The 72,089-nt window shown below is 38.6% G+C and overlaps 2 protein-coding genes across 5 annotated transcripts; both read right to left on the bottom strand.

Annotated features, from left to right (window-relative positions):
- Positions 1–42,517: 42,517 nt before the first annotated feature.
- LOC145636854 (uncharacterized) lies at positions 42,518–44,936 on the bottom strand. Its single transcript, XM_081688395.1, has 5 exons — positions 44,500–44,936; positions 44,137–44,398; positions 43,790–43,992; positions 43,122–43,535; positions 42,518–43,028 (listed from the first exon to the last, which is right to left on the bottom strand). The coding sequence occupies exons 1-5, from the start codon at positions 44,934–44,936 to the stop codon at positions 42,518–42,520; spliced, it is 1,827 nt and encodes a 608-aa protein (XP_081544521.1).
- Positions 44,937–49,980: 5,044 nt separating this feature from the next.
- Positions 49,981–53,562, bottom strand: LOC145635999 (uncharacterized). Of its 4 annotated transcripts, none has more exons than XM_081687432.1 (6): positions 53,440–53,562; positions 51,432–52,875; positions 51,059–51,367; positions 50,837–50,955; positions 50,453–50,735; positions 49,981–50,352 (listed from the first exon to the last, which is right to left on the bottom strand). In XM_081687432.1, the coding sequence occupies exons 2-5, from the start codon at positions 51,514–51,516 to the stop codon at positions 50,691–50,693; spliced, it is 558 nt and encodes a 185-aa protein (XP_081543558.1). In that variant the 5' UTR covers positions 51,517–52,875; positions 53,440–53,562; the 3' UTR covers positions 49,981–50,352; positions 50,453–50,690. The 4 variants fall into 4 exon arrangements, with proteins under 4 accessions (XP_081543558.1, XP_081543560.1, XP_081543557.1 ...); XM_081687434.1 differs by having other exon boundaries at positions 51,059–51,336; XM_081687431.1 differs by lacking the exon at positions 53,440–53,562 and adding an exon at positions 53,366–53,407 and having other exon boundaries at positions 51,059–51,336; positions 51,432–51,538.
- Between the last annotated feature and the right edge of the window lie 18,527 nt (positions 53,563–72,089).

Below are 72,089 nucleotides of genomic sequence, written 5' to 3'. Positions count from 1 at the left end.
ACATGTACAGGTACATCTAAGATGGCGTCCCTGCAAATGTGAAGGAACACCAACATATCCAAAACTGTACAGTACGAGGAGTCAAACCCTCGTTCACAACCTAATTAGAAGGAGCCGGAATCAAGGGAGTAGGCCGGACCAGCCTATCTAGGCTCACCCTGCTGCTTCGCTCCCAAATGCTGAAGCTACTGAGGATACTGTGGCCGCTGCGATGATGAGTCAACCTCGTACGTCCCACCACCCACTAAAAGAGTTGATGTCATGCCGAAGAGCCAGAACCCTCTAGTCTGACAGTATGGTCTGACTCTGCTCGACCGCCCTGACTCCAAGCCGAGGTCCGACGACGCCTCGAGTCATACCCCGATCTCTCCCTCTTAGCCTCGGGTCTCGTACGAGTGCGCATCGGAGGAATAGGCTAAAATAGAAAAAACAAATCAAGTCAAGTACGGAAAGAAAAATATAAACATAAAAGGAGTAAAGAGAAATACCTCTATGTCGTCATCATCGCGATGACACATAGCTCGGTGGCTCAATCTCACGAGCTGGTAGCATAAGGAGTCCATGCCCCTCGCCATCCTCGTCATCACCTCACGAGAAAACTACCAAGTAACAAAGTTAGAAATAATCATGGCATATACACAAATGAGATAACAGATAAAGCGACTTACCGAAGTCTAGTGCCGAGGTATCGAGTCCTCTACGAAACGCTATGGCTTAGGAGCCAAAGGGATCATCTCCTCAACAGGACCAAAAGTGCACTGGTAGACGATAGATGCCGACGGAGGCATGAACTCTCTAGTCAAAGCCTGTCAAGTTAAACACGAATGATTTGGATTAGCTCGAGGGCTATCAAATGAGCAAATTAAAAATATAAAAAGATACCTATCTCGGCTCTAGCAGGCAACTGGTGGGGCCAAACGCGGCAAAAGCCTCTTCTCATAGCTATGGTTTGGATGAATATGACTCCTCCAATCCGAACCTGCTGACGTCCTGGTCGCCCGAGCCCTCAGCCTCGTCTGATCGAACATATAACTAGGAGGGCGAGAAGGAACAACAAGGGACTCTAAAGAGTGCTGAATCGCAACTCTCTTACCCCAGATACACCAAAGCGTTGTATGTCCTCTTAAAATACTAACGTTGGGTAGTGTACTGCACGGCCAATGCAGGAAAAACGAAATCATCCCACGGCCAAAAGCAAACCTCATGCTCCTATAAAACGAACATCCATAAGCTTAAATCCTACTAAGGGTAATGCAAACACAAAATGTTAAGGAAACATACCGAGAGAATCAACTCTCGAACACGAGCAGTAGCAGTCTGGGCGTTAAAACGACCTCCCCAACTAACAGCAATGGGGAGCCCTCGAGGCGAAGGGCTCGCTGGTGAAAAAGAAGGGAAATACTCGTAGAACCAGGCCTATAAGATAGGGTGAAGTGTCAGCAAATGCTAGCATAAAACCTAATACAAGCATTGGTTTAAAAGAAATAAAATATACCTCTATGATCCCCAAAAACTAGAAAGTGTGACTTCACCGTAAAAACTACTATGGTGACAAGAGAGTCGTAATCCAAGTAGGAAGTCAGCATAGGCCAAGCTGGCCCAATCATATGATCCGACCATACCATGGCCACAAAGAGCAGGTAGATAGTCAAGTAGCACACGGCTACCCTTGTTAGGGAAGAAGGTCCCCGACAAAAGGATCAAGGAAAGATGTGCACTTGATGTTCTAGGGTAGTCGCATCATCCTAGAAGGCCTCCATCAGCATGGTTCGGCGAATGCACCGAGCTCTGATTTGCGTCAGCCGAGGCTTGATGAGGGAATAAATGCGTCGTCAATTGTCTATCCCTAGATCAAATACAACTTATAACACTCGACTCAACCTATTACGAGTATAGGGCAAGTAGAGGGGTCGAACCACAGGGAGAAATGCATAAACACCGCATTCATTAGTTAGAGTCTAAGCTATCTCGGAACAAGAAGTGTGAATAACTAAGAGATCAAACTAAGAACGAAATGGATAAAAATCAATATAACTAAGCACCAAGGGAAATGGGTAGATGTAGACGCCACTTGATCATGCAATAACAAAGTAGCAAATCAATGGTAAACTAAACATGCATGAATATCGAAGTAAGGCCCAATCTAACCGCCTTCCGGGGTTAATCGGTTTCTCCTAACATAGCCTCTATGTTTCCACAGTAGAACCATATATTAGAAGGTTCAATCAAAGAACTATCGATAGTAATGAATCTCAACTAAGTCAACTTCCGTTCCTTGTTAGAAAAGATTCACCTTTAATCAACTAACAATGTGCACTTGCTAGAAGATCAAAGAATATCAAGCATGCAAAGACTTTAATCACCATTAACACAACCCCAACATTATAAGCATGAACAATTAGCAACTACACCATCCCCACACCCTTGTCTAGGTGACTACTCACAAATCATATTGAAGACAATATCAATCATCAAATCAATAAGCATCAACATGATCAATAAGCAAAGAAGGAAAATCAAAGCAAAAAAGTAAAATCAACAACAAAGGTAAAGAGAAAGAGTAAGAGATTACTCATTAATTGAAGATGAAAGTCTACAAAGGATTGAACAAACTCCTTCTTCAAAAACCAAGTTCATCAATGAAGAAAACAACACTTTCTCTCTCTACCAATGAAGACTAATATTGTTTCTCTCTCTCGATTAAGCTAAAAGTGTCGAAAATTAAAACTAAGTTAATCTAATTACATCAAAACGTTCTAAGATGGGACTTATATAGTCCGTACAGAGCCAGCTGAAAAAAGGAGAGGTTCGACTGAACAATGGGAAGGTTCGGCCGGACTACAGGGTAGGTTCGGCCGAACCATGTGTAGGTTCGGTCGAACCTCCCTGATCCTGGTCTGGTCGAACTTCTGTGCTTCGACCACTCCTACAAAATTGCCAAATTGCATCTTGTCCCTGCCTCGACGTTCGGCCGAACCACTAAGCAGGTTCGGCCACACCTTGGTTCGGCCATACCTTTAGGAGGTTCGGCCGAACATCTTCTGAATCATGCTTCCTTCAGCTTCCCTTGAGATTAGCTTCCTCCTCTTAAAAATCCCGATGGTTCCTACAAAGCATAAGCATGAAAATCACAATAAAAAACAAAGCGAGAAGACTATGAAAAGGGAAGATAAAGGAGAAAAGAAAAGAGGAAGCAAAACTAAGTAAAAATGCTTATAAAAATGGCCAAACAAGTGCAAATGAGGGGAGAATCCTTAGAGAACAAGGATAAAAGAGTGGCATAAATGCCACTCATCAAAATCCCCCACACTTGCCTCTTGCTTGTCCTCAAGAAAGGAAAACTGGAACAAAAAGACAAACACAATAAACATAATCATGACAAGGTTTTTAGCAAAACCAATCAAGCCTCAAGTTAATGAAATACTCAATTTGGACTCTTTTGCAAATAAATGCACCAAAGAATACTTATCTCTCTCAATCCAAAGAGGGAGAACACGTTCCAAGATGCCCAAGGTTCAAAAAGACAAACCTAAGCTAAGCGTAGAGAACTAATGATTTCATTCTCCGCCCTAGCCCCAACCAAAACGGTCCGCGTTCTCTCCACTAGCTTCAATTCATCCCCTAGCTAGCTCCTCAGGGTTCCTCGAGGGAACCGGAAAAAGAAAATTTTATGTGGAATCATAGGGTCATCCTGACATCTCAACTATGCATACTCTCTCCATAGGGTTGAAATCTATCTACCTCCACCGTTCTTTTACCACGCCCCTCTAGAATCCAAGGGTCTTAAGTAGGGTTGTAATGTCATTGCTAGAGGTTATGGTTGGGAAACATTTTGAAAATTTTGGTGGCAATTCCTAAGTGAAGCGTAAGAGTGGCCATCTATCAAGAACATCCTAAGAATTGAACCAATTCTTCAAACTTACAACCTTTCAAAACAAACCACACCACATTACTTCAATTTTTTTCATCATTTTTTTTTTGGATTGATTTTCAAGAGTTTCAACTTTCTTGCCAAACCTATTTGCGTACTCTTTTCATGAATAGTCTTTCAAAACCTTATTTGAACCAAATTACACAACCTTCTTGCTCAATTTCGACATTATTAAACTCGAACCTCACAAGCCAATGCTTCACTAACTACAAGGGTTGGTAGAACATAGGCCGATAGGTTTGTAATATGGCTAAGTCAAAAAAGGGGAAATAAGGCTCAAATTGGTTAGCAAGAGGGTGAATGTAAAAATGAAAACCAAATTTGTAACAAAACACAAAGAAAACAAAGAAAAATGAGAAGAAATTCCCTCTTCCTCCTCTAGAGTTATATGGTCACGATCTTGGGAGCTAGACGCCAACACAAAGATTAAGACATGTATAGTTAAGGATCCAAAGTGCCGCTCACAAGAATGATGAAGGCTAGAACAAATGACGCTCACACGGGATAAGAAATATAACAAATACTAACCAAGGGAATCCTATCCACCATAGAGAGCAACACCATCTTACCACTTTCCTGTGAACTAGGGGTTCAAACGTCCTCAAAAGTTCTAAACCGGGCTACCTTAGCTTACAATGTGTCTAACTCAACCCAAAGCATTCTCAAACCGTGCAAACCCTCAACAACTAGGAAGATAAGCATTCAAAGACACGTCGAGGCAAACCAATCCAAAAGAGTGAGCAAATGACACATCAAAAATCATTTCAAATTGTCATAATTATGCTTGTAACACAAAAAAGGGGAAAACAAAACAAAAGAAAGAGGATCAAAAAGGTTCACATACGAGGTATATAATTCAATTAAATCCCAATCGTCATACAAGTGATCGTTCGATAACAACATCAATGATCCCAGGTTCCATATAACCAAAAGCAAACATCCTCGAACCATTCAAATTCTTCCTAAGCTAACCTAGACTAAACACTCAAAGAAAAAGCAAATAAAAGAGATGAAAGGTCACACCAAATGCCGCTTGAAATGGAAGACAAGATAATTCATACAATCTCACCAAGGGAGCTTGTGTTGCTCCTTAACTTCCTTCGTTTCCGCTTTCAAGCTTCAAGAAAGGTGAGACAAAACAAAAGAAACTATGACAAAACAAGAAAAATAAAAAAAAATTAGAAACCAAAGAAAAAGACTAAAGTTATAGATAAAAAGAAAAATAAATAAAAAGTAAAGAAAAATAAATAACAAGTTATCTACAAAGTTTGGATTAAGGGAATTTGGATTTTTTTTCTTGGGAGCATCTTCGCCTACACAAACCTCAAGAATCATCAGAAATCGTCAAAAATCTGCAAAAATCATCATAAAAACATCATCAAAACGTCACCATCATCACCATCACATCATCATCATCACATCATCACATCACCATCACAACATCATCAACATCATCACAACAACATCAACTACAACAAGGCCACAATCCTCAACAGTCCTCCTTATGTACAAGCCACTGCCTTACCACACTACCCTCCCCTCCTATGTACACTTCAACCAACCCAAAAGGAACATCCTCCCCCACACTAGTCTTTTGCACGTCCCGAGAAAAAGGTAAAAGTTAGAAGTTCTGGGGGGGAAGGAAGGGAACCCTCATCATGGGTTCCTGTCTCCTTGCCCTCTAGGTTGAGGGGGGTTCTCAAAATCGAACCCGGGAGTGTCCATAAATGGGTGGAAGGGTTGGTTAAAGTGCTCATAGGGCCACCCCTGGTCACCCCATCCACCATCAAAAGGGTTTGGGGTGGATGTGCAAGCTGGATCACACCTACCCGGGCAATAAGGATCATAAGGTGGGGTGCCAATGCGTTGAGAAGGGTCAATGGGACCTTCCCAATAGGGGTAGACGTTGGGGGTAGGGTTGTTGGGGTCGTAGGGGTCCCAATGAGGAACCGGACCCTCTTGAGGGGGGTGGTAGGGGAAGTTAACATAGGGCACTTGGATGCCCGCTTGTACAACGTTATCATAATTCATCCTCCCGTAGTACCCCCATTGTTCAATGGAATCTTGGTTATCCCGACGGATATCCTCGAGGGTACTACGGAGGGCATTCATATCAAAAGGAGGAAAGGAGGAAGAGGAAGATGCCTCACCTCCTCCGCTAAGAGAAGGGGGGGGGGGGACAGTTTGCTCCTGGCGGTGGACCGGTGGAGGATGAGGAATTGCACCCCGGGCTCTTGTTCTTCTTAGTTCATCGAGGATGTGTTTCCGGGGAATCTTCCATTTGAGAGGAGAGGAGTGGTCCACCGTAGTGAGGGATGGGTCCAGAAGGACACACCATTCAACCTCTTTGTCCACTAAGAGGATGAATTTGCGCTTGTTTAATGAGCAGTTGATGAAGCTGTTGTGACGGAGAGCACTAAGAGAGAGAGAATAGGGAGGGAACTCGTCGGTGACTTCCTCTCGGGTTTGGTGCACAAAGGGGAGCATTTCTATTTGCTCCTTGTAAGCTCCATCTTTCAAGGAGAGGGCAATGATAGTAATCATGCCCCCCATAAAAATGTCGTCACCAAGACGGTTGTCCCTAGTATCCAAAAGCCTTTGGATGAAGGTGGAAGAGCATTGTAACTTGAGGCGCTGAAGGTTGTCGGCCAAGAATAGACAAGCAACCTCATCCTTAACCATTGAGCCGAGTTTTGCTTTGAATAACACGGCATATTGGAGGAGCCGAGCAAAATATCTCAAGGCTATGTGGATGATGTTGTTGACCTTGGATGTGTTAGTCCGAAAACTATCCCTAGTGGATATGCTCCTCCACCATTCTTTCTCGTTGTAGGGGATGCGATGAGTGGAAGTCATCTCGCATGGATGATCTAGCCCGGTCGCTTGCCAATTGAAAATCTCGTTAAGATCACTCTCGGTGAGGGAGTGATCCTCATTGACTTTGCAGAAATGAATAACAAGTTGAGGCTCCTCATCATTAAATTCCGGCTCTATGACTTCCTTGCGGAGAGAGGCAAGAAATTCCAAAGTCACTCGCTCATAGGTGTGAGCGTGAAGATAGATGAAGTCGCCCCAACCAAAATTCTGTGCTAACCGGACTACCTCATCCAAGATACCGAGCTTTTGCAAAGTGGTAGGACAAAAGAACCGTGTTGAACGGATAAGGCGATTGATCAGGGCTTTGTAGACGTCCCAAAAATGCTCATTCGGAGCAATTATACTATGATCATTGATGTCGGGAGGAGGCGGGAAACTCGTTGAAGAAGATTCACCAACTCTCTTCCTCTTTGACTTGCTCTTTCCGAAAACCATGATTCTACAAAATTACCAAGAACTATTATTAAGAAAATTTGATAAGAGATTTCATAAGAAGCTAGCCAAGGTAAAAGTGTATGCGTGAAAGTAGTTGCCTTGAGTTGTGAAATAGATATAAAGGATGACAACAATTCAATTCAAGGCATAAATGGGGACACATTTAAACCAAGGCATGGGCAAGAAATCCTATGACATTCATATAAAAGTCCTAACAAAGTCTAGGTGAATTTTGGCATGATGTCTCCTAATTATGTGATAATAATTCACCAAACCATCAAAATAAAACCAAAAACAACAAGAATCATTCTCCAACAACATCCAATTCATGAATTCTTCAATCACCAAATAGTAGCATGAACACCCTAGCATGAAATCAACATTTTTAAGCAAAGACATTGAGATCAAACAAAACCAAGGTATACATGCATAATCATGACAATAACATGTTCTACTATCAATTACAAATCAATTGCAACATGTAAATACAAACAACCACAAGAAACAAGCAAGGTATTACTAACAATCTCAAAAATACCACAATTCATATTTAAACATGTAAAACATGGTATAACTATGAGAAATTGAAGAAATTAACTTGCAAAAGTTAAGAAAATCATACCACAATTGATTGTAAGTGAGTAGAAACCCAAAAATACCAAAGCACTTAAACCCTAGAAATTGGGGGAAATGAAAAGATGGGATTTTTGTGAAGAATTTTTGGTGGAGATTGTAGAAATGGAGTAGAGGATGGAAAATAAGTGAGAAAAAGAGAAGATTGGAGTGATTTTGATGGAGGTTTGAGGTTGTAGGAGGTGGTTGCAATGGAGGTTAGAGTGAGAAGGAGGAGAATAGAGAGAGAAGGGGTCGAATGAAGTGAAATGAAGAAGAAGAGCAGCCCCCGTTTTTTTTTAAAAAAACCGACAAAGGTTCGGCCGAACCATGGGTAAGTTCGGCCGAACTTGCTCAAGGTTCGGTCGAACCTTCTCTCTAACTTGAATTTTACAAAAATGGCAAAAAGTTTTCAAGTTGTGATTCCAGAGCAGGTGCGACCGAACACAGCTATGTTTGGGAGAACCTAGGTTCGGTCGAACCTCTCCAAGGTTCGGTCGAACCTACTCTAGAATATGAATTTCTACAGTTCTGGCAGAAATTTTTCAACTTGAGGTTCTAGAGGAGGTGCGACCGAACTCAAGAAGGTTCGGACAAACCTTTCAAAAGGTTCGACCGAACCTTCAGGGAGTTCAGTCGAACCACCTGGCTTTTTCAAAAAATGCCCATTTTGCAAAACAATATGCACAAACACCCCTCTTCAAAACACACTAAACACCATACCATCATGCTAAGGCAAAGCATACCAAAAATTCCAACACAATCAAAATTCAAAAATCCAACAATCTAGCATTGTAGATAGGAAAATAACAAAGCATCAAGAAATGAGGAAAAATAAAAGGGTTAGAGACTCGTATTGCCTTCCGGAAGCGCTTTTTGTTTACGTCGTTAGCTCAACGTTCCTTGAATCGATCAAGGAGGGTCAAATTGATGATGCATATCAAGAAGAGCCACAGAAATTGGTTCATCACTTGGGAATCCTTCGTAGTAGGGCTTGAGCCGGTGACCGTTCACTTTGAATGGAGTATGCCCATCTTGGGAAATCTCATAAACGCCATATGGAAACACCTCCGTGATAATGTACGGCTCACTCCACCTTGACCTAAGTTTGCCCGGGAAAAGCTTCAAGCGGGAGTTGATTAAGAGGACTTTTTGGCCTTTGACGAATTCCTTCTTGATAATTTGAGCATCGTGCCAAGCCTTAGTCCACGCCTTATACATGCTTGCGCTATCGTAGGCATTCATCCACAACTCCTCTAACTCATGTAGCTCTAGATGCCTTTGCTCACCCGCACTATGGAGATCAAAGTTGATTTGCTTGATTGCCCAATGCGTTCGATGCTCCATATCTACGGGCAAATGAAAATTTTTCCCATAGACAAGCTTGTAGGGAGTGGTCCCTATTCGAGTTTTGAAGGCGGTCCTATACGCCCATAGAGAATCAATGAGTTTGGTGGACCAATCCTTCCTTGTCCTAGCAACCGTCTTCTCCAAAATCACCTTATGCTCTCTATTAGTGACTTCCGCTTGACCACTCGTTTGAGGGTGGTAAGCAAGCCCTCGCTTGTGAGACACCCCATACTTATCAAGTAGTCGAACGAAGGTGTGGTGCTTGAAATGCGATCCCCCGTCACTAATTATTGCTCTTGGAACACCAAATCTCGGGAAGATCACTTTCTTGAAAAGATTGACCACCACCTTAGAGTTATTTGTTGGAGAAGCTACGGCCTCCGCCCACTTGGATACGTAGTCAACGGAAAACAAAATATACTTGTTCCCGTGTGAAGAAATGAAAGGGCCCATGAAGTCTATAGCCCACACATAAAAAATTTCAAGCTCAAGGATGGGGTTTTGCGGCATTTCATCCCTTCTAGAAATATTCCCCATCCGTTGACATCTATCACAAGTCTTGAAAAATATCCAAGAATCCTTGAATAGAGAAGGCCAAAAGAGCATAGATTGAAGGACCTTTGAGGCGGTCTTTTGAGCACTCATATGCCCACCACAAGGAGATGAGTGGCACATATGGAGAACACTTTGAACCTTATCGTTGGGGACGCATCTCCTCAACAAACCATCGACCCCTCTCTTCAATAAAATGGGATCATCTCAAATGTATCTCTTGGCCTCGTGCTTGAGTTTTCGACGTTGTTGTGAAGTGAAATCCGGTGGTACGGCACTACAAGCCAAGTAATTCACAATATCCGCATACCATGGCACCGATTTCACTTTAAGGACATATAGCACATCATCCCTTAGAGCGTCCTCTATTGGCAAGCCATCATCTTCAAACCTTGCACCTCCCAAACTTGAAAGGTGATCCGCCACCACATTCTCCGCTCCCTTCTTGTCTCTCATCTCATAATCAAAGTCTTGGAGGACAAAAACCCATCTCAACAACCTCGATTTAGCTTCCTTCTTCCCTATCAAGTATTTGAGAGCCGAGTGGTCGGTATACACAATTGTCCTAGAACCAATGAGGTAGGTTCTAAACTTCTCAAATGAATGGATTACCGCTAGGAACTCCTTCTCGGTAGTTGTGTAGTTTCGTTTTGCATCATTGAGAGTTTTAGACAAATAATGTATGACATGAATTTTCCCATCTTTTGTTGTCCACGAACTGATCCAATGGCCTCGTCACTTGCATCGCACATGAGCTCAAATGGAAGAGACCAATCCGGACCTTGGACAACAGGACCGGTGCAAAGGGCTTCTTTCAACCTACAAAAAGACTTTTGACAAGCATCATCAAACACAAACTCCTTATCTTGTTGCAATAAGGATGTGAGAGGCTTAGCAATCATTGAAAAATCTTTTATTAAGCGCCAATAGAACCCGGCATGGCCAAGAAAGGATCTCACTTCCCTCACGTTGGTGGGGGGAGGAAGTTTTTCAATGACCTCAACCTTGCCTCTATCAACCTCAATGTCGGCATGGGAAATTTTGTGCCCAAGAACAATCCCACTTTCCACCATAAAGTGGTACTTTTCCAAATTCAACACGAGGTTATCCCTCTCACACCTTTCTAAGCAACGAGATAAATTAGATAGACAATCTTCATAGGTGGCTCCTCCAACGGAGAAGTCATCCATGAAGACTTCTATCTCATCCTCAATCATATCACTAAAGATGGACATCATGCAACGTTGGAATGTTGCGGGGGCATTACAAAGCCCGAAAGGCATCCTACGATACGCATAAGTACCGTAGGGGCATGTGAAAGTCGTCTTCTCTTGATCCTTGGGGTCAATCGGGATTTGGAAAAATCCCGAGTAACCATCAAGGAAACAATAGAAGGAATGCTTTGTAAGCCTTTCCAACATTTGATCAATGAACGGTAGTGGAAAATGATCTTTTCATGTACTTGTGTTAAGTTGGCGATAGTCAATGCACATGCGCCAACCGGTAACAAGTCTAGTGGGAACTAGTTGATCATGATCATTTTTCACTACCGTCATGCCCCCTTTCTTAGGCACAACTTGCACGGGAGATACCTAATCACTATAAGCAATTGGGTAAATAATTCTCGCATCAAGAAGCTTAGCCACTTCCTTCCGCACGACCTCTTGCATGGAAGGGTTAAGCTTTCTTTGCCTTTGTCTAACGGGTTTGGCATCTCCCTCTAGATCAATTTTATGCATACATAAAGATGGACTTATACCTTTGATATCATGAATGGTATAACCCAAAGCTTTCTTGTGTTTTCTTAAAACATTGATCAAGAGGGAGGTTTGCTCCTCCGTTAGGTTAGAATTGACAATCACGGGGAAAGACTCATCGGGGCCAAGAAATGCATACCTTAAGCCCAAAGGTAGAGGTTTCAAGTCTACCTTTGGTACTCCCTTACCATTGGGGATCTCTTCTCTTTCTTTAACTTGAAAGAGGTCATGAATGTAAGGAACCTCTTTTTCCATGCTCGCATCCTTGCACTCCTTCTTGCTTTCCTCAAGCAAATCCTCATAAAATTGTATGTCTTCTTTGTGAGTACCTATCTTTGATTCATTCAACAACACACTTTCGAGAGGATCATTAGTAGCATGCAAGTAGGAGCGAGAAAATTCATTAAGAACGGTATGAAGAACATCTACCCTAAAGAATTCACCACTTGAGGAGGGTTGTTGCATGACATTATTCAAATCAAACTCAATGGAATCATTGTCAATTTTCAATGATATCTTACCCTCCTTCACATCGATGATAGCTCTAGAAGTAGCTAGAAATGGTCTTCCCAAAATTATAGGAATCCTCTTATCCTCATCCATCTCTAGCACATAGAAATCCACGGGGAATGTGAACTTTCCTACCCTAAGGGGAATGTCCTCAACCTTGCCCATGGGAAACTTAACGGACCGGTCCGCTAGTTGGAGAGTAATGTTAGTGGGGGAGAGGGTTCCTACACTAAACTTTTGGTAGACGGAATAGGGCATGAGACTCACACTTGCTCCTAAATCACACAAGGCTTTATCAAATTCAATGCCATTGATAGAACAAGGGATGGAAAAGTTGCCCGGATCTTTCAATTTGGTAGGAAGTTTGTTGGAAAGAATTGCACTACAATTGCACTCAAACTCACCGTCTCACACTCCCTTCTCCCACTCAAAAGATCTTTCAAAAATTTGGAATAGTGGGGCCTTTGCTTCATAGCATCAACAAAAGGGACGGAAATATGCAAATTCTTAATGACTTCCAAAAAATTCCCAAATTGGGCATCAAGTTTAGCTCTCACAAATCGTTGTGGAAAGGGTAGCTTCTCCTCTCTATGTTGGCGATTTAGGGGCATGGGGGTGGCTTCTTTTTCTTTTGGCAACTCAACAATTCTTTCCTTTTCAACACTCAATGGCTCATTGGATTTTTCACCCTCATTCTCTAACTCCACCTCTTCTTGGGGTTCTTCCTCAACTAAAGGGTCACTCCCTACTACCTTCCTACTCCTAGTTGTCACGGCATACAAAGATTTTGGGTTGACTCCTTGACTTGGAATGTGAGAAGAAGAAGAAGAAGAAGAAGAAGAAGAAGAAGAAGAAGAAGAAGAAGAAGAAGAAGAAGAAGAGGGGGATGAATTAAATGCAAGTTGAGCAATTTGGGTCTCAAGCATTTTCATGTGGGCATTGGTGCGTTTTTGGGCCTCTTCATGTTTCTTTTGATCCTCCTCACGCATTTTCAATACAACATCTAATTTAGCCATCACATGATCAATTGGAGGGGCTTCAAGTTGAAGAGGTTGTTGAGGTGGAGGAAGTTGGGGTTGATGGAAACCCGGAGGCCTATTAGTTTGGGCATAGTTAGAAACATATTGACCCCTATTGCCTCCGGTGCCTTGGTTAGGAACATTGCTTTGTTGATAATTTCCCACGTTACCTTGATCACCAAAATTTTGATTTTGATGGTCATGGTATCGGGAATTAGGTTGTTGGTTTTGATTACCATACCCCCTTTGGTTAGAGTGGCCTCTTCCATTGAAATCGGAAGGGCCTCCCCCGCCATGGTATTGGTTATCATAACCACCACCACTTTGGTTCCAACCACGGTTTCCACCTTGATTCCAATTCCCCGTTTGATTGGAGTTTGGCCTCAAGTTCCCTACATTTCCCATTCTAGGAGCAAAATTCATAGCATTGACATTTTCCATATTATCATCATGCTCATTTGAAAGGTGTTGAACTTCACAAGCATATACACAATGAGAGGTATCATGATCATAGGTTTCACAATTAGAACAAAACATGCATCATTGGGGCATTGTATTATAAGAAGAGGAGGAGGAAGTATCCATACCATTGCCTCCCTTGTTTGAAGGGGAGGTATTACCATGAGGGTTGGACCTTTCTTTCATCAATTCATCTATTTGCTTGGTCATTTTGGAGATTTGGATAGAGAGGTTGTTGATTGCGTTGGCTTCCTCCAATGCATAAACACCCTTACTAGAAGTAGCATCCCTTTCTCCTTCATACCAATCATCATAGTGCTTTGCGGCCTCATCTATAATACACTTCACTTCATGCTCTCCTTTGTTCATGATTGGATCGCCGGCCGCAGCGTCTAGGCTTGTTCTTCCTTGAGGTGTGAGACCTCCATAGAAAGTGTGAATGAGTTGATACTTGGATATCCCATGGTGTGGGCATTAACGTTGAAGCTCTTTGTATCGTTCCCATGCCCCACTTAGAGACTCACCACTCTTTTGGTGGAAACCTTGAATCAAAGACCAAGCCTCGGCGGTCTTCCTATGGTTATAGAACCTCCTCAAGAAAGCCGTAGTCACTTGGTCCCATGTTGTGAGAGAATTAGGGGGCACCTCCTTCTCTAGCCATTCTAGACCTCTCCCAATTAGTGAAAATGGAAACATCTTGAGGTAAATATATTCTTGAGTCACTCCATTGACCTTTACCGTGTCACAATATTTCTTAAACTCTTTTAAGTGCTCATGAGGACTCTCAAACTTTCCACCCGAGAATTGTTTCCTCTCAATCAAAGCAATCAAATTAGGCTTGATCTCGAAATTGTTTGCTTGAGTAGTAGGAGTTAGGATCCCACTTTGCGCTCTAAAAGCTTCGGGGGCCCCAAGACGACTCAAAGGCGTATTCTCTCCCATTTTAGTACCTTTTTCACTCTTGAACTTATAGGTTGAGAAAGAGTTGATTTCCGAACTTGATGATGAGTTAGGGCTATCTAATTCTTCACTTGAGGGTGAAGAGGGTGGAGTATCTTCTAATTCTCTTACTTCCCTCGTTGGGGTGTGAGAATTTCTACTCCTTGCTCTTGCTTCTCTTTGAAGTAGGGACAAAGACCTCTCTAGCTCTGGATCGATGGGAATCAAAGATCTTGAGCGGGTTCGTCCTCTGTTCATACAACAAAGCTAAGAAGAACGTAAGCACTGACAAGTAACAAAAGTGGCAAACACTAACAAATAAAAGATGAGATAGTCTCAAACAAGCAATGAAATAGCAATGGAACACGACAAAATTACCAAATCAGCAAGAAATGTTATTAAAGAGAAAGAAAGGGAAAGAAAGGGAAAATAAGATAAAATAAACACGAAGATAGCTCTAAAACTACTCCCTAAGAGTGACATAAATGTCACTCATCAAATTCCCCCAAGCTAAACCTTTACTCGTCCTCGAGCAAAGCTAAGGCAAAAGAGAACAAGATGGAATTGTTGAAAGCAAAAGAAACGAAATAGAAACAAAGCAAAAGAATGTACACTAACTCACTGTCGTAGGAATCACGGATGGATTTAGCGTATGCATCAAGCCCTTTAAACCCCTATGTCTCCAAAGAGGACGAGTAATCTCTCGTGAGGGTTTCCTAAGAGGTTTAACCCACAACTCTCGACAAAAACAAAGGCAAGGCAACAAATGAAAAAAAAGAAGAAACATGAAAAGAGAAAACAAACACAAGCTAATGTATGGAAAAAAGATAGGGACAAGTACTAATGAATGCAAACCTTTCTAAATGGACAAATGTATGCACGTTCCAAGATGTCAATGGTTGATTGAAACATAACACATGCTAAGCATAGAGAACTACTTAGGACTCAATTTACCCTAGCCACAACCAATCGGGCCACGTTCTCTCCACTAGCTTCAAACCAACCCTTAAGCTAGATTCTCTAGATTCCACGAAGGAACAGGAAAAAGATAAAGAAATGAAAAACTTTGAGAAGGTAATCCCGACATCTCAACTATGCATTCTCTTTCCATAGGTTTAAAGTCTATCTCCCTTCATCGTTCTTTTGACCTAACCCACTAGAGTCTAAGGGTCTTTCCATAGGTTTGGTTGACAAAATTCCTCTTATCCTCAACAATGATGGAATGAGGGACATGAAAATCATCCATAGAGGGCGGCTCCCCAATAGGCTCTTTGAGATAGGAAGGGAGAGAAATAGGGTACGGAAGGATGTGGTCGAACCTTAGAGAAAAAGGGGTATGAGAAACGGGAAAAGGGGTAGCTACTCCCTCACCACAAGGTCTCACATCGCCAATGACGGCATGAAAATCAATCATATAGTGCTCAAATGAAGGGCACTCACGATCTACACCTCCCTCAAGCTCAAAAACTCCAAGGGAATCAACGTTATCCTCCTTTTCACCACAATAGACAACCTTTCCTTCAACTATCTCAAAACCCAAGGTCCCAAAATCGTGCATGAATGGAGGTAGATTCATCTCAAACTCATCTAAGTCCCAAGAAGCGTTCTCGATGAAATCATCCAATAATCTATAAGTCCTCATATGACTCTCGAAAAATATGTGGGACATTACCTCAAAAGAGTCTATATACTCATAGATTGAAGGGTCACAAACATACACTTGAGACTCATCAAGATGGGAAGAACGATTAGGATTTTCAAAATGAACACTCTTTTCATTTTCAACTCCTTCACCATCACTCGAATGCTCTCTAATGGGATCCTCACTCATATGGGGAAGAGAAGAAGAAGGAAGGGCATTTTCTTGAGAGTTGGCTAGTTGGAGAATTTGGCTCTCAAGCATCTTCATTCTAGCTTCCGTCTCCCTATTCTCAACTTCCCTCATCTCGTTATACTTCTCCATCATCTCCATTATCTTCATTATCTTCTCTTCCTTCAAATTTTCCATAGAATTACCCTCATAAAAGGACTCATTAGAAGCATAAGGGAAATCATTTGAAGCCATGTAAGAACAAGAAGATGAGGAGGGAGGATCATTCACATTATAAACATGAGCATCATCATATTGGGGAGAGGGGGCATAATCAAGCAAATGAGATTCATCTTCAACAATAGGAGATAGAGATTTCAAATCACTTGTACTTGGTTCACAAATAGGATCACAAGACAAATAATGGGGATGCATGCCACTAATAAAACTATTATCACATTGAGAATCAAAATTAGCAACATTACATGCCCTATTGCGTACTTCCTTAGCAAACCGTACAAAAAAGCTCCAAGCACTATGAACCGATAATGCTTGAAATTCGCCATTAAACCTACTTTCAACTTCATATCTCGCATGTTCATTCATGCCATAGTAACAAATCTCACAAGCTTCACAAGGATTACAACCATTATAGTTCAAAAACCCTACAAGTCTATGGAAGTAGACATAAAAAGACTCATCATCATATTGAGGAAAAGAAAAACGTGGAATTTTTCAACAACAAAAACAAAACAAAGAGAACGAAAACAAATCAAAAGAAAATATATACAATGGACTAGTCTCAATAAGATAACACAACGGTAATGGAAGTCGTTCCCCGGCAACGGCGCCAATTTGACAAAGGAATAAACGCGTCGTCAATTGTCTATCCCTAGATCAAATACAATTTATACAATCTAAACAAACCTAATACGAGTATAAGGCAAGCATAGGGGTCGAACCACAGAGAACGGATAAACACTACCAAATGTTATCGACAATTAAGCTAGTCCGGAATAGGAGATAAATAAACTAAAGTCTAAAGATGCTAAAACAAAAAACAAAACACTAAGGGAAATGGTTTAGGTATAGCATTCACTTAAACATAAACAAAGACATAGAAATTGAATTAATTATGAACTAAACATGCTCGAATATCGAAATAAAGGATCCAATCTAGCCGCCTTCCGGGGTCAATTGGCTTCTCCTAACATAGCCTCTATGTTTCCACATTAGAACCATATACTAGGAGGTACTATTAAATAACAATCGATAGTAATGAACCTTAACTAAGTCAACTTTCGTTCCTTGTTAGCAAAGATTCACCTTTAATCAACTAACAATGTGCACTTGCAAGAAGATTAAAGAATATCAAGCATATAAATACTTTAATCACAAATAAATTAATTTTAAAACCTAGAACATGCTCAAGATCCAACTACACCACAACCATCCCCTTAATGGGGAAATTACTCACTAATCATGCTAATAACAAGATTAATTAACAAACAATCAAGAATAAACATGATTAACAAGCAATACCAACAACTAAAATAATAATTAAAATAAAGCAAATAAAAATAGAGGAGATAGAGTTAGAGATTCTCATTGATTGAATGTGAAAATCTACAAGCAAGATGAGCAATCTTCCTCTTCAATATCCAAGCTCAACAATGGTGAAACCCTCACTTTCTCTCTCTAAACTACTCTAATCCAAACTGAAACCTAGAGAGAGAAGCTCTCCTAAAACTAATTAGAGAGTAGAATAGATGGTAATTGTATCTCCTCCTCTTCTTATTACCCCAAAAATGGGTATATATACTAAGCTAAGAAAATAGAAAAATAAAAGAAAATAAAATAAATTAAATTAAAAAGGAAAAGAAAAATAAGAAAACTAATATAAAAATAAAAGAAAGAAATAAGAAAAAGGGAAAAGAAAAGAAAAGAAATAAAAATAAAAGAAAATGAAAATGAAATAAAATAAACCCACAATTCCCACCAAACAATCAGCTTCTTTCAAGCTTCTTCGATTGAGCTAGCTGCTTTGAACTCCATTGAAGAGCCTCGCCATCACCACCGTTCATCAACCATCATCATCAAATCGTCACCGCTCATCCTCCTTGTTTATTATCAAGCATATTATAAAAATCGTTCGATCTTCATTAAGAGTCACGCGCGAAGCTCAAGACATGGTTCGGTCAAACCACGGGTTGGTGCGGGCGAACTACGGGATTGGTTCGGTCGAACCATGGGTGTGTTCGACCACACCTCTTCAATTTACAGAACTAAGAAAGTCTCTGACACGTACTTAGACCGAACTCTCAACGGTTTGCTCGAACCCAATTGGAATTGCATTTTGCTTGTGCGAATTTGGTTCGATTGGTTGCTTAATTGTTGCTGGTTGTTGACGGTGGTGCAGGTGCGGCTGAAAGTGGTTGGTAATTGGATTGGAGTTTGGTGGTTGATTGTGAACTAGGTGCGTGGCTGGGTTGTTGTTGATTGGTGCATGGATTGGGTGGAGATGGAGCAGGGGTGGCTGATGAATTCGGGGCTAATGGGTTGGTGTGAAATGGTGATGGTGTGGCTAATTGCTGGTTTGTGTGGTGAAGGGGGCAGCAGTGGTGTTGGTTGCGAATTTGTGGTGGTGTGGCTGTTGTTGCTGCTGCAGTTGGGGTTGCGGGTGTTTGTGGTTGTTACGGGGTGTTGCGAATTGGAGTAGTTGCGTGGGAGCTGGAGGTGGCTGCTACAATTGGTGGTCAGGTGGTTGTTGGTGCGTGTGAGTGTGAGTGAGCAGGGGATAATTCGGGTGTTGTGGTGATGGTTAAAGGATAGCGAGGAAGTGGTTGTGGTGGTCCTTGGCGGTGGTGCGGCTGCTGAGTTGGAGTGGAATTGGTGGGTGTTGGTGGATGCAGTAGGGGTTGATGTTGGTTCAGGGGTGAAATTGGTGGTGTTTGACTTGGACCTTGAACTCGAGCCTACGCACAAACAAACCCGAGGATAAAAGTGTGAAACCGAGATAAAAAAAATAAAATAAAATAAAAAGGAGATAGATAAACTAAAATAGAAAAAGAGAAGTAACACTAAATTAATAAAAATAAATAAAAGTAAAAATAGAAATAAGAGAAATAAAACTAAAACTAATAAAGACATAAAACTATACAAATAAATAAAATAAACTTAAAACTAATTAAAACTATGAAAGTAAGAAAGGAAAGGAACGAAATAAAATAAATCGAAAGCAAATAAAATAAAAAAATAAACTAATTCTAATAAAAACTATGAAAAGAACTGAAACACGACAAAATTACCAAATCAACAAGAAATGTTATTAAAGAGAAAACAAGAGAAATAAAGGAAAAATAAGATAAAATAAACACGAAAATAGCTCTAAAACTACTCCCTAAGAGTGACATAAATGTCACTCATCAAGGCTCGCCAAGAGCCCAAATAGCTCTAGGGCTGATTAACTCCACTACCTTCGGATAGTAAACAGTAATGTCGCTGTCAAATGGCACCGTAGCAACCCGGAACTCTAAACCGGTGATGAGAGAGAAGTTGAGAGGAGTGATAGCCATCTCACCCCAAGGAAAGTGAAAAGTGTTGGTGGTGTCCCAAAAGAACTCCACCAGAGCTCCAACAAGATAACGGCCTGACGTGAAAGAGTATGCGACTCCCATGAAGAAGAGGAATCAGACAACAAGACTCCCATATCTCGCGCAACTCGTTGTAGTCGGAAAAGTGAAGGTCGTACAGCTAATCAATCGACCCATTGCTTGAGTCGTGGCAACAAATACCGTCACCGGTCATCCCGAGCCGCACTCGCTCTTAGATGTGAAACTCAGGTGCGAAGTAGAGAGTGCGCTTGTGATGAGTTTCATTTATGGAACTCATTTGTTCTCTTTTAGGGTGATTTTAGATTGCTTTTATAGCTCTTTTCCTTCCTTTTTCCTTAGTTTTGCTCTTTATTTCTTTAGTTTACACTTTACTTAGTTGATTTTCCATTATCATGCATTTCTTGGTTTTTCTTGTCTTTTTCCTTTTTTATTTGTTTGTTTTCTTTCATTTTTTAGGATAAGATCGTTGTCTTAGGATTCCCGAGAATTCTTCCCAAGTTTGGTATTGATTAGGATGCCTAGTGTCCATCATTTGAAGCTCAAGCATGGAGGAGTGCAAATTCCTGTTGACCCTAGACCGTGCATTCATGTCGTGGGGGCACCTATTCAGGTGTTGAACTCACCGTTGGGTGATTTTTAAACTTCCATGTCACGTGTTTATCAAGAGCATCGAGTGGAGTGCATGAGGAGCCTTGAGTTGATGGTGAAGGGGGGCTGCCCTGTTCCCAAGAACGAGTGCACACGACGAAGGCGCGACCTCGGAACCAGGTGGCGCGAACGCGTGAGGCTCGGGCGCGGCCGCGCATGCTGCTATCTATGTTCCGTACCCAGTTTTGCACGACCGCGCATTCTCTTGAAGAAGGTTGTGCTTGTATGGGTCTAGTTTGGACGATCTAACTAATTTCTCTTTGTTAGTTTTACTACATATAGAATTTTCTTCTATTTTTGGAAAAAGAATTAAATTTAAGAGAGAGAAGGAGGAATTAGAGAGCTTAGAATTAGAATTAGTTTTTATTTTCTTAGAGAGAGAAACTCTAGATTTTAGATTTTGTAGTGAGAGAAACATTGAAGATTGATGATTGGTGATTGATGATAGTTGCAATTGGTTTGAATTCAAGTACATTTCCTTTTATTTAATCTAGTTTGTAAGAATCATCTTTACTTTAATTCAAACTTTAGCTTTTGATTTCAATTGTTTTATTAATTGTTCAACTTTATTGATAGTTTGATTGAATTAGTTTAATTGGAATGATGTTGATGAATTTGATGACTTGCATAACTTTGTTTTTTATTTCTTTAATGGATCGTGAGTAGTTTACTTTCTAGGGATGTAGTGAAGCATGTATTAGTGATGGATCATTAGCTAATTGAGAGGTATTTTTTTATTGATTTAGCATTGTGATTACATTGGTTGATTGATTTTGTGCATGTGTAGGATTGGAAGGAGTGATCAACCTTGTTCTTCATGCTAGATTGCATTGTGTGTTTACATTGATACGGACCATTGATTTGTAGCTCACATTTATCGATTGAGTTTGGTTTGTGACGTTCCAAGTAGAGTCTTTTGTAGTAGACGCTAGTTTGACCTCTGAGAGATAGCTTGTCGAGCTCTTTTGATTGCATTGTCTACCTTCCCTCGCAATACTTGAATTAATCAATCTCCAACCCAAATAGTGTGTATTCTTTGCAAGTATATGTGGATCCTAATTCCCTAGTGTTTGATATATTGACTTACTTTGTGTTTGCTTGTTTGTTTAGTTGATTTAGACAACCTACATTCCTTCTTACGCTTTGAGATAGCCTAACTTTAGCAACAGTTAACTTTCCCCTATTCCCTTGGGTTCGACCCTAGACTCACCTCTATACTAGTATATAGGTTTTTTAAGTGTTTACAAATTTATTTTTGACCGTGGGAGGATTAGTTGCAACGACCTAGTCTCAACTCGCGTCAGCTCGTCCTACTCAAGGAACTCCCCTAGGCTGGTGGAAGCTCCCTTGCTTGCATCAACGGGCTCGTCCTCCCGGTGAGCCTCGCGAGAACGAGAACTAGAGTCGCGTTGCCGAGTCATGCTAAATTATGCAAAACAATAATAAATCAAAGGTTCTATAATGTGTAAGGTTCGCCTAGCCGTATGATACTATGTTTGAACAAAAACAGAATATGCAGTACTAAAATAGAGCATCATTTTGATTCAAGAAGAAATGAAATTTTAAAGCAATCAAACAATTTCTTTCAATACTATGACAAAGATTGTGACAAATTGAGCATGAATAGATAGCAAGAACATTAAGAAAGAGCCGCATTGTTCTCACGAACTCAAAGGGGTCAACAATGGCAAAACGTTTATTTCTTCACCAAATCAAGTCAAACAAGTCTTAATACACTCCTAAGGTGATAAACAAGCATAAACAAACAATTTCATGGCATAAAATTCAACCAACAAAGAAAATTAAGCAACATAAGGTTTGAATTTTTCATAAATTTTTGAATAAAAACATGAAAAATTCGACAAAACCGAGGTGATTTCGGGGAAAACTTACATATATCGACAAAATAGAGGTCAAAAGCTTCGATTTGCAAAACACTTGAGCGAATTTGGTTGAGAAAAAAACAAGAACGAAATAAAATGAAATTTTCGCGAAACTCGATTGAGAAGGCTAGCATCGTCGAAATGAAGAAGGAGAAGGGGTTTTATTTCAAAAACCCGACTCCACGGCAAAACGATAAAAATCACAAGCAGCGTGATTCCTGTCGCATTGCGACAGAGATAATTCATAGCGACAACATGTAGCGGCGCGCGTTGGTTCAATGACAAGGCTTGTGGTCCCCATAATCATTTATGCGGACATAATGCAGCAGTTTGGGTTCCTTGGTAAGCCAGTTAGCCTATATAAGCAAGTCGACATGATTAGAAGTCGACTTGATTACAATAGCGTTAAATGATCGACTAGACCATGATTGTCTCACTTAGCTTAAAGCGCCTAAGCATTGGCTCATTGCAAGCACCAAGGTAATGGTTCCTAAAGTGCCAAGGTACCGGCTCATTTACAAAATGCGTCGAGGTGCTGGCATGGCAAAAAAATTTAAGCAAAGCATTGATGATCAACAAGCGGTGGTCTTCGATAATTTTCCTAGGAAATTTATCATTATAAAATTGAAGATAGCTACAAGCAGCGGTCTTCGGCGATGTCATAGAGGAGATTGTCTATAGCGGCAAGGTACAGCCGTGGGCCGTGGCGAGGTACTGCCACAACTTTGAAGATGGCTAAAAGTAGTCACCATCCACGATGTTCCCGAGGTACTGAGGAGGATTGTCATAAAAAATCGACGATAACTACAAGCAGCAATCTTCGACAATGGCATTCACGAGGCACTGTGGAGGTCGTCACAATAAAATACAACAATAAAAATTGGTTGCTCCAAAGACGTGAGCTCGACGGTGCAAGATACGCTTTTCTTAACTCTTTTATCTTTTTAACTAACGCTAGTTTGCAAGTATCGGCGTTATAAGGATGATTTAGGATCGCAGAACGTTCTGAATCATTCTTCGTCCTTATCGCTACTTTGACTTTTGTTTTCAAAACTAGTGTTTCTCCAAACTCAGTCAAAGTGGGGGCTTCTATAGACACCCAAATGTATCTCCCCATAAACAAAACCCAATGATGAATACTTTTCATGTCCCTGATTATCGAATGAGGTGAAAGTGTGAAAAGTCTTGTGATGCGGTCGTTTGAATAAAAATCTTTCTTTCTACTTTTAAAAATCTTCTCTATTTTATGAAAATAGATATTTTAATTTATTTTGGTCCATGACAAGGGTCCAATAAAAGTTTATTTGGGTCGAGCTCGTAAATATCTTTCCAATGATATATTATAAGCCCAATTCCGATGAATAATGAGGAAGTTATGGTCCAAATACTAGATTGGGTTTAAAATGGCTTTATGGCCGAATGATCTAGAGGAGGGCCCATTAATTATGATTCCTAAAATTATTAGGATTTTGTCTAATTTTCTAGAATAGTCTAGAAGGTTATTTTGAGTTCTAATAACATTAGGATTGATAATTAATCTTTGGAAAATTCTCTTTGGTGAATTCCAACTTTCTCATTTTCTAAGTGGTAAACGTTCTTAATTTTATCATCAAGGTAAACCTAAATTTTTTATATTAAGTCAATTACAACATTAATGATGAATTTTAACTAGATATTTAACCATAGTTAGTTAGTTTTTTTTTATATACATTTATTTTAGGAATATGTTTTTATCAAATAAAACAAAAAAAAAAAAAGCAAACCCGACCCACAAACCAGCCCCTTCCCCGTCATCCACCCTCTCTAACCTATGGTTTGCCACCACGTCCCCTTTCCCCATTCCCGCTGCTCCACCCACCGACCACCATACCCTCTCCCCATTTTCCCCCATCTCGACTCTCACTCTACCCCAAACCTCCCCAAAAACCGCCAACTCCCCTCCCCAAAACTACCCCTCCCTTGTTTTTTGGCCACCCAAAACCACTATAACCCATTCGAAACCACTCAGCCACCGGCGACCTCACTAACCTCCCCGAAAACTGACTCCCTTCCCCGACGACCCCCCTCCTCTGTTCGCCGGCCCAAAAACCCTATACCCAACCCAAAGAGTCTTAAATACATATTCACATAGACTCATTTGAACATGAGGCAAAGGAGATGGCTTGAGGTGCTAACCGACTACAACCCGGACATTCTATATCACGAAGGAAAGGCAAATAAGGTAGCTGATGCTTTGAGTAGGAAGACAAGTCATACAGTTAACTTGATGATTTTAGCCAAGGAACTTTGTGAAGAATTTAGGAAGTTGAACTTGGAGGTTGTGGAGTATGGCCAGGTGACCACTCAGTTGAATGCAATGTTAGACAAACCTACCATATATGATGAGATTCGTGAGAAGAAAATGTTAGATGAGTGTTGACCAAGGTGAGAAAGATGAAAGAAGGAGGAGCAACAATTGAGTTTGATGTAGATGATAGTGGAGCAGTGAAATACAAAGGGAGATGGTGTATTCCTAAAAATGAAGATCTTAAAAGGAATATTTTAGAAGAATCTCACAATACCCCGTACTCTGTACACCCGGAAGGAGATAAGCTCTATAAGGATCTTAAGCAACATTTTTGGTGGCCGAACATGAAGCGTGAAGTAGCCGAGTTTGTGGCAAAGTGTCTTACATGTCAGAAAGTGAAGATACAACATATGAGACCTGGAGGGAAGCTGCAATCGTTAGATGTGCCAGGGTGGAAGTGGGAGTCTATCTCTATGGATTTTGTGATGGGATTACCGCTTACAAGGGCAGCAAAGAATGCTATTTGGGTCATAGTTGATCGTCTAACGAAAACAGCAAGATTCATAGCAATAAAGGATGCTTGGAATGTGAATCAGTTGGCAGCTGCCTATGTGAAAGAATTTGTGAGGCTACATGGAGTTTCTAAAGATATTATTTCAGACAGAGATCCAAGATTTTTATCAAAGTTCTGGGAAATGTTTCAGCAAGCATTTGGCACTATCCTGAATTTTAGCATAGCGTTTCACCCTGCTACAGATGGACAAACAGAGAGAACAATTCAGACCTTGGAGGACATGTTAAGAGCTTGTGTGATGGAATTTGGTGGATCATGGGACGAAAGATTACCTATGATCGAATTTTCATACAATAATAGCCATCATGCGAGTATAGGAATGGCGCCTTATGAAGCGTTGTATGGAAGAAAATGTAGGAGTCCCTTGTGTTGGAGCGATATCAGTGAGTCTTTGACCTTGGGGCCAGAAATGATTGAAGAAACAACGAAGCAAGTTAGGCTTATCCAGGCAAGCATGAAGGCAGCTCAAGATCGACAAAAGTCATATGCAGACCAGAATAGGAGAATAGTGGAATTTGAAGTTGGGGAAAAGGCTTTACTTAAGGTTTCACCTACCAAGGGAGTCATGCGGTTTGGTAGAAAAGGGAAGTTGAGTCCTAGATACATTGGCCCGTATGAAGTATTGAAGAGAGTTGGAGAGGTAGCATATCAACTAGCCTTACCCATGGAGTTAACCAATGTTCACAATGTTTTTCATGTTTCCCAACTCCGAAAATATGTTCATAACCCTACCCATGTTATCCAACCCGAGACTATTGAGCTAGATGAGACCTTAACTTTCGAAGAACGCCCTGTGAAAATTCTCGACACCAAAACGAGAAGTACCAGAAATAAGGTGGTAAAATTAGTTAAAGTCCTATGGTCTAATCAGAATTCTGAAGAAGCGACTTGGGAAGCGGAACATGATATGAAGAAGCGCTACCCAGAACTTTTTGAGCAGGTACGCTGAGTTTCGAGGTCGAAACTCTTAAAGGGGGGTAGAATGTAATACTAACTTATCTTTTGTCATCGTGTGTGCTTTATTCTGAGAGCTACCTAACTTAAAAGTTCGAGGACGAACTTTCGTTTTAGGGGGAGTAGATGTAATACCCCAAATTTTGGAGTATTTAGTCAACGATTTCTTTTCAAAAATAAATAAATAAACTTTAAAACTAATTATTATTATTTTCAAATTGTAAAAATTATTATTATTATTATTATTAATATTATTATTATTATTATTATTATTATTATTATTATTATTATTATTATTATTATTATTATTATTACTATTATTATTACTATTATTATTATTATTATTATTATTATTACTATTATTATTATTATTATTATTATTATTATTATTATTATTATTATTATTATTTTCGGATTTGATAAAAAAAAAACTGATTTTGGATAACATACAGAGATTGGTTTGAAAGCTGATAAAAAGGAATTTTTAAATTTTGTTTAGTGTTACAAACTCAAGATAAGTTTGACCCTTATCTTGTGAAATTTCTAGAGTGCTAAACAACTCAAATTATATAAAGCCCCCTTAACCTCAAATTTCAATACCGTACTTTCAATCTTTTCTCAGGTAAACTATCTCTTCTAAAAAAAATAATAAAAAAAAATTAATAATAAATATTTTTCAATGACGAGTTCGGAAGTCACCATAACTCGTCACTCCATTGTTTCGGTTTAAGTATGTATTTGGTCTATTGGATTTTTGTGCTTTATGATTTCTAAAAAAAAAAAAAAGAATTTTGTATGGCTTTCAGTGGAATTTGGGGTTTGGGTTTTAGTGGAATTTTGGGATGTCGGTGATGATGATGGACGAATGTCGGTGATGATGATGATGGATGTCAGTGATGATGATGAGGGCCCCATTTAATTAGTTGTTTATATTTTGTTTTTGGGGTGACTAGATTACGGGTTATGATAAATTAATCACACGCTCAATTTTTTTTTTATATGTAGTCGTATAATTATCTAACTTAGAATCGTTTATTTGTAGACGGAGGCTACTAGGTGACCGTTCCGGAGGTTAATTATCTTGAGTTTTACGCACGATCAAGGTAATTTTCAATGTCCATCATCTTTAGAATCCCGTTAGGAAATTGTTTTGAAATGTGTCAAATACGTGCTTATGTAATTATATGTGATGAGTGTGCTATCGTATGATATTATGGAATCATATATTATATATGAGTTTTCTATTTTGTGTACTAGCATATGTAAATTTCGAAAAATAAGATTATTTGTTATCATATGAGTTTTTTTTTTTAAATATAATCATAGGTATTGGATGATTGATTATACGTGATTGATGGTCTATATGTCATGTAGGATGACTATGGTCTAATATTACTGAAATTGAAGTATTGTCACTTGAAATTAAATAGATTTGTGCAATACTTGTGTACAGTGTAATTGGATGATATAATCTAATAAAATGTACAGTGAAATTTAATTTAAGTAGGGAAATGAAACCCGAAAGGGTGAAGAACAGGTTGCCCACTAGTAGTGATGGTTGCTACTAGTTGGTTTAAATTATTGTATATTGTTGTTAGTCTTCCTCCTAATCACTGGGTATTAGAGAGGGGTGTGCACACTAGGGACATTCTGTTTTATTTTATGGCCAATTGGGGTTACGCGCGACCCTCTGTAAAGTAGGTGTTTACAGGGACTAGTCCCGGCTTACTGGCGTTCTCTTTCCCTTTCTTAATAAAGAAATAGTATGTTATGTGACTATTTTAACTTGGTTGAGTATTAAAATATTTATGAGACTATATTATGTATAAAATGTTTTGAAGTAAAATTATTTATTTTATGGGATGGAGTTGGAATTACTCAGTTTATCTGATTTTTGGGAGTTTTCTCTCTTTTCTTGTTTCTGATTTATTTTGCAGGTTGGTAAAAAGGGTACTCGGTTACGTGTGAGGAGACGTTAGAATAATCACATAGCTAAGACAATTTAGTTTATTCCCGAATTTAATTATTTCCTCTCAATTATTAGTTTTAAAATAATTGCAGTTTTGATGTAATGACTATTTTATTTTACCACAACTTAGACCACTTAGTTTATTTAAATATTATGTTTTTTTTTTCTTTGCATTTATTTTCTACGGAAAATAAGTGTAGCAGTAACACTCTCAGAGTTCGATGGTTGGGTTTTTGAAAGTTATAAAGGTTACTCTTATTGTTTTTGAAGACTCGAATTTTGGGGGTGTTACATCAAGGCTCTATTAGATAGTCTCTTGATAGTTGATCGATTTGGAATCGTTCTAAGACAAGCAAGTCTTACTTATTGAAACCAACAAATAAAGAGCTATTGCTCTTGGTATAGACGAATTACTCCGAAAGCTAAAGAGGATTCATTTACTTCAACGTTTCACAAAGAATTTGAAATAATATGGCTATATTCATCAAATGTAAACAAACTTAACCTTAAATAGTTCAAGAGTTCAGTGAAGTACAAAATCAACTTGGAAAGATATCAAAACGTCTAGATTAGATCGAGCGATGTTTGCTTGAGCCAAGCGTGACCATCAAAAAGTTATGAAATTGAAATTTTCATAAATATCTCGACAAAGAACATAGTGTGTCTTCACGGAGACCTCGATGCCATTTAAAAATGACTCGAACAATGATGGATCACATCCCTTCCTATAAAGTTCTTAAGATTTGCACGAAGGACTAATGTTACAGTAAACAAAATGTCGAAGCTAAGAAAGGACGCCATATTCAGTTATGGATAGAATTAACTTCCAAATGTCTTTTCAAATATATGTCTAAAACTCTTAGCCACAGTTGGAGTTCACTGGCTCAGTGGGAGCTAAGTGATTTAGTGGGAGCTCACCGGCTTAGCAAGAGCTAGGTGGTTGAGTGGGAGCTTTATGGCTCATCAAAGGCTAAGATAGCTCAAGTGGGAGTTAACTGTTTGTTTTACAACAAACTTTTACCCAAAGAAAATATACATGTCTCTTTGTAAGCATTCAAGTGAGACCACGAGAATTAGCTCCACAACCTAATTGAGAACATGGTGTTTGTTGCTCTAAGTGGTGTCTTTCTGGAAAGTAACACCTTTCCAAAACGACAAGTGGGAGGAAAATGAACTAGATGACAATCGAGCTTAGCAATAAACTATATCTGAGAATCTCGGAAGACCTTAAAAGGACTTCGTGAGAATGCTTGATCAAGAATACTCAAAAGGACTTTAAAAGTGCCTTAAAAGAGAATTTATTTCTCACAAAACTTTTGAAAAGTTGGAGTATGATCAAGAAAATCAAAAGGCTTTGGAAGCACCTTGAAACTCAGTGTTTGATGCAATAACCCCGTGTAGGTATAGAATTCGCCAAAGGCTTGGATTGAATCCTATAAATTTTCTATTAAGTTAGAAATAAACCTAAGACTTACAAGCATACCATTTAATATTAGATAGTAAGGTAATAATGTCTTGTAAAATAGCTACGACAATTCCAAATTTCGAATAATGGTTAGAGGCCATAAAAATCCAAAATAGACTCTATTTTTGAAAATCATGTTTTAAAATTTGATTAATTTGCATAAAGGGTGAAAGACCCATCGATTGCAAATAAATTTTCAAGGAGAAAACTAACAAATATGGAAATTTATATGCATATATAGCTAGATTGGTTGAAAAGGATACAATTAAATTCACGGAGTTGATTTTAATAAAAACCTACTCACCAATCGGAATGCTCAAGTCCTTTAGTGATTGTTCTAGCAAAATTGCACATATGAAATATGACAAATTAGATACCAAAACCGCTTTTTAAAATAGGATTTTGCAAGTGACTATGAAAATAGTCTAAGGGTTTTGAAAATCTAAAATAAATGCTAGATTTGAAAGCAAGCTCAAGGAATCCATTATGGGATTTAAGGAAGCATTGCATATAGGAATTGGAACATGTTTTCTCATGAAGTTAATAAGAGGTTTGACTTATGCAGAAACATAGAAATTCTTATGAATAAGAAGTTTAGTGGGAGCAAAAGTAAATTATATAAAGGTCCAACGAAAAGTTTACGAACTTGTAGACATCTACTTTTGGCCTCCTGTCCCGACAGGAAGTGCAATTAAGTCTATTACGAACGGCAAAATCCAGAAAAAAAAATTTCAATCAACAAAACAAAGCATTAGGGCCTATGACAATTCGAGAAGATCGGTGTGTGGAACTGTTAAGCTACCAATTACCACATGCCCAATTCAAAAGATGGTTGAATTTCATGTTATGGACATAAAACCTACATTCAACCTTTTACTTGGACGTCCTTGGATACATGAGCTTGGTGCAATACCATCCTCACTTCATCAAATGATTAAGTTGAACTATCAAGGGCTTCCTTTGACTATACATGCTTCTCCACTCAAAATAGCAATAAATGATCAATCACTCTTAGAAATAAACCATGATAATGATGAAGAGGACATGTGAGGATTTGGCGTGGAGCCAATATTCACAATTGAAATGGAAGAAGACTTGGAAGAATCATTCAAGCTTGATTCATATTCCCCTCGAATAGTAAACAACATCTTTCTCAAGAGTAGTTACTTTCCTGGGATGCCTTTGGGAATAGGAATGAAGAAATCTCTCTTACTTCCTATCCCAAAGAAAACATTCTCCTTTGGATTGGGATATAAACCAACCAAAGAAGAATTAGAGTCTCACGATGCCAAAAACAAAGCACATAGAGACAATAATAAGAAAGGGATAATCACTTTTTTCCCATCCTAGCTATAAACAAACCTTTAATGGACAATTCATTAGGGAGGGAGAAGATTACCCATGCTATGACTTTCCGGAACCCTTAGTTTTTGAAGGAATCAAGAAGCATGGATTTGAGATATTTCATGATTGCTACTTCTTGGATGACGATCTTAGTATCGTTAAATCAAAACACCCAACTCTAGGGTGCTATGATGGGCAAGCATTTAACTTGCTATTTGGACTAGAGCAAAATCATGTTGCAACAATGACCAATCAAAACGCCATTCAAGATGAAGCCTTTGACCCAACCTCGTTGATCACCCCTTCAAACGAAACTTTTGAGCATGGATGGAGGAAATCTTTCAAATGGATCAATCACAAAGGCGATAAACTGGAGATCGTCACAGGCGAAAGGAAAATTTGTGAGAAGAATTGGACGATGAATCTATTGTAGACTCTAGGGAATCTGAAAATCTAGGCCTTGTGGCCATTACTGAGTCTTTATTTTCTAGTTCTAAGGACGAAGATCCCAAAAAGGATTCTTCTCTTGATGTACTCTCTTTTGATTTTAATAATATGAGCTCTATTTCCGAGTATATTCCTTCTCTTGAATTTTTCGAATGCTATAACAATCAATCTAATAAAGATGATAAAATTAATAAATTGGTTGAATTAATGAATGAACGAGAACAAAAGAACCCTATTGTTGAAGAAACTGAAATAGTTAATATAGGAACTAACGAAAAAATAAGAGACAAGTCATAATTGGCTTAACTCTAAATCCGGGAGAGCGATCAACCCTCATATCGACGCTCAAAGAATTCGAAGACGTGTTTGCTTGGTCATACAAGGACATGCTTGGGATAGATAGGGAAATCGCGGAACATACCATTCCCTTGAACCCTACTTCTAAACAAGTAAAACAAAAACATCGATGAATGAGACAGTTGGACGCCGGTTTTATTCGCGTATGTAATTACCCAGAATGGGTGGCGAACAACATTCCAGTCCCTAAAAAAGATGGACGAATTTGCATGTGTGTCAACTTTAGGGATCTTAATAAAGCTAGCCCTAAAGGCACCTGCTGCCTACAAAGTCAAACTTGTCACCTTATGTCGATAGCTGGCGGCTTAACATGCGATGCTATCCTTTATGGATGGATACGCAGGTTACAACCAAATTTTAATGGCAAAAGAAGATGAAGAAAAGACATGCTTTATTACCCCTTGGGGTACGTATTGCTACACAGTCATGCAATTTGGTTTAAAAAATGCAGGAGCTACATACCAAAGAACGGCTACGACTCTCTTGCACGATATGATGCATAAAGAAATAGAAGTGTATGTGGATGATATGATCGTAAAGTCCAAAGATAGAATGGGACATATAAAAGCTTTACGGAAATTTTTCACTCGCATAAAAGAATATAAAATGCGATTGAATACACAAAAATGCGCTTTCGGAGTGACTTCTGGTAAGTTACTCGGATACATAGTAAGCACACGTGGGATCGAGATTGATCCCTTTAAAATAAAGGCAATTGTTGACATGTCTCCCCCTCAAAAAGAAAAAGAAAATAGGGGATTACTTGGCAAATTACAATACATTAGTCGATTTATCAACAAATTGACTATGACTTGTGAGCCAATATTAAAAAAATTGAAAAAAGAGGAGAAACATGAATGGGACGATCAATGCCAAAAGGCCTTTGAGAAAATCAAAGATTATCTTAAAAGTCCACCAATTTTAGCACCACCAGTACCCAAACTACCTCTTAGGCTATACATTACAGTTACAGACACAGCACAGGGGCCATGTTAGAACAAGAGGTAGAAAAAGTCGAACGTGCAATATATTATATAAGCAAAAAATTCATCCAATACGAAACAAAATATAGCACCTTGGAAAATACAAGCCTAGCATTAGTGTAGGCAACCAAAAATTTACGACATTATATGTTACCACACACTACTCATGTGATTTCTAAACAAAATCCGATAAAGTATTTGTTTGAACAACTACCCATACAAGGAAGGATATCTAAGTGGTTGGTGATGTTGGTTGAATTTGAACTAAAATATATTACTGAAAAATCAATGAAAGGAAAAGTAATTTCCGAATTTCTGGCACAACATCCAATTCAAACAAGTCATGCAGAAACTACTCATTTTTCGGATGAAGAGATTCTCATGACACAAGATGACAAATGGGTAATGTACTTTGACGGTGCGTCCAATCAAAAAGGATGTGGCGTAGGAGTGTTACTCATAAGTCCTGAGGGAACACATACTTCAATCTTTGTTAAATTAGACTTTAAGGTTACTAATAATATCGCAAAATGTGAAGTGTGCATTATTGGATTAGAAGCAGCAGCTAGCATAGGTGTGCAAAAATTAGAGGTATATGGAGACTCTAGTTTGATTATAAATCATATATTAAAAAAATGGAAAATAAAGAACTCCACAATGATATTATACCAAGCACACATAGAGCAACTCATCGAGCTTTGAACATATTGATTTTAAATATCTCCCAAGGGATGACAATCAATTTGTCGATGCGCTAGCAAAATTAGCCTCAATGACCAACATTCCAGATCACTTAAATATGATGCCATTATGCGTTGATAGAAGAGAAGAACCAGTGTATTGTAACGCAATAGAGGAAATAAATGACATTGAAGGAGACAATCCTTGGTATGATCATATCCTACAATATATTACTCATGGCACATATCCCAAAAATACTTCATCGAAAGACCAACGAGCTTTACGAACACTTGCGTCCCAATATGGTATAATAAATGGTCAATTATGCAAAAAAGGACCTAATGGTCAAAGCTTACTATGTATAGGCCAACCGGAAGCCACACGCCTTATGGAAAATACTCACAAAGGTGTTTGTGGACCTCACATGAATGGAAAAATGCTTTCAAAAATAATTTCACAACAAGGGTACTACTAGTCCACTATGGAACATGATTGCATACAATGTGTTAAAAAATGTCCACAGTGCCAAATGTTTGCTAATTTACAACACCATCCACCATCCGAACTATACAATCTCAATTCGCTTGACCTTTTTCGACTTGGGGAATTGACATAATTGGAAAAGTCTCTCCAACAAGATTAGGAGGGCATGAGTACGTATTAGTTGCCATTGATTACTTTACTAAGTGGATTGAGACTGCTTCTTACGTGAATATCACTTCTAAACATGTCGCAAAGTTTCTCGAACGAAACATATTTTATAGATATGGAGTTCCACATGAACTAATTAGTGATCAGGGATCGCAATTCAAAGCTGAAGTCGAGACCCTCTTAACTTGGTATAAATTAAAACATCATCACTCATCCCCATACAGACCTCAAATGAATGGAGTTGTAGAGTCGGCAAATAAAAATATAACAGTCATCATTAAGAAAATAATAGAAAATTACAAAGACTGGTCGAATAAACTACACTTCGCATTGTGGGGTTATAGAACGTCTATACGGACATCAATAGGAGTAACTCCATACTCCTTAGTTTTCGGAATGGAAGTAGTTCAACCAGTCGAACTGGAAATACCATCCCTACGCATCGTACTTGAAAGTAAGCTACCGGAAGCTGAATGGGTAAGAGCGAGGTATGAAGAGCTTTTATTCCTCGATGAACGACGATTAAGAGCTTTGTATCATGTACAAGTCTACCAAAGGCGCATTGCGCGTCACTTCAATAAAAGAGTAAAACCTAGAAATATAAAAGAAGGTGACTTTATACTAAAGGAGGTTAAGGGTCCACCAACCGATCCAAGAGGGAAATTCAAACCTAATTTGATAGGTCCCTACCGCATAATTGAAATCCTATCAAGAGGAGTTGTCATATTAATGGATATTGGAGGAGATGAAATTTGCAAATTAACAAACATTGATCGCCTTAAGAAATATTACATATGAAATCCGGATGAAACTCGTTCACTCTTACAACCATTTTTAATTAAGCATTCAATTGAAAGTTTCTATGTGTTATGCATTTTACCGAATAACACGGTAAAATACATAACACTTGGGGGGTAATTTAGAAATAATAAACCGTTCTAAGTGTTCAAATAGTTCCGAACATCACGAAAAAATCTTCAAACTTGGAGGGGTAAGAATACGATTTTTTTAAAAATAAATTTTTTCGAGACATTCGTAGCACAAGTGTCGCGCGCAACTGGAATAGTTGAGCGCGGATGTCACGCGCAACTAGTTTTGTTGCGCGCGACAGGCTTGCGTATTTCTAGAAGTTGTGCGCGCTACCTGATGACGAACTACGAACCCAAATTTTTGCATTCGAATGAAGTTCCGATTTCTACTTACAGTAAAATAAGGGTGTTTGTTAAATATAACATATACTCGGAAAATAAAATTAAACTTTGAAATAATTCTTTTATACAAGGTTTGATTAATTTTTTCATTTCATGTCTATCTAAGAGATTAAAGAAAAAAAATATATATAATAATATAAAAAAAAAATAGAACTACGCAAAGACCTGATTTCGCAATGCGAATACGTAGGAAATCTTTATGATTCGGTCATATCAAAATATTAAAATATAAAGCTCATTTTATTTCATTCAAAAATTTAAAAGAGAGACATTATTGAATTAGATAGTAAATGAAAAAAAAATCATAATAGTGATTACACTTTAATCGAAAAGAAAACTAATTATAAAATTGTGTAACACTCTAAGGTTTTACTATGTCCTCAATTGTCACAGATGACAGAGGAGTAGTTTCCATAGCAGCATTTTCATAAACCTTGGATCTTTCCCCTACACTCTTCTTCTTCACCCAAACATTATTTTTCAATTTAGGGATTGGGGCCTTTGCAACCTTTTTTCCTTTCCCTTTGACCATTGGAGCTTTCTTGCGAGTATTTGGTGAAGGCTCTTTGATCTTCACACCTTGTTGTGCAGGTTTGGAGGGAGCTTTCCTTTTTGTTTCCTTCGAACGAGCCTTAGGAGATGAGAAGTCTAATTTTCTTCTCACTCCTTTGTTTTGGCCACTAGGAGGAGTAGTAGTGGTTGAATTCATCAAAGGCTTAGGTGGATTACGAGCGGTGGCGGCTTGAAGTTGAGATCTAGCCTTATTTGATTCACCCTTATCCGCCGCATTATCGAAGCTTTGTAAAAGGAAGATAATGTGATACTCGCAGGAGGATTTTGTATTACCCACCTTGGAAGACTTGACCAATATTCCATCCAACGAGCAATCCTTTCGGGTTTAAAAGTCACATCTGTTGCGGAGGAATATATTGCCTCATCTCGTATTGTCTCATCACCCTACAAGGAAAAATATAAGTAGTATTAGATAGGTCTAAAAGCCTAATGTAAGGACAATTGAGACTATTCCCAATTATACTATTTATGTTCCACCAAGGAATCACAAACCGTATGTTAGGAACTCCATGACAGAAAAACGACGTCCACTCCTCTTCATTCTTATGCTTATAAAGGATTCGACATCCAGGGAATGTCTTTACTCCATTAGCCTCAAGGTTTTGAGGCTGATCAACAATTCACAAACACTCCATGAGCCAAATCTGAAAAAAAAACAAAAAAAATTAGTTTGCAATTTATTACACCAGCAGGTGGCGCGCGCAACTAAATAAGTTGCACGCACCCTCCGCGCGCAACTCAAAAGATTGCACTGGTCATGCCAGCGCAACTTCTTAACTTGCGCTGATAAACGCCGAAAAAAAACATACGTGTAACAAGAGTGGACTTCCGGTGAAATCGTTTTCATTAGGATCTCCTCTAAGGCGATTCAAGCACAGAACGGTTTCCACCAAAACCAAAGGAGCGGGTGAATGACATCCCTCTATTTTCTCTACTATGGACACCATCGAACAATCTCTGTATTCTTTGCTTGTCCTAAGTAACAATTTACAACAATACAATAACATAAAGCACAAATTTTAAAGCGTTGTTTAGTCATGTTGTCACGAGGGGCAACGAAGTGTTCAATAAATTGAATTAAGTTCACGCCGTCTTCAGTTCCTATGTTGGTCATATCTTTGACGGACAAACCAAAAAATCTTTGGAATATAGGTTTGGGATCCGACAAGGTAGGCGAATAAGTCACAGGGAGAGTATTTGTAGGGAAACCTAGCAAGGCCTCGAACTCACCAGGAAGGGGGACAATTTCGTCCCCTCTAAACAAGAAAAGATGGTGGTCAGAGTCTCAGTGGTTGACTGCGGCATGAAGAAAATCAAAGTTAACCACTAATTGCATATAAATCAATAAAGGGTCTAAGTGGTAAATTTTGAAAGCTAGCTTGTCCTCGTTTGAAAGGGAAGTGACCCATTGCTTCAAACGTTGTTCAAAGGTCTTCACCATTGTTCAAAAAAAAAAGAGTGAGAATAAGAGTTTAGAGGGATTAATTCTTTTTAATTTCTTATGTTACTAAGCGAATGAATGCGAGATGATCAAAAGCCTACACAAAACCACGTTTAAAAAGACTTAAGAGGGGCAATTTTTTGGCAAATTTGACTTAAAGGAAAGTTCACTGACAGGTGGCGCGCGCAACTCCTGAGTTGCGTACGACACCCGCACGCAACAGAAATACATGCGTGAGACAGCCGCGCGCAACTCACACAGTTGCGCGCCACTTCCCTGACGCGGCATGTTATTTGGGTTAATTTCCGTATTTTGGCTCATATAATGACGGAATCTTCACGAGATCTTAAGACGAATCATACGCTTGCCTTCTAACACTTTGTGTCCCTTTTCTTGCCTACTTTCTTATTTTCTTTTTATTTTCTTTTGTTATTTTCTTATTTTCTTTCTTATTTTCTTTTTTCCATTGTTTTCCTACTTTCTTTTTCTTTTTATTTTCTTTATTTTTATTTTTCCTACTTCTTTATTTTCTTTTTTGTTTTCTTATTTTCTTTTTCTTTTTCCTTCTTTTTTCCTTTTTGAGTTTGTTTATTTTTTCGAGGGGGGTAAGTCGGGAACCCTTTCCCTCCCTCGAAAATTTTTCGCATTAATGTACACATGGAAACAAAAAAAAATATAATAATAATAATGACACATATACAAATGTGTCATATATACAAAAAATATATATACATAAGTTTCCTAAAAATATATATATATATATATATGTGTGTGTGTGTGTGTGTGTGTGTGTGTGTGTGTGTGTGTGTGTGTGTGTGTGTATAAGAGGAGTCAGGGTGCTCGGCGACTACTAGACGGTTGCTGCACATCCTGTAAAATCCAAAATGAAGATTAGTACATGAAATGTGATAACTTTGTTGCGAAGAAAAAAAAAGAAGAAATTAAACTTACCGCGATCATCCAATGATCACGGCATGAAAAAGTCACGAGGGCTCTCCAATAAGCAGCCAGGAAAGCACGTAAAGTCCTCACCATGTCGTTCACGGTCTCTCGCGGAACCTGTTCCAAGAATACAAGGATAATTAGTAAACAAATGTATATGAAACAAAAAATAAATAGAAATATTTAAGCACATATACATAAAAGACATACCGACTCAACCGTCTAAGGTACGAACGGTATCCCCTCATCATCCTCGGCCGTTGGAAGGGACTCACAAATTACCGATCCGACAACATCGGTATACGTGATCTCCGCTGTAGGAGGCACCCAACCACCTAGCTCGACCCGCTAAAATATCATGTGACAAAAAATGATAAAAGGGTCAAAATTCCGAAAATTAATTAGAAACACGAAAAAAGAGAATTTAAAAACTAACCGGAACAAAGGCCGGAAAAGGAGTCAGCCTGGATGCTATAAAAGCCGGATAAGAAGTATCCGGCAGCACTAGCTGCTCCGCTGGATAACCAAGGATCGCCTGAGCTCGATCCTCTATAGACAGCAGGTCCGGACGCAGCATCTGGATCGGGGGATCTGCAAGAACTAAAGGCTCCTCGGTCAAAAGCTGCCAGAGAACACACTCGCCTAAAAACCAAGCGTCGGTCCTCTGGAACACCGAGATTCCCGTATAGAGGGCCCGGAAACGGCAACTAACCATACCAGACCGGAAAGCCTCAGCGACTCTGACGATCAAACTCCTAGGACGGAGATCGATTTATAAAATACAAGCACATGAAAAATTATTAGAAAATGAATAAAATAAAAAAAAAAAACGAAACGAGAACATGTAGTTCGAATACTCACCGACGCACGAGTCGCCGAAAGAATCCTCTGACAAAAGTCGCCTGCAGAATTAGCTTGTTTCCTCTTAATCGAGACCAATCGATGGCCGATAGGAAAACGAGTAGCCCCAAGCACCCTGGGGGCTAAGAAAGGCATGTACGAGTATCCCCAATCCTTAAATCGAGAAAAGATAAGCCTAAAGGAAAAAACAAAAGTAATAACCGAAAAAAGCTTAAAACACGTACCTCAAGGATACGACCATGCCGTGTAACCGAGATCCGAGGCACCTCAGTAGCTGCCGCGAAATCCATGACTCGGGTCGCCTTGCCCATAGCCGTAAGCATACGGGCATACGACACCTCCGCCCAACTCAGGTCACCTACTTACCCCAAATCGCTGAGGCAAATAAATAACCCAATGGCGAAACGCTCTCCTCGATCACTCAAGATGGAGACGGAAAGAACGTGGGCAATGTATATCCGAGCCAGCTGCTTAGGTGTACACTACCGGTTAAGATAGTCAGCCGACAACTCGTCGGCAAGAACCGAGTACGGACAAGATTACGCGTACACGTGAAGGGCCGACGCAAGACGGTCCCCCACAAGGTCGCGCAATCTCTCGTCTGACCCCTTAACGAGCTCTATAACTACAGGCTCGCCTCCAAAAGGAAAACCCATAATCATAAAGAAATTGAAAGGGGTTATCGTCATCTATCCCCATGGAAAGTGGAAAGTGTTAGTGGAATCCCACTAAAACTCCAGCAACCCACGGAGGAAAGCTGACGACGCAGACTGGCTCGATAAATCTCGAAGAGCCACCGGCTGGGAGTCAATCCCAAAAAGTGCTACCATCTCCTTTTCCACCTCGGGCAAACTCTCAAAACGGGCTGGCAGGTCACCAGAGCCGTACAAACGCATGTCATGCTCACTCTAAATAAAAACAAACAGTTATGGTTTAAAAAGGAGAAGACACAAAAGAAAAGAGAAAGAAATGAAAGCGCGGGAAAACTCACGATGCCGCGCCACCCTCGGATCGAAACGTGGTGGTCTAGGTCCCACATAAGGACCCTATGGTCCCAGTTGGGAGGAGCCTCCCAAACCACCTCCTCTTGGCGACGTCGATCGGTCGCAACGCGTTGCTCTCAAACCTCCTCTCGAGGACTGGTCACCTTTTTCCGAGGGCAAACCGCCTCGTCCGGACCAACTAGAACCTCCTCGGCATCGACAAACGGAGGTGATTCCACGCTATGACGGATAAAATTTCTTTAATTAGTTTATTTTATTTCCTAAACTAAACTAATATACGTATTCTAGACCCATTTCGACAGCATAACGGCTACCGATAGGGCAAAGTACGAAAATCGAACACCGCCCATAATTGGGGGCTACGATACCAGCAATTAAACTCAGTAAATGGGGGCTTTTAACACCCAGAAAAGCCATCCTATACCAGTTTCAACTAAGCATTCAAGGGATTATATTCCAAAATTTCAAAGAATCAACTAATTCTAGATGATTTCAGTAATATAAACATAATTATCATCTACCAAACAATTTTGGAGTTCAAATATGGCAAAATAGGCTAAGTATACACTTCACGCCATTTTTTCTGATTCAAAATTTTCAAAATGTTAATTATGGAAGCAAAGCTAGTTCCAATACTACAATTGTTGCATAATTAGAAATTATAACCAAAACGAGCAAGAAAAAGCAATAAAATCAAGCAAAAATTCGAAAAAAAAAAAGCAAGAACGAACTTAAACGAAGAAATGCTCATACAAGGTTCAATACTTAACCATTTTTCATGAAATTTGTTGCAAAACACTCCTTAAACATAGCATAACAACATAGAGCTAACAATTTCAAGAAAAATAAGCTGAATCGAAAATCCCCAAATTCGAAATTTGGGTTTAACGATTCGAAAATCGTTCGAATTAAGCCGAAAAAGAACAATTTTAGCAAAAAAAATTACATTGGATTACGACAAATATGAATTGAGGACGAAATTAGCTTCCTTTAGCTTCAAAAATCACAAAAAAACCGAGCTTTAAAGATAGAGAAAGAGTCGAAAATGGCGAAGGAAGGAGAAAAATGAAGTGAAAAATCGCGTCTGCGATTTTCACTTTACTGACATAAATGTCGCGCGCAACTTAGATGTTGCGCGTGACAGACCAGCACAACTCAGAAAGATGCGCGTGCCTGGCTAGCGCAACATTCTGAGTTGTGCGCGGATACTAGTCACTAAAAGACCAGATTTTTTATTTTGATCCGTTTGATCATTTTTTTGAACAGTTTTTGCTCGTTATTAGACGTAATGGCGCGCAAATTATCAAAATCTTTTTAATTGCTTTGCATATTGTAGTTTGTTTTCTTTTTTGTTAGTTTTTTGCATCATATTGCATACACACCGTGTTTTGTGCCTTCCCCAGGCATATGTTTTGAACGTTTTTCGTAAGAGTGCCTTAAGATGTTCCGTGGCGGTGCTTTACATAAGAGCACCCATAGACAGGTATGTCATTTTACTATACTGGCGTTACAAATGTCCGGGTTTTCCTCTCTTTTCACGTCCGAAGCAAAAGGGAAGGCGTTTTCATGCAGCGTAAAAATGCAAATGGCGTATCATACGGCGCAAAATTGTACGGCGTAGGTGATGCGTAAAATTTCACTCAGTCAAAGCTTTGCGAGATCTACCTCTCGAGACTAAAAGGTAGAGAATTACTGTAGGCGTTAGCTAAACGAGTCGACAGGCGCGCCGAACCTTCAGGAACAAGCACTTCTTGAATGGATACGGTAGTTAGTGCGCTTACTAACTTACCAGACAGTTAGGGTGTCGAATCCACCCCCTGTATAAAGAAGCGACGAGACAATGTCGCACCTATGTAGTCACATGCCCCTAGTCCTGAGGCACGTGTACTCATCTTGTGGACAAAATTGATCAGAGAGTTGCTGACTTTCTTCCCTCTCACTGAATTTGGATATATGCCTCCAGTCTTGAGACATGTATTTCTATCTTGTGGACTTCCGGCTCGAATACCGGACCCGGTTCGAATACCGAACCATTTCGGCTCGAATACTAAAAACCCCTTTTTCATCTTTTACTTTGTTAAAGTCAGGCTAAAGTTGCAATGACATATCGAGGGACTTTAGACCAACGATGACACGATTGAGAGGAAATCCTCCCCTTTTATTCTTTTAAAACCGATCTCTTCTCGTGACCTGACATCATCCAGAATACTTTTACTTTTAAGAGCGTTCTACAATTGCAAGGGATCAATCTAGATTCTTTAGCGCGTTAAGATTAGGAAGGACTTTTTCTAGCCTTAATAGCTACTTGTTTTTTTTTTTTTTTTGAAAAAGGTAAAAAATTATATTAATAGCTCAACACCAAACAACATTACAGACCCTAAGGCCAACAAAACAAGAGAAAAAAGCAGGAACACCACACCCCATACACCCAACAAACAGGCAAAGCACCCCAACTACAACCAATACAAGGCATTGAACCACTCAATTTTCTTTCTACTATTTTAGCAGGCATTACTTGAGTAATTCTATGATAAATTTCTCTACATAAGTTCTGAATCAGCTTCTCAGGCTTCATAATGCTCTTATCCCAGACTGCCTTATTCCTTTGACACCAGATGCAATACAAGAGCCCTGCATAGCAACTCTGAAACACTCTTCTCTGAAACCTGCCCTTTATATCCAGCAGCTTCTGATTGCAATCTTCCAAAGAAGAGAACCTAACATTCTGACCAATTCTTGACTGAAGCTCAATGCAGCACTCTCTAGTATATTGACAGTTGAAAAAAAGATGCTCAACAGTTTCAGCACTGTTTTCACATAAAGGGCATTTATCATCAGTGATTACCCCAATCTTAACAAGGTGAGCTCTAACTCTGATTTTCTTCCACCTAATCATCCAGCAGATGAAACGATGTCTAGGAATATTCAACCTATTCTAGACCCAACTACTCCAATCCACATCTGCATATTGAAGCTTCAACCATTTATAACCACTAGCAATAGAGTAGCCTTTAGCATCAGCCACCCATCTATCACCACTATACCCAGTCTTCATTATATCCTTTATTTTCCAAACATACTTCCAATTCCAGCTAGCATTCTGAGGGCACTGAAATCGCTTCAAAGTTTTGCCCTTCAAATAAAGCCCATTAACCCATCTAAGCCAGAGACTATCCTGTTTCTGAGCTATATTCCAAATATTCTTGCCAATAGCAGCAACATTCCAAGCATGACAATCATGTATTCCTAAACCCCCTTGCTTCTTGCTTCTACAAACTATATCCCAAGAAATAGGAGGAGCTCTGGAATAAACAGGCTTCCCATCCCAAAGGTAATTCCTGCAAATAGCAGCAACTCCATCCAAAACAGTTTTTGGAATAACAAAAATAGTATCCCTGTAGATGTGTAAAGAGAGCAAGACAGAATTAACAAGCTGGGCTCTCCCAGCATAAGAGAGAGTTCTACACCCCCAACTTCTAATTCTATTAGTGATTTTGTCATCAAAGATTGACAATCATCCTTAGAAAGCTTTTTATTACTAACATTTACCCCAAGGTACTTGAAAGGCAACTTTCCTTCCATGAAGCCAGAACTCTTAATAATATTCTCCTTAACAGTATGACCAGTGTTGCAAAATTAAATATTATACTTCCCATCATTAGCAACTAAGCCAGAAGAAGCTGCAAAAGTAGCAAGAGCTCTAAGAAAAAGCCCAACTGAAGCATCTTCTCTTTTACTGAAGATGACTAAATCATCAGCAAACACCAAATGGTTCAGAGCTAAACCTTTACACCTAGGGTGAAACTGAAACTGAGGCTGCTCTCCCACAATCTTAATAAGCCTGGAGAGATACTCCATACAGATCACAAAAAGAAGAGGAGACATAGGATCTCCCTGTCTCTAACCTCTCTTACCCTTGAAAAAACCACACAAACTGCTATTAATACTTAGGGTGAAAGAGGGAGTTCTAACACAAACCATAATCAAGCTAATCACCTTTTTAGGGAAGTTTAAAGCCCCCAACATCTCTTCCAAAAAATCCCAATTCACTGAATCATAAGCCTTCCTAATGTCAACCTTCAAAAGACAAGCACTAGGAGAGCTCTTTCTTCCATATCTAGCCACCAGATCCTGAATACTGATATTCTGAATAATCTGTCTACCTTCTACAAACCCAGTTTGATTGTGAGACACAATATTAGGAAGAACTAACTTCAACCTGCTACAAATCATCTTAGTGATACACTTATAGATGACACTGCAACAGGCAATGGGTCTAAAATCAGTGACAGGATTAGGAGAATCAACTTTAGGGATCAAAGTAAGGACAGTAACATTTACCTCCTTCAACAGCTTCACATTCTCAAAGAATTGCAGATATCATCAATAATCTGGTCACCAATAATGCCCCAAGATTTCTTGAAAAAAGTATTATTGTACCCATCATGATCAGGAGACTTATTGCCATGAATAGAGAACATAGCCCTCTTGACATCAGTTCTAGTGAAAGGAGCTTCCAACATCTGAGCTTGAGACTCATTCAGAATATAACCACTCCTAACCAAATCAGAATGCACACTCAGTCTATCCCCAGAATCAGAACCAAGCAGCATCTTATAATAGGAAACAAAAGCTTCAGAGATCTTATCAGAAGAATCACACCAAGAATTATCCATATCCTTCACTGCAATCACTCTTTTCCTGTATTTCTTCAATTTAATACAGTTATTATGAAAATACTTAGTATTTTTATCTCCAACTTTGAGCCAGTTAATCTTTGCCTTCTGAGATATCATAGAGAAATAGCAATCTCTAATCTAAGAGAAATCATCTAACTTCTGCCTCTCAACCTCTCTTAACTCCATATTCTGAATATCAGCTTGAACAGCCAATTGAGCTATTTCCAGATTTTGCTTACTCTTAGCAAAATGAACTTCAATATCAGAGAACTCATTCTTATGCAAATTCTTTAACTTGTTCTTCAAATTCTTCAATTTACTCACAACTTTGAACATCTCAGCCCCTGTGACATCATCATTCCAGGCAGCTCTCACAATTTCAGGATAAGTAGAGTGAGAAGTCCACATATCAACAAATTTGAAAGACCTCTTGCTAGTAGCTGTTTGATTATCTAAGTAAATCAAACTAGGACAGTGATCAAAGAACATCTCAGGAAGATAATGAACATAAGCTTCAGAACAAGTCACAAACCAATCAATCATCATTACCCATCACTCTATCAATTCTTGAGTAAACTCTATTATCCCCTTTCTGCTTATTATTCCAAGTGTAAGTACACCCCACATGCCTAATGTCCTTCAAACCACAAGCACTGACACAATCTCTAAAATCATCAAATTCAGTGTGAGTAACAGGTTTACCAGGTCAATTCTATCAGCAAAATTAAGAGGACAGTTGAAATCCCCTGTAATCATCCAAGGACCAACCATAGAATTCCTAATTTCCTTCAACAAATTCCACAATTCAATTCTATCTTTAGCATCATTCATACCATACAAAAAAGTACAATGAAACTCAAAATCAAGAGCAATATTCTTAGCTTTAACATGCATAAACTGGGCATGACAAGCAATAATCTGAACCTGGAAAAAATCTGGAAGCCAAGCTATCAATATTCTACCACCTTTAATCAGAGAAAAATTAGAAGACACACACCATCCTTGAAAAAGATGATTATGAATCATAGGAAAATTAGCACATCTAACTTTAGTTTCCAACAAACCACAAAACCCAACCTTATTCTGAGCCAAGAAAGTTTTCACCTCTTTCTGCTTTGAGAGGCCATTTAAACCTCTCACATTCCAAGTAAGGATTCTATCCATTATCCCCTTCAAGCTCTAGAGTGGGAGCGCCACCAGCATGCAACTCACCAAAACCAATGAAAGCCTGCAGTTCATGGAAAGAATTACGCACCACTACAGGAGAGCCAAGATTAGAAGTCCCAACCCCTTTCTTCTGTCTAGTAGCAGTCCTCCATACACCTTGCTCATCAACTTTTGACACTTCCTTCTCAACAACTAGATCAGTATCAACTAGACCCATACCATTGTCAGGTTCATTTCGCTGAACATCCTGAAGCTTAGGTCTCTAAGCCTTCCTTACTTTCTTACATTTCCCTTCCTCATGACCCAATTGATTACACACAGAGCATTTGATAGGTTTCCACTCAAACACCACATTCTGCTGATACAAGAAACCTTTCTCAGAAATAAACTCAATCATATTAGGAAACTCTCCATCAATCTCCACTTCAATCATGAAACGAGAAAAATTAACCCTCTCCTTCAATCGGGTAGCATTATCAGGACAAATCGGTTTCTTAATCAAACCTAAGATCTTCTCTAAACTATTCTTACCCAAATATTACAGAGGTAATTCAGGCAATTGAATCCATACAGGAACCCTACTAAATTCCTCACAATTCACTTCCATCCCATCCTCCCATTGTTTCAAGAAAACAGGGCGATTATCAAATAGAACATGGGAAGCATTCAGAGCTTTATCCTTCGATTCAACATTCAAAAATCTGATAAGAAATACCCCTTTCTTAAGAGGAATCGTCTTATCAATGTTCTTAGCCCCCCACATACGATTACAAAATCCCGAGAAAGATTTCACAAAAGGATTACCCCCAATCACAAAGGCAACAATACTCATATTCCAATAAGCAATTTCATCATAAACATCATCTAAAGACAATTGCAACAAAGAATTATTCGAACGCAAGCATTCAGAAGAAATGGGTACCTCCACAAAAGATGCTCTGTTTTGCATAGCTTCAGAACCACTTCGATTATCTCCAGACTTCCTCGAATTCATCACATTCAATCAATCAGAGATTTTGGATTTAGTTCTAGATCCTTAAATCAATTCATGCATTGATTGTTCAGGTGACAGCAGCAGCTCATCCAAATTATCAAGTTCCCCAAAGTTAATCGGGAGAGAACCCTCAAAATTTCTAGGTCTACTCTTCGATTGAGCAAGTAGACGATTCGCATCATCAATTTCCTCAGATTAAGTAGAGATCTTTGAATTTCCCTCTCCCCTAGGCTGATTCTTCTTCGTCTTCTTCTTTGCCATAGCAGAAAAAGAGGATTCTAGAGAGAGAAAGTCTCGGCTAGAGAGAGAAAAAAGTTTAGTTCAAGAAATATAACTAATAATAATAGCTACTTGTTTCAAATACTTAGCGAACCAAGAATTGTTTCGACATCCATAAACATTACTGAAAGATTCTCTATCCTTAGATAACTTCGTAGAATGAGTCTCGAATTTATTTCCTTGACTACTTTGATCATCGTTTATTCTAGACTCGATAAAAGTGGGGGCTAATTGTGAACATCTACTTTTGGCCTCCTGTCTCGACAGGAAGTGCAATGACGATAAATAAAGTCATCTTCGTGTTGGATCAAAGTGACGAATACTTATGGATAACTGGTTAAGCCACAAAACACAAAAGGCTAGCCCAAATTAAAGAAAAAGCCAAAACAAAGGTCCAATTAACTAAAACCGATCATAATTAGGCTTAAGCCCGTGCTTAAACCCTAATAACGACAGATTTAGAAGCGCCTAGGTTAAAACTTAGTGCTGCCAAAGAAAAAGCCGCGCGCATCTCACAAAGTCGCGCTGGGCTGCCGCGCACAACTATTTCAGTTGCGCACGAAACCTTACGCAACTTTCAGAGTTGTGCTGCGGAAGATTTGTAATTATTCAGAAATTATAAGGAAAATATAAAATCGAATCTTACCATAAAGCCGCGCGCAAGACAAAAAGTTGCGCTGCACATAGCAGCGTAACTCTATAACTTGCGCTGGGATGCCGTGCGCAACTTCATCTGTTGCGCGCGACACCTGCTGCGGCAGAATGCTCGAAACCCTAAACCTAATCATTCCCTATAAATACGAGCTTAAACTGAGGCTTAAACAGACAAAAATTAACTTAAAACTCTAGCGAAATAACTTGTGAAATTGTGCAACCTAACCCTTTTGTCCTAAACCCTCACCCTTTCGATACTTTGTTACTACGGTGAAGGTTCCCCAACAAGAAGGTATCCATAAGTGTTCTAAACGGAGATCTAGCAAAGAGAAGTGGTAAATTCCCGAGCACTTAGATAAATCACCTTCTTTTTCTTGTTTAAAAGGACTTTAATTAATTAATTAGTGTTGTTTGATCACCTTTAAAATAATTAATTAATCAATTCCACATAGTATCTTGCGTTAAATAAAGACTAGAATTGAATTAATTAATTGTTTGTTGATCACTTAAGCCAAGATGAATCTTGTTTATTTATTGTTCTTTCACGAATATTATTAAATAAGAATAACGACTTTTGCAATGTAATTCCTACGTGAATTATGCTTGTAAATAAAACCAACAAACATAGTTTTAGGTATCGCGTTGCATATATTGTGTGGTGATGAAATTGTAAAAAAGGAAGAGCTAGTAGAGGCCGTACTAGGTCTAGGATGACGATTCCCCTCTAAAACGAACATTATCTTAGTACCTGTAAGGAGGGTGATCCCATCGTAAGGGGTACTCTCCTTAAATTCCCTTAGCCACTTAAAAGCCTAGGAATTTATACTTGTTAAGGTGTAGTAGGATTTGAATTCATGACTGTTTGGGGGACCTTGAATTAGAATTGATTCCATCATCACGCTTTTTTAAAAGAAACAAGTAGGAGTCGCCAATGAGTTTTAGGAAAAACTCATAAACCTCGTCCATGCCCTTCTTCCATGTGGAGTTCATGGAATAATTAGCACAAATCATAAGTTTACCCATGCCCAAATTGGTCTATAAACCAGAAATGAGTTCGGGAGCGAGGTTACTAAGATAATGTTCGTTTTAGAGGGGAATCGTCATCCTAGCCCTAGTACGGCCTCTACTAGCTCTTCCTTTTACAAAATTTATTCACCAAACAATATATGCAACACGATACCTAAAACTATGTTAGTTGATTTTATTTACAAGCATTAATTCACGTAGGAATCACATTGCAAAGTCGCTATTCTTATTTAATAATATTCGTGAAAGAACAATAAATAAACAAGATTCGCCTTGGCTTAGGTGATCAACCAACAATTTTTTAATTCAATTCTAGTCTTTATTTAACGAAAGATATTATGTGGAATTGATTAATTAATTATTTTAAAAGTGATCAAACAACACTAATTAATTAATTAATTAATTAAAGTCCTTTTAAACAAGAAAAATAAAAGTGATTTAACTAAGTGCTCGGGAATTTACCACTTCTCTTTGCTAGATCTCCGTTTAGAACACTTATGGACACCTTCTTGTTGGGGAACCTCCACCATAGTAACAAAGTATCGAAAGGGTGAGTGTTTAGGATAAGAGGGCTAGGTTGCACAAGTTCACAAGTTATTTCGCCAGAGTTTTAGATTAATTTATGTCCATTGAAGCCTCAACTCGGTTTAAGCTCGTATTTATAGAGAAGGATTAGGTTTAGGGTTTCGAGCAATCTGGCGCAGCAGGTGTCGTGCGCAACAGATGAAGTTGTGCGCGGCAACCCAGCGCATTGAGTTGCGCTGCTATGTGCAGCGCAACTATTGGTCTTGCGCGCGGCTTTATGGTAAGATTTAATTTTATATTTTCCGTATAATTTCCGAATAATTACAAATCTTCCGCAGCGCAACTCTGAAAGTTGCGATAGGTGTCAGGATCGGGATCATACTTTGGATCGATAAGGGGGGGTAGGATCGGATCGGTAGGATCGGATTGTAGAATCGTAAGATCCTATAAAATTTGAGGAAATAAGCAACCAAATTGGTTAACTATGCCTAGTACATGTTTCTTAAGTAAAAATAATTGTTAGAAAACACACTTTTGTTCATATATAATCGTTGTTACATAATTAAGATGATTTTACAAATAATTTAAAGCGTACAAAGTCCAAATAGTATAAGAAAAACATAGTTCAAACATCATAACAGCTAAAAAAACTTAATAATCAACAAACTAACAACAACTACTCTTCATTATAACCAAAATTCTTATCATTGGCATCATCGAAGCTCCCTGTTCCGGATGTTCCTGTTCCTGTTCCCGTTCCCGTTACATACCTATCAAGATCACCAAAGTCTGTTTCTAAATTTCTAGAATCATCAACCTCATTTGAAGCAACACAAGCAGCTATGTCGTCGTCGTCATCACTAATTACAAGTTGCTCAACATTCACATCTACGGGAAAGAGATTAAAGAAAGTTACTAATTACATATTACAGATCTATTAGAGGAATGTAACACATCACATTATTATTATTTTCACAAAAAAACTTACTTTGAGATGGATCATCATTGTTTTCACCCACTACATTTGAGGCTTCTCTAGCTGCTCTTCTAGAAGCTCTATCAAGGACATTCAACCATGCTCCATTTTCAGGGAGAACAGGCTCCTTAATTTCTGTAATCCATTCATCATCCGAAGACATGTCATCTAATGTAATTGGGGCTTGATACTTGGAAGCTCTTTATGTTGTTTTTGCTTTAGTTTGAGATTGTACATAACAAATACCAAATCATTCATTTTTTTTGTGTAAACGATTTCGCTTCTTTGTATGCACCTAAGTATAACATTGGAAAAAAGAGGAAAAATATATTATATGCCTAGTTATATTACCAAGCTACAATTAACTTCTTATTTTAGATATATAAGCAAGCTTACCATCTCAAACGCACTCCAATTCCGCTCACAACCAGAGGAGCTACAAGTTAAGCTCAAAATCCGAGTAGCAAATTTTTTAAGTTCTGGGCATTCATCTCCATATGAATCCCACCAATCAGCTGTACAAGTATATAACAACCAGAATGCAAAATATAAAACTCAGTACTAAATCATTAACATTAAGAACTAAAAAAGGAAAAAAAAAAAAGTTGATGAATGAACCTGGTGAATTTTTATCTCTAGCCATCACAGCAGTAGGCAATCCAAATAAACCTCGTGCATTATGAAAGGAATCAAGTTGCAAATCAATCATTACTCGTTCATCGGGGTCATGGACCATTCTTTGTAAACAAGCATACAAGCCAATTTTGACGTCTGCATTGGGTTTGAAGTTTGGTTTGAAATGAATTTGTGGGTTCAGATAGTAACCAGCAGCATGCAATGGCCTATGGAGTTGAGCCTCCCATCGCTCATCGACAATATCCAACACAGGTGTATAACTAAAAAAAATATATAACATGCAAACAAATACTACAATATTGAAATTATAAGTAAAATAAAAAGAAGAAAACAAAACTAAATCAAAATTACTTACTTTCTTTCCACATTGTTGAAATTTTCCTTGATTTGAATTTTGGCTTGCTCCATTGCTTCATAGATGAATCCCATGGCTGGTTCATCTGAGTCCACCATTCTAAGCACCTTAACAAGGGGAAGGGCGGCTTTCAAGCATGTTATTACTTATTACTCCATGCCAAAACCCACGAGTATCAAAAACTGTACGTTGAACCTTCTTTCCTTCCATAGATTTAGCAAACCTACTTGTTCTCCACTTAGAAGACGTGAACATTGCTATCAATGGTCCTTTTTCCTCATTTAGACATCTAAAAGTCAAGTAAGATGTTGCAAATCGAGTAACACCAGGCCTTATTAACTCTCTTTCTTTTGTGAACACCTTTAGCCAAGTGAGCACCATTGTTCGAGAATATATGAAAGTGGTTATCCTCCTACCTTTTGAAATTGTTACATTATGTACTCTGATTTTCTTATCTAAATCCTCTAGCATCAAATCAATGCAATGTGTAGCACAAGGTGTCCAAAAAAGTTTAGTCCTCTTTTCCATTTACATCTCTCCGGCAGCCTTTTGATGCATTATCTGTAACAACTTGTACAATGTTTTCCTCCCCTACTTTTTCTACCACAGCATCTAGCATATCAAACACTTTATCTGCAGTTTTAGAGATATCTGATGTGTCAAGAGAAGATAAGTAAACAGTACCTTTAGGGCTATTCACCAAAAAATTGCAAATTGATCTTTTTTTTGTATCACTCCATCCATCTGACATAATAGTGCAACATGTTTTCTTCCATTCAGATTTAAACTCCTCAAGCATACCCATTACACTAGCTACTTCCTTGTTCAAACACTTCACCCTAATTTCATGATAACTTGGTGGCTTCAATCCAATTCCATATTTAGCAATCTTTTCAACCATCAAAGGAAATTCTGGATTATTTACAGCATTAAAAGAGATGGCACTAGTATAAAAAAAAACCTTGCTATATGTTGGCATACTTCTTCCCTTTCTTCTCTTTTATATTTTTGATTTAGTGTTGTTTGTATTTAACTCCTCTTTGCAGTCACAAAAGTATCCATGGGTCCCTTACCCTTTCGATTAGAAGCTTGTCCTTCTTGGTTCACTTCATGATTGTACTCATCATCATCACCAATAACAGTATATTTTCTTTTCTTCTTTAATGATTCTAGTTCATTTTGATGTAAAATAGCTCTAATTTGTTCTTTAACCTCATCAGGGGCTTGGAAACAAACTTCAACATTAGAGTGAGTGCCAGCTATGTGATGTTTTAGCCTGAAGATACCACCAGATCGCACAATACCACAATAATTACACCTCACTTTCTTAGCAGCTTTATCCACCTCAGTTCCATGTTCCCAACCCGGGTCTAATCTATTTCCAGGAGCATTTTTCCTTTTTTTTTTTTTTTGTAGAACTTGACATAGTTTAAATTGGGTTAACCTGAAAGTAAGCTACTACAGTATCAGAAGGAAATCCAGAATAATCAACATTTTTACAGCATATAATTTTATATCACATGAACATTAATTCTTATGACTTTAAAAACCCATTAATTCTTATGACTTTAAAAACCCATTAATTCTCTGTTAATCACAACAATTAACAAGAAAATAACTTTTTAAGATAAGCAAACTAACAAAGTAACAATAATATGTCACTAAATTAAGAATGTTTATAAAAAATAAATAAATAAAAAGTCACGAAATTAATATGGAGTATGAAAAAAATGCAACTTCAGCAACATGTAATTGGGCATTTGAGTTGATCAACTTACCCACCAAATTTGCCTCAAAATTAATCGAATATACAAAAATTGAATAAGTAAAAAAACTAAAGTACAGCAAATTACTTCACCAAATCTCATCAATCTCATGAATTTCTAATTTCTATTGAAAAAAAAATCGACAAGTAGTGAAGTAGTATTATTTACCTTGTATATAATTGATAATAGCATGCAATTTGACTACTAAAAAAATCGACAAGTAGTGAAGTAGTATTATTTACCTTCAATTTTGAGCTTTGATTCGAGCAAAGATCTATCAAGAGCTGCGTTTCAGTAAGTGTTAGGGCTTCAAATAGAGAAAGGAGAAACGTTTAATCTTTTGAGGTAATTATTTTGGGCCTTAAAATAAAGATCGTATGTTTTGGGCTCTATTTAAGAGTCTTTACTTAGGATCGTATTGGAATCGCGATCCCACCGATTCCACACGATCCTACTACGACCCTGGCTCATTTACGACTTTAGCTTTGATCCGGATCGATTTGTAATATCCGGATCGCGATTCTAACAACTATGGTCTATAAACTAGAAATGAGTTCGGGAGCGAGGGTACTAAGATAATGTTCCTTTTAAAGGGGAATCGTCATCCTAGCCCTAGTACGGCCTCTAGTAGTTCTTCCTTTTACAAAATTTCATCACCAAACAATATATGCAACACGATACCTAAAACTATGTTAGTTGATTTTATTTACAAGCATTAATTCACGTAGGAATTACATTGCAAAGTCGCTATTCTAATTTAATAATATTCGTGAAAGAACAATAAATAAACAAGATTCGCCTTGGCTTAGGTGATCAACCAACAATTTTTAATTCAATTCTAGTCTTTATTTAACGCAAGATATTATGTGGAATTGATTAATTAATTATTTTAAAAGTGATCAAATAACACTAATTAATTAATTAATTAATTAAAGTCCTTTTAAACAAGAAAAATAAAGGTGATTTAACTAAGTGCTCGGGAATTTACCACTTCTCTTTGTTAGATCTCCGTTTAGAACACTTATGGACACCTTCTTGTTGGGGAACCTCCACCGTAGTAACAAAGTATCAAAAGGGTGAGTGTTTAGGACAAGAAAGTTAGGTTGGACAAGTTCACAAGTTATTTCGCCAGAGTTTTAGGTTAATTTCTGTCCGTTGAAGCCTCGGTTTAAGCTCGTATTTATAGGGAATGATTAGGTTAGGTGTAGACACCCATTTGTGTCTCCCCAAAACCAAACCCAGTGATGAGTACCTTTCACGTCGAATCATGATCGAATGAAACGAAAGTGTGGAAAGGTCTAGTGTTGCGGAAAGTTTTATTTCTTTTCCTTTCTCTTCTCTCTGTTTTTGAAAACTTTATTTTAAGAAAACAGCCAATCCAGTTTGGTTGGTCCATAATATGGGTCCAATAGTGGTGTAGTTGGATGGGGCTTGCAAAGACCTTTCCAACGATATATTATAAGCCCAATTCCGATGAATATTGAGGAATTTATGGCCAATTTACTAAACTGGGCCCGGTTTGAGTTTTAAGTACGGCCCAATGATCTAGGGGAGGGCCTAATATGATTTATCATTCCTAATGTAATTAGGAATGGTTTTGGTCTTCTAGAACATTCTAGAAGGTCTTATCATTCATAATTCAATTAGGATTCTTTAGAGTTTTAATTAGATCAAATAGCATTTTCGACTGAAATTATATTATTTTATCTTCCAGTACGGTAAAATTATCAGATTTTCGAAAACGCGTTAAAATCCGGTTTGGCGTCCAACCCCAGGCCTTGGCGCCTGGAATCAAGATTAGCGCCAGACGCCAGAATTGGCGCCTGGCGCTAGCCACAGTTCCTGGCGCCAATGAGCCAGGTCTGGCGCCAAGGTGGATTTGTGGTCTTCATACTCTGTTTTGATAAATTATCTTTTTTGGATGATTTTCTCTATAAATATCGTATCAAAAACTCCGTTTTCATTCACGAATTCTCCTTATTCTTAAGTCTTCATCAACTATCTTCATCATCTACATCTATCATTCACCAATTCTCTCTATTCTTAAGTCTTAACCAACTCTCATCAAGATTTTCTTGATTATTCTCTCTCTCTCTCTCTTTTTCTAAACTAGCCTTTTCTCAAATAAATAATTCCGCATTCATTAGATCTTGATACACCTAGCCATATTCGAAGTTGCCTTCGCCCTAGACGTGAAAGGTTTTAATTTCTGAGGGTTTGGTCCCAAATCTCTCTTTCAATTATTTAATTTAATTATTTTGTTTATTATTTTCCTTGAAGTTACTAACGTGTGTATTTTGTAATTAGAAAGAGGCACGAAGCATCCAAGTAAGTGCTTTAATTGATTTATTGATATTATGATGTAGAAATCATGTTTATATTGTTGTTATGATTCCTAGTATCATGTCTAGGGTAACTTTAATATCAAGTATGATTAAAAGTACGATGATGCCTTTTATTCTATTCCTAATATTTATTCATGTTAGTATCATGTTAGGGCTAAAGACTTGATTTTTATTGTTTAGTGACATGCTAGGGTTTGTTATTAATCTTGTTAGTATCATGCCTAGGATCTTGCTGTGCTTTAACATGATTATGATGATTATGATTATTATATTTATGATTGATATTATTTTTTATTAATGATGTTGATTATTTATTATGTTGCTTGATATGCATATTTTTATATTGTTATTGCTTGATCACCTTTTATGCATGTTTAAAGGGAATTGGTATTTGCAATCACGCTTAATAAGATAATTAATAATCTTGTTAGGTTAATTGTGATTATAATTCAAGTGATCGCCAATAATAGATTTATTTGTGCATTAATGTTCAACCAACATAGATTAAACAGGTTTAGGGTTAATCCTATTGATTGTATGTTAGTCAGAAAGCGCACATGAATACGAGCAGAATAAAGTAGAGGCCTATTATTAGGGCAGGTTCAATCTCTTTTAGGTTGGATTTGTACCATCATCCCCGAACCCTTATTTGGTTCATGACCTTATGGAGTTGACGATCTCTTGGATCGTTAAGGGGTGTAACCTTCACCTCGTGATGGTTTACAAGTTCCTTAAAAACTTGTTGGCGACTCTTTTGCTCTATCTTCTTCCCTTTTGGACGCCACCGTACTTTAGTGTATGATCACAGTGGGGTTCAAGCTAGTGGGATTTTTAAGGCTTGAAACTATTCCCCACAGTTTTTGGCGACTCCGCTGGGGAGGATTTCTATTTTATTTCCTGAATTTGTTTCGGCAATGATTTAGAATGAGTGGATGAGACTCGAAAAGTTCTAAGTATTTCATGTGCGTAATTTTGATTAACATTGTGGCATATGCATAAAAAGGTTCTCATTGGAAAGACCATCCGTAATGAGTAAAAAACATAGGATTTTACACGTAGGAAATTTGAGAAATGTCTTTCACAACTAGGACTGAAATAACACCGCGCGAAACTGGATGATTTTATTGAGCACAGAAAGCTGCTGAGGCATGTGGGAAGTAGCGTCAGGGGCCAGAGCTTGGCGCCACACTTTTAGCCGTAGCGCCAGACGCCAGTATTGGCGCCAGGCGCTACAGTTAAAAGTTGGCGCCAGTCTCTGTTTGCTGGCGCCAATTTCCCCCAATACCGAGCCAGAAATATGCGTTCTAATTTCGACCGGTTTTTCGTATTGTTTGCTCGATCCTACTTCCTGACTGAATTTTTTCTCACTTTTCTGAAACCCATATGTGTTCTACATATGGACATAACCCTCTGGGAATTCATGCTCTATCTACCCGATTGAACGCTCCTGGCAACAAAGGGTACATCTGAGAGGTTGAATTCACCAAACCATGGAAGCGAGTTTTTTCTAAAAAACTCGCGGTGTTCTATCCACACGCGTTAACCCTTCACGGTTAGGCTTCTACGCGGTGCATCTGGACAATTAACCATGGACCCTATTTGACTAAACCATATCCCGAACTTTAGAGAACTAGAGCCATGGTTAGGTTGCAAACTCATTGCATCATATTGTGCCTACTTGACTAATTGTGCATTATTTGTTGTGCATACTCTATGTGATTTTTCCTAACCGTTTGTTTGACTTGTGTTAAGACTAAATAAACTGATTAATGACAAAATGACTTTGTTTAATTAATTAATTAATTAATTTGAGCTAATAAATAAACATAAAATCGAGTCAAAGCTCCTTTAAGTCAACCCGGATTTTTATTCCCGTATACTGCACAAACGTCAACTTGTTTTGGTCATATCTGGAGTTCTAGAAAGAACTACGAGTCGTACAACCTATGGATCTGTAGCCCCGAGTTTTTTCTTTAATTTGGCGCTGGTTTCATTCAAATAAAAGTCGCAGATAAAAAGTTATGACTAAAATACCACAGTCTGTCCAGTTTAATACATATACGTGAAGTCTTAACTTAGTCTTTGCTTGAGTCTAGCCACATAGTCTACCCACATGGTCATGACACGAGTCTTAAAGTACCATATACACTCACTAGTCTTAGCACACACTTTGAGCACATGTCACCATGGCCATGTCTTAGGTTCATGCATGAGTCGGTCTTTTCCGTCATTTGAGTTGGGGGGTACATTCTATCCCTAATTCTTCATATCCCTCCACCTCCATCATTTTTTTCTTTTTTCACTTTCTATTCTATCTTTCTTCACTCCTTCCATCCATGTGTGTTGAATCGAGTTTGAGTAATATGATTGACAAACAAAAAATGAGGGTAATGATGAAACAACACAAAACAAGAGGCGAGCTTCAATGAAAAGATTTCATGACCTCTTTTTCTATTTCTTTTTTATTTTTTCCTTTCCCCAATAAGTCTAGCATAGGCACCTTTTCTTTTCCTTTAGATTAATTTTGTAATTTTTCTTTTCTTTTCCCTTTTTAATAAAATGAGCATTTATTTCCTTATATATGATTATTTCATTGCATTGCATTTAAAAAAAAAAAAAAAAAAAAAAAAAAAAAAAAAAAAAAAAAAAAAATCAAAAACAAATCCATGTCGAATTAAGCACAAGGTATACCAATGATTTGAGGCACCCCTTGTAGCCATATCATATCTCCTTTCGCCCTTCAATTATACAATCCTTTCTTCATAAACCACTTTGAGCCTCGTCTAACGATAGACCCTTCTTTTTTCAACCTACATCTACCTAACCTTGGGATGGGATGGTGTGCAACTTATGCAATTCTAAAGAAAGCTTGAGCAAATTCAAAAGAAAGCAATAGCAAAAAAATAAGCAATAATAAAAAAAAAACGAAAACAAGTGTACAAAAGGGTAAGTGTTCCAATGTCTTTGATATGAAAGTATCTTCGATAAGAACACGTCTCAGATTGCGTCTCTTATCGAGTGCTCGGTACCGTGCCTGAGAAACATGAATGCCAAGTGAGTGATAGACCGCATGATCGGGATTGCCCACACTTATTAAAATAAAATAAATGCTAAAGCAAAAGAAAGAGCTAAAAAAAAGAAGAGTAGAAAACCTCAAGCATGAAAATACAAATATTCAAAAGCAAGGTTGCACACCTTTGGGGCTTATCTAGGGTCTTGATCCTTTATCCCCTTCTTCTTTAAACCTTTAGCCTAACCACGTTACAACCCTTAAAAAGACCTTTTTGAGGTATACACACTTGTGCGAGGTTTGGCTAGAGCTACGTTCGGCCTGATTCCTAACGGATACGTAGGCAACCTCACATCGAGGTGTGGCCGTAATAAACATGCATTCATATTCACATTCACACACTTACACCATGATCATATGAAGGAATTCCCTATGCTCATCCCTTTTCATTTAGAGCTAGACTTGGGGGCTTGATCCCTATATTATTAGCTCACCTAGCCTAAGAGTCACCACCATTTGACTCTTTTCAATATATTTTTCCACACACTTAGCTCTTGCGGCCTAGCTTTAGTGTCACTTTCACACACCGCACAGATACATGACCAAATAGTCTTTCCCTTAGGAACCCTTTGTCATGAAATCTTAACACAACATTGAAGCATGCCTTATCGCTCATCACTCATAATTGTCATTGCATCACGAAGTATGAAGTGCTTAACCTCCGTGCCTAAGTTACCCAAATACTTTCATCATGGAGTCAACAGTTGAGATAGCCTAGGATGAATTAATCCTTGCACCTTGAGAGATAGTATCGAATGACATTTGACTAAGCTCATTCAACATGCATCTTCAAACTTTTGATTTTTCTTTTTCACGTCTTTCTTTTTCGGGAGAAAGTCGGTACCCTCCACAATTGACGGAAAATTTTTGCTTTTTTGCTTTTTTCGAGTCGTACGATCACATTACAATGCACACACGAGTCATGTACACATTGAGTCATGTCGTGTCATATCATTTTGATTTGAGTCTAACACATGTGTCATTACACTTCGAGTCGAGTCAACCTCGAGTCAGTCAATCATATCGAGTCAAGTTTATGCCTTGAGTCGTGTCGAGTCGATGAGTCAAGCAACGCTAAACCTTAGGTCAACCCTAAGACAATTAAAAAGATTGGCAAAGTTCTATAGTAAAAAATAAATACAGGTGCAGCAGAACAGGGAAGACCCTACTCCAGCGCCTGGCGCCAGAGATATTTCAGTAGTGACAGAGCTCGAAGCCTCCCAGAAAGGTGATTTCGACCTCATGCAGCAATTTCGGGTTCCTTCGTACGCCAGTTAGCCCCTATAAGCAATTTGACATGATTAGTAGTCGGTTTGATTACAATTGTAATAAGTGATCGATCTGACGAAAAATCGTCTCACTTAGCTTAAGCGCCTAAAACACTGGCTCATTACAATCGGTTCAAAAGCAAGCACTTAAACGACAATATTTCCAAATATGGATTGTCGCGCATTCTTATTAAACGACAAAGTTTTCCAAAAATCGGATTGTCATCCCCAACTGACAATATTTCCAAAAATGGATTGTCGTGCATCTTCTTCAACGACAATTTTTCCAAGATTAGATTTTCATCTCTGGCAAAGTTTCCAAGCGTGGATTGTCGTGCTCCTTCTTTGTTTGGCAAGTTTTTCCAAGTTCGGATTGTCATACATTCATAGATCGCTGGCAAGTTTTCCGAGATTGGATTGTCATACACCCAGTTCCCTATAGCAAAATTTCCCAAAGGATTGTTGTAGGTTTCTATTCATCATAAATATCGGCAAAAGTTCCTCAACGTGGATTGTCATTCATTTCAGTAAGTGGCAAATTTTCCCGAAGTGGATTGTCGGTCGACTCTTTTTTGCAAATGTTCCAAGACGCGGATTGTCAATAGTGGCAATATTTCCTCAAAAGGATTATCGCATAGCGTTGGCAAATTTCCAAGGTGGATTGCTTTCAAGAGTTATATTCCAAGATGTGGATTGTCGATCGTAGCAAAGTTCTTATGAAAGATTGTTACGAAGCATTGGCAACTTTTCCAAAAATTGGATTTTGGCAAATTTTCTGAGATACGGATTGTCGCTTCATCGTGGCAACATTTCCAAGGATGGATTGTTACGAAGCATTGACAACTTTCCCTAAATCGGATTGTCATACATCATACAAGAGTTATGTTGGCAACTATTCCCAAAGAAAAGAGGATTGTCATCACAGCAAAAGCACCGACATACTGGTTCACAAGCAGCAAAGCGCCGACGTACTGGCATAGCATCATTAAGGATTAAAAACCAGTGATCTTTTCGAAGACTATCACAGCGGGGAAAAGAAGCTCTTTGTTCAGAGACGAGTGAACATCGAAACAGCAAGATGGCGTTCTCTAGCTTGTAGAAAGTCATCAAACAAAATACAGCAACAATCGGTTACTTTCAGAGACGTGTGCTCGACGGTGCAAGATACGCGTTTCTTAACTCTTCTATCTATTTAACTAATGCTTGTTTTGCAGGTATCGGCGTTACAAGATTGATTTAGGATCGCAGAACGTTTTGAATCATTCTCCGTCCCTATCGCTACTTTGACTTTCGTTTTCGAAACTTGCGTTTCTCCAAACTCAGTCAAAGTGGGGGCTTCTGTAGACACCCATTTGTGCCTGCCCAAAACCAAACCCAGTGATGAGTACCTTTCACGTCGAATCATGATTGAATGAAACGAAAGTGTGGAAAGGTCTAGTGTTGCGGAAAGTTTTATTTCTTTTCCTTTCTCTTCTCTCTGTTTTTGAAAACTTTATTTTAAGAAAACAGCCAATCCAGTTTGGTTGGTCCATAATATGGGTCCAATAGTGGTGTAGTTGGATGGGGCTTGCAAAGACCTTTCCAACGATATATTATAAGCCTAATTCCGATGAATATTGAGGAATTTATGGCCAATTTACTAAACTGGGCCCGGTTTGAGTTTTAAGTACGGCCCAATGATCTAGGGGAGGGCCTAATATGATTTATCATTCCTAATGTAATTAGGAATGGTTTTGGTCTTCTAGAACATTCTAGAAGGTCTTATCATTCATAATTCAATTAGGATTCTTTAGAGTTTTAATTAGATCAAATAGCATTTTCGAATGAAATTATATTATTTTATCTTCCAGTACGGTAAAATTATCAGATTTTCGAAAACGCGTTAAAATCCGGTTTGGCGTCCAACCCCAGGCCTTGGCGCCTGGAATCAAGATTAGCGCCAGACGCCAGAATTGGCACCTGGCGCTAGCCACAGTTCCTGGCGCCAATGAGCCAAGTCTGGCGCCAAGGTGGATTTGTGGTCTTCATACTCTGTTTTGATAAATTATCTTTTTTGGATGATTTTCTCTATAAATATCGTATCAAAAACTCCGTTTTCATTCACGAATTCTCCTTATTCTTAAGTCTTCATCAACTATCTTCATCATCTACATCTATCATTCACCAATTCTCTCTATTCTTAAGTCTTAACCAACTCTCATCAAGATTTTCTTGATTATTCTCTCTCTCTCTCTCTTTTTCTAAACTAGCCTTTTCTCAAATAAATAATTCCGCATTCATTAGATCTTGATACACCTAGCCATATTCGAAGTTGCCTTCGCCCTAGACGTGAAAGGTTTTAATTTCTGAGGGTTTGGTCCCAAATCTCTCTTTCAATTATTTAATTTAATTATTTTGTTTATTATTTTCCTTGAAGTTACTAACGTGTGTATTTTGTAATTAGAAAGAGGCACGAAGCATCCAAGTAAGTGCTTTAATTGATTTATTGATATTATGATGTAGAAATCATGTTTATATTGTTGTTATGATTCCTAGTATCATGTCTAGGGTAACTTTAATATCAAGTATGATTAAAAGTACGATGATGCCTTTTATTCTATTCCTAATATTTATTCATGTTAGTATCATGTTAGGGCTAAAGACTTGATTTTTATTGTTTAGTGACATGCTAGGGTTTGTTATTAATCTTGTTAGTATCATGCCTAGGATCTTGCTGTGCTTTAACATGATTATGATGATTATGATTATTATATTTATGATTGATATTATTTTTTATTAATGATGTTGATTATTTATTATGTTGCTTGATATGCATATTTTTATATTGTTATTGCTTGATCACCTTTTATGCATGTTTAAAGGGAATTGGTATTTGCAATCACGCTTAATAAGATAATTAATAATCTTGTTAGGTTAATTGTGATTATAATTCAAGTGATCGCCAATAATAGATTTATTTGTGCATTAATGTTCAACCAACATAGATTAAACAGGTTTAGGGTTAATCCTATTGATTGTATGTTAGTCAGAAAGCGCACATGAATACGAGCAGAATAAAGTAGAGGCCTATTATTAGGGCAGGTTCAATCTCTTTTAGGTTGGATTTGTACCATCATCCCCGAACCCTTATTTGGTTCATGACCTTATGGAGTTGACGATCTCTTGGATCGTTAAGGGGTGTAACCTTCACCTCGTGATGGTTTACAAGTTCCTTAAAAACTTGTTGGCGACTCTTTTGCTCTATCTTCTTCCCTTTTGGACGCCACCGTACTTTAGTGTATGATCACAGTGGGGTTCAAGCTAGTGGGATTTTTAAGGCTTGAAACTATTCCCCACATTAGGGTTTCGAGCAATCTGGCGCAGCAGGTGTCGTGCGCAACAGATGAAGTTGCGCGCGGTAACCCAGCGCAAGTTATAGAGTTGCGCTGCTATGTGCAGCGCAACTATTGGTCTTGCGCGCAGCTTTATGGTAAGATTCGATTTTATATTTTCCGTATAATTATCGAATAATTACAAATCTTCCGCAGCGCAACTCTGAAAGTTGCGATATGTGTCGCGCACAACTGAAATAGTTGCGCGCGGTGGCCCAGCGCGACTTTGTGAGATGCGCGCGGCTTTTTCTGCGGCAGCAGTAAGTTTTAACCTAGGCGCTCCTAAATCTGCCATTATTAGGGTTTAAGCACGACCTTAAGCCTAATTATGATCGGGTTTAGTTAATTGGACTTTTGTTTTAGCTTTTCTTTAATTTAGGCTAGTCTTTTGTGTTTTGTAGCTTAACTAGTTATCCATAAGTATTCTTGACTTTGATCCAACTAAAAGGAATGGTGTCCTTTGAACAAGTGTGCTATTCTGTTAGTGGGTTCAAAATTATTAGAAATGTAATATATTCAGTAAGGTCAAGTGATCGGAATGCCTGGGTGGAGGCCGCTTACGATTAATAATATTAATGCATAATTAATATTACAGCTTATTCTTGACTGATCCCTTCGAGTCACACCCAAGCAACTAACAAACCAAAGCGACGAATTATTTATGAATTAATTAATAAGTCAACCGAGTAATTAATATTTAGACATCGGGATTTCGAGCTTAGAGCGTCGAAACTGAACGTCGGAAGTCGAGTCAAAAAATAGTAAAAGACGAGACGTGAAAATAATAATAAATCAACAAAGACCAAAATACCCCTAGCATCGGAGCACCGAGTGCTAGGGGGTATAGCCAAGCTAGCAGCCCGCACCAAGTGCAAGGGCTTGCTAGGAAGCTGCAACTAGCTGCCCGCACCTAGTTCGTGGCGTGCTAGCATGCTGCTGCTAGTATGCCGCGCACCTGCAACTAGTAGCCCGCACTAGGTGCGCGGCATGCTAGCAACAGCTCTCGGCAGCAGCAGCCCGCACGCAAGTGCATGGGTGCTGGCCGAGAGAATGCGAGCAGCAGCCAGCATTTTATATTGCGGGGATGGCTGGGCCGAGAGAAGGGCAGCAGCAAAATTGGAAGCCGCTTGGGTGTCTTAGTGCCCAAGTGGGAGTTGCCAAGTGGCGCAAGGTGAGGGAGAGAGTGGGGAGCAAGTTTGGTCCCCCCCTCCTCCAAATGGTCCTCACCTAACCTGTCACATGAGCTTACCACTTGTGTATTTATTATTAGTTTGATTATTAATTTTATTTTTGCTTTAACATAAAATGGGAAATTCAAATTCTCCCAGATTGATGGGAGAGCTTTTCACACTCATGCATTTCCCTATAAATACCCAAGTTGGGGTATTGGGAAAAGCACTTGGGTAAGAGTTGATAAAGGCATCACCATTGTGAAAACCTTTGAACTCATTAATTACTCGGGTTTTTGGTCGGGCCTTGCTAACGTAAGGCATTGGACCGTTTTCGGTGGTCGAGTTGTGGGAGGACTATCGTTGGAGGCCGTCGTAATTTCGAGGCTTGCTTTCGAAGCAAGAGCCCCTTCCGTTTGGGTGAAACACGCTCCAAAGGTAATTATATTGTCTTAATCTTGTGATTAATTTATTTATGTTTATGGTTTTATTTATTGCAAGTGCGGTCTTAGTTTTGGGTTTGTTTCCGCGGTGAGTCGGACTCACCAAACCCCAACAGCGGTATCGGAGCCTCGCTCGTTTATTTTTCAAATCATAATATTTTTTCAAGGTGGTTTTCATGGCTTAATTTTTCTGGTTTTGAGTTGCTAATTAGATTAGTAGCTCGTTTTATTTATTTTAACCTCGTATTAAAGATGTCATCAGCCCCGAACCCAGATTTCGACCCAAAAATAGTGAATTTTGGGTGGAAATGGCGTTTTGGAAATGTTTTTACCCTTTTAGGACTCGGTTTTTAGCCAAAAAAACGACCAGAAATGCAATTTTTTAGGGATTTTTCGTTTTGACGAAAATTTTTAAGTCTTTCTAACCTTGAAAATTAATTGAATATTTATGGTGGTTATGTAATTGGTTCAATACATATTTTGTATGCAATTTTAAACCTCTTTAGGCATGATTACTTGGTGGTAATTTGTGTTTGAAAGCTTGGTTTTATTTTTCACATAATTGCAAATAAATTGCATTAAGTGTGAAATTGTTGTTCTTTGAGGCATCCAAGTACTAAAGATTCAATCTTTATTTATGTTAAGTGATTGAAACTTTGAGTTGCTAAATTCCATGAATTTTTGTTGAACTTTGTTGAATTAATCATTTTTGAGTTGATTGGAATCATAAAGTTTGAAACTTTGTGATAGAAATTTGTTTATCTTCATATTGGAAGATATAATTTTTTAAGGATTCACAAATGTTAGTAGTTGGATTTTTCATTTGAAGATTAAAGTTCATATTTTTCAAACTCCCTCTTACTTTGTCAAAAATCTCAAGATTAAATTAAATTGATTAAATTAATAGTGAGAAATTGCCCTTTTTTTTCATTTTGTTGCACCAAGTTAAACCAATTTAATTAAAGAATGGTTCTTGGAAATTATTTTGGTTAAATGCACTTGAATGAATTAATTAAGTTGGACTTGTTTTATTTTCATTTATTTTGCTCAAAATATTGCTTCTAAAATCAATTTAGAATTGATTAGAAATGTCACACAAAATCGGGAATTAATCCCGAGGGACAAGCACGCAAACCCAGGCACAATAGCCATGAGCATCCCTTGGCCAGCTGGGTTGCTCGCACAGCCTGCATGGGCTGCCGAGGAATGATGGCTGCTGCGTTTGGTGCGTGTGGTGCTAGGTGTGTGCGAGGAGCTATGTGTTAACTTGGTGCGTGAGGGGCGTGCGAGAAGATGCTAGGCATAGCAACATTGCTAGGCAACTGCAGCTAGACGCGCATCGAGTGCGCGCTGCCAAGCAGTGCCCAACAGCATCACAGCACGCAAGGCCGAGGCTTCTAGGCAAGCGCCCAGCACTTGCGTGCGTATGAGTGCTCAAGGGTGTTAGCCTTGGGTAGTCGATGCACTTTTCTCTCGTTTTTAATTTTGCTTTTTGGCCGTTTTGTTTATTTTAATTAATTTTTTTTATTTTAATTAGAATTTTGGAGGCTAGACCTCGGGTTTTGAGCGGCATTGGCAAAATTTATTTTGACAAATTTTGGGTTTTAATGGCTTTATTAATTAGATTAAATGAGTTGGATGCGGAATTTAGTGGGAGCTTCAAATATTAATTGCGCTTATTTACATAACCGGTTAAAACAACTTTGACTAGTTTTAATTAGGCGTGTTAATTGGATTAACCACCTAGATTAGTTACTAATTCTCGCGTGTTTATGCGTTGTTACTTATTTATCGTTGTAAAATGCATTGGCGATTCACGGATAGTGAATGGATGAATGGAATGTATATTCTCTCACAGGTTTTATGAAATGGCAACTAGTGGGGCCCGATTAGGATAGAAAATACGGACTGCGATCCGTGATGTATTTTTGTAAATCTAAATACGGTCTGTGTACCATTGAGTATTTTTGTACCTTAATATTTAGATTAGTCCTAATCGTAGACACTAGTAGTTGCATTTATTTTGGTTAAGTCTTGGAAGACGAAGCCATGAAGATGCAAATGAAGTCTTTTTGAAGATTTGAAGATCTCAAGGGGTCATGCTAGTTGCCAAATGCATCTCTATTTATGTTTTTCGATTTATATATGTTTATGTATATGAATTATATGTTAGATGCATGTTTAGGATTTTGAATGTTGTGATGATTAATTGAGTTAACTTAAATCAACCAACGTAGAAACCCTATGTCCCTAAATATTGAGTAAAACTTGTCATTCCAAAACAACACTTACCAACCAAACGAAGGTAGTGGTGGGCTACGCCAAAGCGAGGCATCACTACCTCTCCAAGGAACGTAAGGCATACCGGGTATGCAAGTTGGTTTTGATTGTACTCAACGATATGAGTGATGGAGTCCTAACATGTCGTGGCAAAGTGAATAAATTGTTGAGAGAGCATTAGATGCGACGTTTTATTCAACCAAGAGTGGCTTGGAGCCATTAGCAAAGCGTTGCTTACCTTAGGAGATTGAGTGTTATACAAGCCAAAGCATGCTTAACCACTCTTTGTTTCTTTGGATCTTGGAATCGACTTATTATCGCCAAATGGGGACAATTTTAATGCGTGGATAAGACGTTTAATAAGATTGAAAATTTGCATGAATACCTTTTAATTTTCAAACTTATTATGTTATTTACTTGATAAATGATTATACTTTGCACTTATATTTGTAGAATTCCAAATCAAACTGTATTGTTTTCCATGATTGGTAAAGGAAATCTTTGAGAATGGTTCTCAAAGAAAAGTAAAGCATTTCTAAAATACAGTTCTCATAAATGACTTTTATAACAAAGTCCGAAAGGACGGTTGGACATCATGTATTCAAAATACTAGGTGGTTTTGATAAAACATGAAGTATTGAGTTGCAAACTCAAATTGTCAATATTGACAACCAACATATGTTTTTTCTTAATACATAGATGAGTAGGACTCATTGATGTAGTAATTCAAGCGTGAATTAAAGGAAAAGATGGGACTTTGTTTTACGGCGCATTAGATGCTTAATTATGCCTAACAAAGTATACAAGTCAAAGACTCTTAAAGAAATGGTTCTTAAAGATTATGAGATAAAGTATGATATGAAATGGTTCTTAAAGATTACGAGATAAAGCAATGAGCAATAGTTGCAAATTTATTTGAATGGCATGGTTGTCTAAACCATGAGTCAAGAATGCTTGATTATAAACAAACATTATCTTAACATGATAAACTAGCAAAAGCTCAAATTCATGGGTATGATTTGCGTTTCAAACATCTTTAGCAATGTCACATCGACAAGAACATTATCAAGGCTCTATTAGATAGGCTCTTGATAGTTGATCGATTCGGAATCATTCTAAGACAAGAAAGTCTTACTTGTTGAAACCGACAAAGTATAGAGCTATTGTTCTTGGTATAGATAATTGACTCCGAAAGCTAAAGAGGAGTCATTTACTTCAATGTCTCACAAAGAATTTGAAATAATATGGCTATATTCATCAAATGTGAATAAACTTGACCTTGAATATTTTAAGAGTTCAGTGAAGTATAGAATCGACTTGGCAAGATATCAAAACGTCTAGATTAGATCAAGCGATGTTTTCTTGAGCCAAGCGTGACCATCACAAAGTTATGAAATATAAATTTTCATAAATAACTCCATAAATAACATTATGTGACTTCACGAAGACCTCGATGCCATTTAAAAATGACTCGAACAATGATGGATCACATCCCTTCCTATAAAGTTCTTAAGATTTGCACGAAGGACTAATGATACACTAAACAAAATTTCGAAGCTAAGAAAGGACGCCATATTCAGTTATGGATAGAATTATCTTCTAAATGTCTTTTCAATATATGTCTAAAACTCTTAGCCACAGTGGGAGTTCATTGGCTCAGTGGGAGCTAAGTGACTCAGTGGGAGCTCACCAGCTTAGCAAGAGCTAGGTGGTTGAGTGGAAGCTTAATGGCTCATTAGAGGCTAAGATAGCTCAAGTGGGAGCTAACTGTTTGTTTCATCACAACGAACTTTTACCCAAAGACAATATACATGTCTCTTTATAAGCATTCAAGTGAGACCATGGACATTACCTCCACAACCTAATTGAGAACATAGTGTTTGTTGCTCTAAGTGGTGTCTTTCTAGAAAGTAACACGTTTCCAAAACGACAAGTGGGAGGAAAATGAACTTGAAGACCATCGAGCTTAGCAACAAACTAGAACTAAGAATCTCAGAAGACCTTAAAAAGAGTTCGTGAGAATGCTTGATGAAGAATACTCAAAAGAACTTTACAAGTGCCTTAAAAGAGAATTCATTACTCATAAAATATCTGAAATGTTAGAGTAAGATCAACATAATAAAAGGGCTTTGAAAGCGCCTTGAAATTCAGTGGTTGATGCAATTGCCCCGTATAGGTATAGAATTCACCAAAGGCTTGGGTTGAATCCTATAAATTTTCTATTAAGTTATAAATAAACCTAAGACTTACAAGCATACTATTTACTATTATATAGTAAAGGAATAATGTCTTGTAAGATAGCTACGACAAATCCAAATTCCGAATAATGGTTAGAGGCCATAAAAATCCGAGATAGACTCCATGTTTGATAATCATGTATGAAACTTGATTAACTTGCATAAAGGGTGAAAGAACCATAGATTGCAAATAAGTTTTCAAGGAGAAAACTAATAAATGTGGAAGTGTATATGCATACATAACTAGATTGGATGAAAGGATACAATTTCACGGAGTTGATTTTAATAAAAACCTATTCACCAATCGGAAAGCTAAAGTCTTTTCTTGATTGTTTTAGCAAAATTGCTCATATGAAATATGGCAAAATAGATACCAAAACCGCCTTCCTAAAATAGGATTTTGTAAGTGACTATGGAATAGTCTAAGGGTTTTGAAAATCTAAATAATGCTAGATTTGAAAGCAAGCTCAAGGAATCTGTCATGTGATTAAAGGAAGCATTGCATATAGGAATTGGAAAGTCTTTTCTCATAAAGTTAATAAGAGGATTGACTTATGGAGAAACATAGAAATTCTTATAAATAAGAAGTTTAGTGGGAGCAAAAGTAAATTATGTAAAGGTCCAATAAGAAGTCTACGAACTCTGTTGTGAAATAACTATCAAATTCTAAATGCTTAGATTTGAAAGTATTTTTTAACAATGAACCAAACAAAAGACGATACTTAGTACTTATTGGGTATTAAGTTCTATTGTATAGACTTGATAAAATGTTTGAACGTGTAAAGGAGTTTACCGTGTTAAACATGAATTAAAGGGCTTTGAAAGACTTTTGACCCATATGTATAAAACTAAGTAAATGTTTGAACTAAGTATAAGCTAGGCTAAATACTAAGTCAAACATGAAAGACTCTAATAGAGACTTTCAACCATATCACATAGCAAACAATTTAGCAAAGACTTAGTGAAACTGAATGAGCCAAAATGGCAAATTGATGGAATAAAATTGAGAATTACTCTGTGTAGGGAATAATTTCAAGCGTTAATCCCCTAGCTTGAACCCCACTGTGATCATACACTAAAGTACGGTGGCGTCCAAAAGGGAAGAAGAAGATAGAGCAAAAGAGTCGCCAACAAGTTTTAGGAACTTGTAAACCGTTCATAGGATGAAGGTTACACCCCTTAACGATCTAAGAGATCGTCAACTCCATAAGGTCTAGAACCAAATAAGGGTTCGGGGATGAAGGTACAAATCCAACCTAAAAGAGATTGAACCTGCCCTAATAATAGGTGATTTGGGTATTTTATACCCGGCCAGGTGGCCCAATCAGAAAGTGCCACGTGTCTTCCGTATAGGTGACATTTGGACCTATGGAATGATGACACGTGGAAGGTGGACTCTTCTCCATCCTACGTGGACTGAAGGTCCAGTAGGGACCATTCAGGTGGCGACACGTGTCACACAAAAAGTGCTTCAGAATCCTTTGGGCACAGTGACACGTGTCACTCAGGCATTGGCCCTGGGATGGCGGCCTTCTAAGGCCCAAATCCCGAGGCGCCGCAAAACGGCGTGACCTAATTACTAGGTCACCAGATCCTAAGAAGGCACACTTTTCAAAAGGACCCTATAAATAGGGACATTATGTCATTTATGACAAGAGAGAGTTTTTGACACGCAATACGAGACAATACGTCACTTACCACAGAGCTGTCGTTTTCAAGGAACACACAACACTTTACCTGAGCTTGGAATCCAAGCAGATAACTTTACTTCCGCACGTTTTATTTTCGAACGTTTACTGACTTAATCTTCGGAGGCGGACCACCGACCATCCGGCGGTCCGTTTGCTTTGTAGGTACAGGCATCCTCAGTTGAATCTAGTTTCAGTGTTGTAACTCTCCCGAGGGACAAAAGCCCCCGAAACATTTGGTGCCGTCTGTGGGGAGAGTACCTCTGAAATGGCTTCACAAGAACCTGTACCAAATCCGGAGGCCATTCGGCCTCCAAATGATGTACTGGTCCAAACGGACCATAACTCAGGTGACGACGCTGATGTCGAAACCTATGTGGATCCAAATGGATCCCTCATCTCTAAACGCATCCGCAGTAAGGAACGGCGAGAGCGTCCCCATATTCAGGCAGGACCAAGCAAAACTGTTGGTCAGCCAAAGAAGCCCTCGGGGCGGCCGGTTGATCCTTCCCAGGCGGCAGGATCAACTCTCGTCACTAGGGATGAGCTAATGTCACTCCTGAGCAGCCTCAGGGGTGAAATCAAGCAGCTCGCCTCTAAGAAGTCGCCTGCCCCTAGAAAGGAGCAGTCGGCCAAGAAGCCAGCCCAAGCTGGCAAACAGAAGTTGGTCAGGGACCGTCAGCCGACTCCTCATCCTGCCCCTAAGGAGAAGGCCCGGCCCCAATTTGATCTCACTCGGCTCCGTTTCCCAGAAACGAGCACAAGAAAGCCCATCCGGCATGTACAGCCGGATGGCAGCAAGAAGACGTTCTCCGACGCTCGGCAATACATCGAGGAGAAGAGAACTCAGCTATCAAAGTCGGCTTCAACGTCGACTTATCATGATAGCTTTCGGAATACCTCTTTGAGGTGTTCCTAGTCTGTACATGAGACCCCAGCAAGCAGCCAAAGGGTTTAGTCTGGGCCTCATGTGATTCAATCCGCCCAGTACATGGCACCGCCACTGTACCAGGCGCCAGTA

This window comes from Chenopodium album, chromosome 6 (genome assembly GCF_948465745.1).
Source record: "Chenopodium album chromosome 6, dcCheAlbu1.1, whole genome shotgun sequence".
Taxonomy (NCBI): domain Eukaryota; kingdom Viridiplantae; phylum Streptophyta; class Magnoliopsida; order Caryophyllales; family Amaranthaceae; genus Chenopodium; species Chenopodium album.
Note: the sequence above shows the minus strand (reverse complement) of the source record. Positions and strands in the feature narration are given on the sequence as shown.

Excerpts from the sequence above, each read along its gene's own strand:
- LOC145636854 (XM_081688395.1), bottom strand. The coding sequence starts at position 44,936 with ATGATATCTCAGAAGGCAAAGATTAACTGGCTCAAAGTTGGAGATAAA. Across the intron at positions 44,399-44,499 it reads ATCTGCAATTCTTTGAGAAT|TGTCATCTATAAGTGTATCA; the intron begins GTGAAGCTGTTG and ends TGCCTGTTGCAG. Across the intron at positions 43,993-44,136 it reads CTTTAAACTTCCCTAAAAAG|TATCTCTCCAGGCTTATTAA; the intron begins GTGATTAGCTTG and ends ATCTGTATGGAG.
- LOC145635999 (XM_081687431.1), bottom strand. The coding sequence starts at position 53,389 with ATGCTATTATCAATTATATACAAG. Across the intron at positions 51,337-51,431 it reads TTCAACAATGTGGAAAGAAA|TTATACACCTGTGTTGGATA; the intron begins GTAAGTAATTTT and ends TATTTTTTTTAG. Across the intron at positions 50,736-50,836 it reads ATTGGAGTGCGTTTGAGATG|GTGCATACAAAGAAGCGAAA; the intron begins GTAAGCTTGCTT and ends TGTTATACTTAG.